The sequence below is a fragment of the Nicotiana tomentosiformis genome, chromosome 7 (assembly GCF_000390325.3).
Source record: "Nicotiana tomentosiformis chromosome 7, ASM39032v3, whole genome shotgun sequence".
NCBI lineage: Eukaryota > Viridiplantae > Streptophyta > Magnoliopsida > Solanales > Solanaceae > Nicotiana > Nicotiana tomentosiformis.
Window position 1 is genome coordinate 48,342,390 of NC_090818.1, and position 71,810 is coordinate 48,414,199.

General features: G+C 37.7%; 5 protein-coding genes and 1 long non-coding RNA gene across 13 annotated transcripts in view; 1 reads left to right on the forward strand and 5 right to left on the reverse strand.

The window, feature by feature from the left end:
- The first annotated feature begins 15,204 nt into the window (after positions 1-15,204).
- LOC104095961 (uncharacterized) lies at positions 15,205-22,032 on the forward strand. The gene is made up of 9 exons (XM_070181504.1): positions 15,205-15,343; positions 16,466-16,617; positions 16,835-16,947; positions 17,682-17,760; positions 18,303-18,331; positions 18,894-18,987; positions 19,672-19,761; positions 20,570-20,759; positions 21,415-22,032. The coding sequence occupies exons 2-9, from the start codon at positions 16,474-16,476 to the stop codon at positions 21,882-21,884; spliced, it is 1,209 nt and encodes a 402-aa protein (XP_070037605.1). The 5' UTR covers positions 15,205-15,343; positions 16,466-16,473; the 3' UTR covers positions 21,885-22,032.
- A 1,903-nt stretch (positions 22,033-23,935) lies between these two features.
- On the reverse strand, positions 23,936-26,727 carry LOC104095960 (probable protein phosphatase 2C 55). 2 transcript variants are annotated; one of them, XM_009602216.4, is made up of 2 exons: positions 26,469-26,727; positions 23,936-25,326 (listed from the first exon to the last, which is right to left on the reverse strand). In XM_009602216.4, exon 2 carries the CDS (start codon positions 25,315-25,317, stop codon positions 24,184-24,186), a length of 1,134 nt encoding a protein of 377 aa, XP_009600511.1. In that variant the 5' UTR covers positions 25,318-25,326; positions 26,469-26,727; the 3' UTR covers positions 23,936-24,183. The 2 variants fall into 2 exon arrangements, with proteins under 2 accessions (XP_009600511.1, XP_009600510.1); XM_009602215.4 differs by having other exon boundaries at positions 23,936-25,384; positions 26,469-26,661.
- A 2,178-nt stretch (positions 26,728-28,905) lies between these two features.
- LOC104095959 (uncharacterized) lies at positions 28,906-31,712 on the reverse strand. 4 transcript variants are annotated; one of them, XM_009602214.4, is made up of 2 exons: positions 31,585-31,712; positions 28,906-30,204 (listed from the first exon to the last, which is right to left on the reverse strand). In XM_009602214.4, the coding sequence occupies exon 2, from the start codon at positions 30,084-30,086 to the stop codon at positions 29,589-29,591; it is 498 nt and encodes a 165-aa protein (XP_009600509.1). In that variant the 5' UTR covers positions 30,087-30,204; positions 31,585-31,712; the 3' UTR covers positions 28,906-29,588. The 4 variants fall into 4 exon arrangements, with proteins under 4 accessions (XP_009600509.1, XP_009600507.1, XP_009600508.1 ...); XM_009602212.4 differs by having other exon boundaries at positions 28,906-30,210; positions 31,585-31,702; XM_009602213.4 differs by having other exon boundaries at positions 31,525-31,694.
- Positions 31,713-33,532: 1,820 nt separating this feature from the next.
- Positions 33,533-42,209, reverse strand: LOC104095958 (DNA polymerase I B, chloroplastic/mitochondrial-like). 4 transcript variants are annotated; one of them, XM_070181506.1, is made up of 12 exons: positions 41,736-42,208; positions 39,856-40,906; positions 39,527-39,718; positions 38,671-39,362; positions 37,395-37,851; positions 36,284-36,379; positions 35,815-35,907; positions 35,539-35,733; positions 35,233-35,325; positions 34,889-35,132; positions 34,708-34,797; positions 33,533-34,154 (listed from the first exon to the last, which is right to left on the reverse strand). In XM_070181506.1, the coding sequence occupies exons 1-10, from the start codon at positions 41,858-41,860 to the stop codon at positions 34,944-34,946; spliced, it is 3,183 nt and encodes a 1,060-aa protein (XP_070037607.1). In that variant the 5' UTR covers positions 41,861-42,208; the 3' UTR covers positions 33,533-34,154; positions 34,708-34,797; positions 34,889-34,943. The 4 variants fall into 4 exon arrangements, with proteins under 4 accessions (XP_070037607.1, XP_070037606.1, XP_009600505.3 ...); XM_070181505.1 differs by having other exon boundaries at positions 34,920-35,132; positions 39,527-39,714; positions 39,852-40,906; XM_009602210.4 differs by having other exon boundaries at positions 34,920-35,132; positions 41,736-42,207.
- A 13,047-nt stretch (positions 42,210-55,256) lies between these two features.
- LOC104095970 (uncharacterized) lies at positions 55,257-56,218 on the reverse strand. Its single transcript, XR_011409678.1, has 3 exons — positions 56,114-56,218; positions 55,826-56,025; positions 55,257-55,598 (listed from the first exon to the last, which is right to left on the reverse strand). It is a non-coding gene; the product is annotated as an uncharacterized lncRNA (long non-coding RNA).
- A 14,096-nt stretch (positions 56,219-70,314) lies between these two features.
- LOC104095969 (uncharacterized) overlaps positions 70,315-71,810 on the reverse strand; it is a 2,140-nt gene continuing 644 nt past the window's right edge. Inside the window, exon 1 of the mRNA XM_009602241.4 lies at positions 70,315-71,810. This exon is cut by the window's right edge and continues 644 nt beyond it. Coding sequence (XP_009600536.4) covers positions 70,315-71,810 — 1,496 coding nt within the window.

Sequence of the window (71,810 nt, forward strand, 5' to 3'; positions counted from 1 at the left end):
TTTGAAGGACTTGATTTAATTGGGTGTAATTGTATTTATTAATTGTTGAGTGATATTAATGTTATTCTTGTTGTCTATTGTGCATATCACTCGCGGTTTTATCCTACTCATATTATTATTTGTTTCCTATTACTTTGTATATTATATTGCACATGTTATTAGACTAGTGAGTGTCTTGATTGTACCTCGTCTCTAATCCATTGAGATTAGTCTTGATACTTACAGTGTATCGACCGTGGTGTACTCATACTACACTTCTAGACATTTTTGTGCAGAGCCAAGTATTGGAGATATCAGACTTGAGCAGAGTTAAAGCGCGATAGTCAGGATTCAAGGTAGAGCTGCTTGGCCGTCACAGTCCCTTGGAGTCTTTTTATTTCATTGTACTGTTAATTTGTAATCAAACAATATTGTATATTTGGTCCTCGTGATCATTTCATGTATTCAGTTAGAGTTCGTGACTCCGTACTACCAGTCTTGGGAATTTGTGTATTATAATTATTTCCGTTGTTAGTTTTTATATTAAAAAAATGGCTTCAAAAGGTATTCCAAATCGGCTTACCTAGTCTTAGAGACTAGGTGCCATCACGAAACCTCTGGTGAGATTTTGGATCGTGACATGTATATTAGCATCCAAAAAGAGAACACGCGAAGAAGGGGACATAAAATCTTACCTCTCCATCTACATCAAGTAAGTTAGGCATGCCTAACTTTATACATATTTTTAATGACAATATTATACATGTTATCTCCACATCATGTACTGTAACATTTTCAAGAACAAAGAGAAATCCTAATGAAAAGACAACTAGGTTAAAGAAGTTAAATTTCCAAAACAATTGGGAGACTTACAAGAAATTTCCCTTCCTTTGTCTCTTGATCCTAAAATTAGGCATCTTGATTTGATCCATCCTCGAGCAACCTGTAGCATCCCTTGGAAGGTCTTTCCGGTTATAGAGAAAAACAACATCTCCATTTTGCATGTTACTTGAAGCTTTAGCAAGAACATATGCTACACATTTTGCTTCTCTGTAGCAATGTTGGATTTTGTATTGGTGAATTTGTAAACTATCCTTAATCTCCTCCACCCATTGAGACAATTCCCAAGGAATTCCATTCTTGTTAGTTAGCATATTAGCCACCATCAATGAGTCTCACTCCAAAATGATGTTACAATAACCTTGTTGATTGTACCAGTTAACTGCAAATAAAGCATACTGAATCTCTGCTTGATTATTAATGCATAAATGGACCTTTTTAAAAAAGCCATAATTAAGTCTCCATTTCTATCCCTTACAATTCCTCCTATACTTGCTATTTGATTTTCTGAACTCCTGCTCCCATTTGTATTATCTTTAATCCAACTCATTGGAGGTTTCTCGCATGTGACTAGTTTAATAGTTAAAGAAGGTCTTCTATTGTCCAGTTCCTTGCAAAAGTATACCAGTTCCATTTCAAATCAATTTGTGCTCCAACTTTTTTAAAGTGTATATTTAGATTATAGAGAATTTCATTGCATATTCTCTCCATAGTTGGATATCCTCTGCCATATCTTGCTCCACATCTAGCTATCCAGATTTTCCAACAGATGTAAACTGGTGCTATGTGATACAAAGTCCTGATATAAAAATTTGAGGTTGTCTAATTCTTCCATATGAGTGTTCTTATATAGAGGCTTAAGGGATTTGAATGAAAACCTAAAACATTGGAGAAGAAAGTTCATACTGCTCTAGCTTTAGGACTAGTATTGAAAACATGTTTAATGGTCTCTTCTTGTGGCTGTTTGCAACAAGAACACTTAGAATCCAGACATTGCCCAAATCTGAAGATAATTTCATCAACTGGAATTTTTTTCTTCCAGATCCTTCACATTGAGAATGAGATTTTGAAAGGTATGTGTTTAATCCAAGTGTCCTTCCACATTTGATGATGTCTACCTCTTTGTCTTAGAAGATCAAAGGTAGTTGAGCAGGAGAAAAAACCATCAGTAGATAGTCTCCATATTGCTCTATCCTGTCCTCGAGTATTTTCAATTTTGATTTCTCTCATGTGCTGAATCATATTGGTAGGAACCAATAATTCAAGGAGTTTAATATGTAGCAATTGTGCCACTCCAATTCTCTCATGTTTTGAGTCCAACTGTTTAATACAACCTTCCACCAAACGATTGCCAGGGTTTTGAATATATAGCAATTGTGCTAATTGATCCATGCCACTCCAATTGTCCCACCAAAAGGAGATGTTTTCTTGTTGGACTTTCTACAAGATATGAGGCTCCACCTTATTTCTAATCTCCATCAGCTCCTTCCAACAACTAGAATCAACACATTATTTTTTCTTGGCTACCGTATGACTTCTCTAGCAATATTTAATGATCATGAATTTGGACCATAGATTGTCGTGAATCCTCAACCTCCACCTTTAGCAGTAAAGGTCTTGGCTATATCCTTCAATCTTCTGAAACCAACACCTCCCTCTGTAGTTGGAAAACACAGCTTATTCCCAGCACCCCAATGGTACTTTTTATTGGAGTCATTATACCCCCAAAAGAAATCTGAAAATTGATTTTCCAATCGTTTTAGAATAACGTTTGGAGGGGAAATTGCAGCCATTATATGCAAAGACTGGATTGTAATACATATTTAAACAGTGTAGCCCTTCCTCCCACGGATAATAGCCTACCCTGCCACCCCTGAATTTTGTGCAGAAGTCTAGTATCCATGTCTGCAAAGAAACTAATTTCCTTCCTTCCACAATATATAGGACAACCAAGATATTTGAAAGGAAAGTGGTGGTGCTTGTAACTCGCCACTCTCTGAATTCTATCCCTTATAGATTGAGAAGTGTGAGAAATAAACTTTTTTAATTGCTAATTTCCTGACCCGAGGCGTGTTCATATTGTTGTAACTTTTTCATAATCATTTTCATTGACCTCTTTTACAGAGAGGAAAAGATGACTATATCATCAGCATAGCAAAGATGGTTAACTTGAGGACCTTTCCTACTCATAGAAAAATCCACAACCTTCCTTTTCATGTAGGCAATTAAGAGAACTTGAAAGAGCTTCAGCGGCTATGATAAAGAGAGATGCTGGGAATGGATCACCATGTTTGAGGCCCCTAGTAGAGTGGAAGAAACCGTGTCTAGAGCCATTGATTAGAATGGAGTACCAAACATCTTCCACTAGCATGTATATAAGGTTAATGAAGTCTTATGAAAATCCCAACTTTCTCATGGTGGCTGTTAGGAAATTCCATGATATCTTATTGTGAGCACCTAATTTTTGCCAACATGGAAATTACTCCTAAAAATAGTTCAAAAATAATTTTAATATTTTTTATGAATTTTAGGATTTTTTTTAATTTGGTTTTGCATTTATTCGCATTGTTTATGCATGCTAGGAATATCTTAAATCATAAAAATCATAAAAAAATGTTCAAATCTTAATTTCATAACCTTTTAGATTTTAAATTGCATTTTAGGATTAAATTACATTGTTAAATGCATTTAAATAACAAAAAATAAAACAAATTTATTCTTAGATAAGTTAATTAATCAGCTCATTAGTCAATCATTAGGTAAAATAGATAATTAATTTGGCCATAACAATTGAATTAAACTAAAGTGGCCAACATTGCAAAATATAAAGAAAGAAGAAAAGAGGGCTGTCCAAATTGGCCCAATTCTAGCGGCCTAAAAGCCCACCTGCCCGACCTGCCTGGCCCAACATACCCCTCTTCATTAAAACACTCCACATTCCCTAAAACCTAGAGAGAGAACGGACCCCTCCCTCAAAAGGAAAAGCCCGAGCCGCCCCAATTAGAAAATGCTTCCTCACACGCTTTCTCTTCTCATCTCTCTCTGAATTCATAGACCCTCACACACACAAATTCACTATCCTTTCCTCATTCACATACGACTCACTTTCACAAATGCCGAAAACAATCCTCCGAATTCAAAGGGATTGAATCTCAGATTTAGAAACAAAAAAGCTTCAGAAATTGAAAACAAAAACATAAACAAAAGAGGATTTCACAGCTAGCTCAACTTCTACTGTTCTACTTCATTTTCCTGGGAATTCAAGTGATAATTGAAGCTGTAGGAGAGTTGTTTGGCTGCTGATTTTAATGTTCGTCACTGCTGAACTTCATACTTCTATTTCTGGCCTGTATTTGGTCCATGCTTGCTTTTTTTTTTTCCCCCTGCCAATTAGGTATGTTCTATTCCAAATTAGATGCTGTCTGAGTTTTATGAAATGAAAAAGTGAATTACATGTTGTTTTATGTCTGATTTCTCATGTTCCTTGTGATCGATTACAAGAGTTGTCTACACTTGTTTGCTTTGTTATAATTCTGTTCTAGCTGTTAGTTTGAAGCTGAAAACCTGAGTTAAAATTCTTCGTAGTGCTTTAACACTATGTCATAAGTCAGGTTTGTTTACATATATAATGTTAACTCGGATTCTCTTCATAGTTAGTGTTGTTTGATTCATCAGCACATGCTGAATATTCGGCTTGGCAATGCTTAAACATGAAGCTGCGTGTTTTGTCTGATCTGTTGTTTGTTTGGTGCCGTTCAGTCCATAATTTGGTCATCAGTTGATCAAAGTTATCGATTGAAAAAACACATATCAGAACCAAGTGATTGTGTGGAAACCCAATAGCTGTGCATTTTCTTTTCAAACCAAGATGGACGGAAACATAGATTGAGATTGCATATAATTTGAAAACTACTGAATTCTGTAATTATATTATTAGAGTAATTTAGTTTGATGTATTGGTTATAATTAGTGTTTTAAAAGGTGTGAACGTAAGGCGAGCGTGTTACATATGCCTCAGCGGGGAGTAAGCCCCGATGCACGAGGTATTGTCACGACCCGAAATTTTCACTGACAGGATCGTGATGGCGCCTAACATTTCACTTGGCGGGCAAGCCAACGTTAGAGAATCATTAAACCAATTACTTATTTTCATTCAGTAAATAACAATAATTAACTAAGATAAAATATAATAAGTGTAGAATATTATAAAATTGTATTAATTACTATCGCCATGTAGTCACAATTCACGAGCATTTTAGAATTTTCTACAAGTAATAGTCAGAAAGAAATACAATTGTATGAATGAAAGAAACAGTAGAATAGAAAAGATAGACGGGGACTTCAAGGTCTGTGAACGGCGACATATCTACATTGAGTCTTCGGACAACAGACCAATAGCAAAATCTCGATCAACCTGAGCTGGTATCAAAATCTACACAGAAAGTACATAGTGCAATATCAGTATAACCGACCCCATGTACTGGTAAGTGTCGAGCCTAACCTCGATGAAGTAATGACGAGGCTAAGGCAAGACACCTATAAATCAACCTGTACAATTTAACAATGTATATGCAAATAACAGGAATGAAGAACTAAACAGGAAATGTCGGGAGGGAAACATACTGAGGGAAATACAAGATGAAAAACTATAATAGAATGATCACCGAACTAGTCAATATACATTGAATCAACATGAATAGTGAATACAGTAAGGAAAAAAAATACACGACATCACCCTTCGTGCTTTTACCCACAATCTCACCATAAAATTAATAGAAACGGCACTACATCACCCTTCGTGCATTAACTCTCATATCATGACACGACATCACCCTTTGTGCATTAACACTCACAATATGGCACGACATCACCCTTCGTGCATTAACACTCACCATATGGCACGACATCACCCTTCGTGCATTAACACTCTCCCTTACCATAATGCAATGCATAAATAACAACAGAGAGATAGAATAACAAATAAATACCTTAGTTCAACATTTGGTTCCATGATATCAATCTCAACTTTGAAATAAAAACTCAATTATCACAAAAAAAAAAATCAGTAAACATGATAAGAACGATAAATTGAACAACACTAGTATAACACGTAGCAATTTGGCATAGGGATGAGACAATGTAAGAAAAACAGAGAAGCCTGGAAAAACAGGTAAATTGGCGGCGTATAAGTACTCGTCACCTCACATATACGTCGCTCACATGGATTTCACGTAGCAAATAATCTAAGGTTCCTAATTTACTCAAGTCAGGGTTAGACACAACATTTATCTCGCTCCGAAAATAACTTAATTCTCAATCACAACTTTTCCTTTGGAATTCACCTCCAAACCACTCGTATCTATTCAAAAATGACTAAATAATATCAAATATTGCTAAGGAAATCAATTATATTGCATAAATTAAATTTCCCAAATTTTCCTCCAATCAGCTTTTCCTTTGGCCTCTGATCCTTTTGAAACGAGAAGAAAAAGGGATGGAGTTCGAATTAAATGAACTCACTGCCCAGCGACCTTCGCACTTGCGATGCTTTGGTCGCACCTGCACATCCGCACGTGCGGACAGGACGTGCGCTTCTGAGGACTGGGCCAACTGGAGCTGCACCTGGGATAGGGTTCCGCTTCTGCGGTCCTGCTCCTGCGGAGAGAAGTCCGCATCTGCGAAAAAATGAAGTTCAGGCCTGGGTCGCACCTGCGAGGCTATCGCTCGCATCTGTGAGCTCGCACATGCGACCAAAGGCTCGCAGGTGCGGGCACACCAGATTTGGTGCACCAACAGCCTTGTTGAGGTTTGAACTCAACTCGCGCATCGTCCGAATGGCACTCGAGCCCTTGGGGCTCTAAACCAAACATGCATGCAAGTCTAAAAACATCATACGGACCTGTTCGCGTGATCAAATTGCCAAAATAACACCTAATACTACGAATTTAGCACCAAATCAAATAAAATTCTCAAGAACGCTTTAAAATTTTTTTTTTTTCTCAACTGGACGTTCGAATCACGTCAAATCAATTCCGTTTCTCACCAAATTTCACAGACAAGTCTTAAATATCACAATGAACATGTACTGGGTTTCGGAACCAATATACGGACCCGGTACTAACAATGCCAAACATCAATCAATTCTTAAAAACAATTAATTTTCATACTCTTAATTTTCATCAAAAATTCATAACTTGAGCTAGGGACCTCAGAATTCGATTTCGGGCATACGCCCAGGTCCCATAATTAGATACGGACCTACCGGAACCGTCAAAACACGGATCCGTGCCCGTTTACCAAAAATATTGACCGAAGTCAACTAAAATCAATTTTTAAGGCAAAAATTCTTATTTTTATTAGTTTTCAACATAAAAGCTTTCTGAAAACCTGTCCGGATTGCGCACGCAAATCGAGGAGGGTAAAATGAGATTTTAAAGGCTTAAGAGCGCATATTCGAGTTCTAAAACATAAGATGACCTTTTGGGTCATCACAATCTTCACCTCTAAAACAACCGTTCGTCCTCAAACGGACATAGAAAAGTACATGGGCTGGTGAAAAGGTGGGGATATCTACTCCGCATATCGGACTCGGACTCCCAAGTTGCTGCCTCAATAGGATGACCTCTTCATTGCACTCGAACTAAAGGGTAACTCTTTGATCTCAACTGGCGAACTTGCCGGGCTAGAATTGCCAGTGACACCTCCTCGTAAGTCAAATCCTTGTCCAACTGGACAAAGCTGAAATCTAACACATGGGACGGATCGCCGTGATACTTTCGAAGCATGGACACATGGAATACCGGATGAACATCTGCTAAACTAGGTGGTAACGCAAGCTTGTAAGCCACCTCTCCCACTCTCTCCAGAATCTCAAAATGTCCGATATACCTAGTGCTAAACTTGCCCTTCTTTACGAACCTCGTTACACCCTTTATGGGTGATACCCGAAGTAACACTCTCTCTCTGACCATGAATGCAACATCACGATCTCTATGGTCGGCATAACTCGGATGCCTAGACTGAGCTGTGCGAAGTCGATCTTGAATAATCTTGACCTTATCCAAGGCATCCTGTACTAAGTCTGTGCCCAACAACCGAGCCTTTCCCAGCTCGAAGCACCCAACTGTCGACCGACACCGCCTACCATATAATGCCTCACATGGAGCCATCTGAATGCTCGACTGGTAGCTGTTATTATAAGCAAACTTCGCAAGTGGCAAGAAATGATCCCAAGAACCTCCAAAGTCTATAACACAAGCGCGAAGCATATCCTCCAATATCTGAATAGTGCGCTCTGACTGCCCGTCCGTCTAAGGATGGAATGCGGTGCTCAACTCAACCCGAGTACCCAACTCACGTTGTACTGTCCTCCAGAAGTGCGAGGTAAACTGTGTACCTCGGTCAGATATAATGGACACGGGCACACCGTGAACACGGACGATCTCACAAATATAAATCTCTGCTAACTGCTCCGAGGAATAGGTAACTGCCATCGGAATGAGGTGCGCTGACTTAGTCAGCCTATCCACAATAACCCATACGGCATCGAACTTCCTCTGAGTCCGTGGGAGTCAAACAACAAAGTCCATAGTGATACGCTCCCACTTCCCCTCAGGAATCTCCATCTGCTGAAGCAAACCACCGTGTCTCTGATGCTCATATTTTACATGCTGACAATTTAGGCACCGAGCTACATAAGCAACTATATCTTTCTTCATCCTCCTCCACCAATAATGCTACCGTAGGAACTAGTACATCTTGGCAGCACCTGGGTGAATAGAATACCAAGAACTGTGAGCCTCCTCAAGGATCAACTCACGAAGCCCATCCACATTAGGCACACAAATACGACCATGCATCCTCAAAACTTCGTCACCTCCCGATCTTTGATGCGCTCAAACAAAGAAGACCGAGCAACTGTACAAGCTAGAATACGGCTGGGCTCAGAAACATCTAACCTCACGAACTGGTTGGCCAAGGCCTGAACATCCAATGCAAGCGGTCTCTCACCAACTGGAATATATGCAAGGCTACCCATACTGATCGACTTTCCATTCAAAGCATCGGCCACCACATTGGCTTCCCAAGATGATACAATATGGTGATATCATAGTCTTTTAATAGCTCCAGCCACCTCCTCTGCCTCAAATTGAGTTCCTTATGCTTGAACAAATACTTCAAGCTCCGATGATCAGTGAGTACCTCACATGGTACGCCGTAAAGGTAGTGTCTCCAAATCTTCAGCGCGTGAACAATGGCTGCCAGCTCTAGATCATGAACAAGGTTATTCTTCTCGTGAACCTTCAGCTGTCGTGAAACATATGCATTAACCTTGCCACCCTGCATTAATACCGCACCCAGACCAATACGAGATGCATCACAATATACTGTATAAGATCCTAAACTTGTGGGTAACACCAATACCAGTGCCGTGGTCAAAACGGTCTTGACCTTCTGAAAGCTCGCTTCACACTCGTCTGACCACCTGAACGGGGCACCCTTCTGGGTCAATCTGGTCAACGGGGTTGCTATGGATGAAAACCCCTCCACAAATCGACGGTAATAGCCCGCCAAACCCAGGAAACTACGGATCTCTGTAGCTGATGTGGGTCTGGGCCAGTTCTAAACTGCCTCAATCTTCTTAGGATCCTCCTGAATACCCCCTGCTGATACAACGTGACCCAAGAAAGCAACTGAACTCAACCAAAACTCGCATTTTGAGAACTTAGCATATAACTGGTTGTTTTTCAGAGTCTGAAGAACGATCCGAAGGTGCTGCTCATGCTAGATATCATCAATAAACACAACCATAAAGGAATCCAAGTAGGGTTTGAACACCCGGTTCATCAAATCCATGAATGCTGTTGGGGCATTTGTCAACCCAAATGACATCACCAGAAACTCATAATGCCCATACCGAGTCCAAAAAGTTGTCTTAGGAACATCGGATGCCCTAATCCTCAACTGATGGTAGTCAGATCACAAATCAATCTGTGAAAACACCTTGGCACCCTGAAGTTGATCAAATAAATTATCAATCCTCGGCAATGGATATTTGTTCTTGATGGTGACTTTGTTCAGTAGCCGATAATCTGTACACATCCTTATCGATCCATCTTTCTTATTCACAAACAACACGAGTGCACCCTAGGACGAGACACTAGGTCTAATGAAGCCCTTATCAAGCAAATCTTGCAACTGCTCCTTCAATTCTTTCAACTCTGGCGGGGCCATGCGATATGACGGAATGGAAATAGGCTGAGTGCCCGGAGCCAAATCAAGGCAGAAATCAATATCCCTGTCGGGTGGCATCCCCGGCAGGTATGCAGGAAACACCTCCGGAAACTCACGAACAACCAGCACCGAATCCATGGGAGGAACCTCCGCACTAGAATCGCGGCTATAAGCCAAATAAGCTAGACACCCCTTCTCGACCATATGCCGAGCCTTCACATAAGAGATAACCCTGCTGGTAGAATGACCAAAATTTCCTCTCCACTCTAATCGAGGCAACCCATGCAAGGCTAATGTCACCATCTTGGCGTGGCAATCTAATATAGCATGATAAGGTGACAACCAATCGATACCCAGTATGACATCAAAATCAACCATGTCAAGAAGTAGAAGATCTACACGAGTCTCAAGACTCCCAATGGTGACCACACACGAACGATAAACATGATCTACAACAATAGCATCTCCCACTGGTGTGGACACATACACATGAGCACTCAAAGAATCACGGGGAACAACCAAAAAGGAAGCAAAATATGATGACAAATATGAGTAAGTAGATCCCGGATCAAATAGAACCGAAGCATCTCTACTGCAAACTGAAACAGTACATGTGATAACAACGTCATGCCTATCTGGGAAAGCATAACACCGGTGCTGGGCCCCACCACCCTGAACTACGTCCCTGGGACGGCCTCTAACGACCTAACCTCCACTTCTAACAGTCTGGCCTCTATCTTTGGCTGCCTAACCCCTGCCTCTGGTTGGCTGAGCAAGTGATGCAGCAACTGGTGCCGGAACCATGGCACGAGAACTCTGCTGCTGTGAGCTGCCCGTTGCCCGAGGGAAGAATCTAGCAATGTGCCTTGGATCACCACAAGTATAACATAACCTCGTCTGCTGTGACTGCCGACCCTGAAACTGACACTGTCGACCTGAATAACCACCCTGATAACTCTAGAGTGGAGGTGCACTAATAGGAGATGGTGGTGCACAGTAGGCTAGCTGGTCGGAATAATGCATCTGAGGGCCACGACCACTTGAGGCACCGTGGGATGCCTGAAGCGCTGAATGAAACGGCCTGGGAGGATGGCCTCTACCAAAAGTACTCCTGCCTCTAGATGAGGCATCGCTGAACTTACCGGAATGACAAGGCCTCTTGTCAGACCCCTGACCTCCCTGAGTAAGAACCATTTCGACTCGTCTGGCGACATTAGCAGCCGCCTGAAAAGAAATCTCACTCCCAGTCTCCTTAGCCATCTGCAATCTGATAGGCTGAGTAAGTCCATCAATAAACCTCCTCACCCTCTCTCTCTCGGTGGGAAGTAGAAGAATGGCATGACGGGCCAAATCTACAAAACAGATCTCATACTGAGTAACAATTTTACTAGCCTGCTGGAGACGCTCAAACTGACGGCGACGCTCCTCTCTCAATGTGATCGGCAGAAACTTCTCTGTGAAGAGCTGAGAGAACTGGTCCCAAGTAAGCGCATGCGACCTAGCTGGTCTGGTCAATAAGTAATCTCTCTACCATTTCTTGGCGGAACCGCTCATCTGAAATGCAGTAAAATCGACCCCATTGGTCTCCACTATACCCACATTTCGCAGAACCTCGTGACAGCTGTCAAGATACTCCTGGGGGTCCTCTGAAGGAGCACCACTGAAGTGAACAGGAAAGAGCTTGGTAAACCTGTCCAATCTCCATAAAGCCTCAGAAGACATAGCTGACCTATCTCCGACCTGTGCCGCAATAACCGACTGAACTAATCCGACTGGCTAAGTTGCTGGAGCCTGATACTGGGGAGCTATCTACTCCAAAGCGGGAGTGGTGGGAGTCTGTGCTCCTCCTCTAGCCTAAGAGACTGCTGGTACCATTGGAAATGCGCCAGTCTGGGCCACACTCTCCATAAGGCCCACCAAACGGATCAAAGCGTCCTGAAGTACTAGGTAGCAATGAACCCTTCCGGAACCCGGGCAGGTCCGGCAGGAACAGTCTGGGCTGGAACCTCCTCGTCAAGCTCTATCTGAGGCTCCACTGCTGGGGCTGCTGCTCGGGCTCTAGGCTGCGCCCTTCCCTTGCCTCGACCTCTATCCCTGCGTAGGATCTGCCACTGGAGGCTCTGGCTGCTGCTCAGCTGAGGAAGCGGTACGTGTTCTCTCCATCTACGAGAGAATAAGAGTAGAAGAGTTCAATTAGTATTGAGAAAGCAAAATCGTACGACAGAGAAGAATATAAGTGAAACTTGTTTCTAAACTTCATAGCCTCTGGAAGATAAGCACAGCCGTCTCCGTACCGATCCTCCAGACTTTATTAATCTTGCTCGTGAATCGTGAGACCTAGGCAACCTAGTGCTATGATACCAACTGTCACACCCCGAAATTTCCCACCGACGGGACCGTGATGGCGCCTAACATTTCACTTGTCAGGCAAGCCAACGTTAGAGAATCATTATACTATATATACATTTTTATATACTATATATATATATATATATATATATATATATATATATATATATATATATATATATTATAACGTATTGTTTTGAATATCTCTTTACAATATTTTTGTGAATAAATTTGAATTAAAAAATTTAGGTGACAATTCTATAATATAATTTACAAGGAATTGCTTTAGATATTTTTATTACAATTTTTTTTCTCTAACTTCTATAAAAAAAAAATTAAAAAATAGAAAGTATCGTTAGTTCGTGGTCCCGGTCCCGGGCCGATTCCAACAAGTAGTCCGCGAAGCCCGGAACCGCTTAGGATTGGCCTACTTAGAACCAATCCCACAAAGCTCACTTAGGACCGGCCCGGCCCACATGTCACCCTTAGTTGGCATTGAACAAAACATGGTTTCCTGGTAAAGTATCATGCTGTGTGCAGTTTAATACACGAGACGGTAATTGGAAACGCTTTGACTTATTGATTAAAACAATCGGAGTAGATTTGAAGTATGTGCAGTCTATGCCATAAATATTGAGATAGACGCCTCTTTGAGGCCTCCAGAAGATCTGAAAAAAAAGTATTGCAATACATCATGCACAATGTAACAAGTAATTCATATAAGAAAAAGCATGGCTCCTGATCAGATATCTGTGGCTAGGAAGTTGGACCTTTGCCCACGATATTTTGTCCTTGATAAAGCAGATCCAAAGTTGTATATCATTTTTCTTATCTCAACAATGTACGTGCGAGTAGTATGACTCTCTTGACTTTTCTAACCATTTCTTGACCTTAACCGAACTAATTAAACCAATCAAAAAAGCAAGTTAAAACAAAAGGGAGTAAAAGAAGGAAGAGAATTTCTTGCATTGCACCAGAAAAACATAGAGACAAGTTGCAATTTTAACAACCTCAAATCCATCTTGAGTCAATTTTATGGCTTGTTCCCTCTGAGATAAAGAGGAGACATTGTTGAATACACAAACAACATCAAGAAGCATCTGCAATGAATAAACCAAATTTGATTAGAATTTCTTGTTCAATCATTGGACATCCTCAACAAATTTGCTCGACATAAGATTTTCACTTCCTTAAATATTGCATGTTCCTAAAAGAGCAAAAAAGCTCACGTTATTTACATAACTCCCATTCCCCTAGACTCTTGAATTAGATCAGTTACTCCAGTTAAATAAGTTCCAGAAATTACCATGACTCCACTGTATTCTACTGGAAACTAGAACTTCAACAAACTGAAAATTTGAAAGAACACAATCGATGTGCAGAAACTAGGCCTTCACAGACAAGTTGAGTCTGCAACCTTTACTATTATTAGTACGATGAATAAATGAGCATTTAAAATGATTAAAAGGGTTTTTTTGTTAATGAGTGCATTTACCACTTCACATTTCATAAAATGATAAAAATATCCTGAGAATACTTACTTACTGAACTAGAACTCTTATTCCGGCAAGCAAAGCCAATATTGTCAACGAAAATCCCATAAAAATGATCGTGCAAGAAGTGTGGATATCTCCGTCTACTGTTAAGGGTAAAAAACAATCGCATGTGGCAAACATTTCACATTGGAATTTGCAAAAAGGCACATTGACTAAGTGTTTACTTTAAATGAAGATCAATCAGCACAAGGTGAAAAACAAATTCAACATACAAATCAGATGAAAACAGGACATACGAAATTATGAAGATATGGACAAAAAGAAAGAATATCCAACTACACTGGCCATGGCCATCAATTGGCATAAGTAAATCTTGTCCCACAATCAACATATCAAATGAAGTATTAGTATGCAAAAAAGAAGCAAGAAGGAAACGTAGCGGCCCTTAACATTGGCTCAACCATCTGCAAGAAAAGAATAAGTAACTTAGGAACTTCTACCGAATAAAATGATAACTTAAAGCTTTCCTTGTTGTAATATGATTCTTATTAAACATGGACCCCTCAATGTTTAAGACATTTGATTAGACATAGAGAAATGAAGAGAGATAGGGGTCCGAAACATGGACTCGACCGCACACGCAAGTCATAACACATAATACAAGGCTGTTCGAGACCTTAAGTCCCGAACGAGACATCAATTATCAAAACGACATGTCGAATCGTTACAGTCTTTTAAATTTTTAAAATTTTTAATATTTACCCACAACTTTTTCTAATTTTAATCTGACTCCGACCCCTTTAATTACCCTTCTTTTGTTAACCAAACCATGCGACCTAAATTCTTACAAAAGTCTTTTTTTAACTCATTCTTCCTTGTTTCTACACCGTCAACCTACTTCCGCTTCACCATTGTTCAGTGAGTACTCTCGTTGTCATCAATACAATGAGATTTAGGTTCTGGGTGCTATGAGGTTCCACTTTTTGAACTTTGGGGTTTTCTATTATTTTATTATTAGAGAGATTGGCATTTTAAATATGTAAATTGGATTTGTTGTAGAGTTTAGTTTTACATTGTAGAGTTAACTACAATTTATGCATCTGGGTTAGTTCGTTCGTTTTTCCTTTAAATCATTTAGAGTTTTATAATTTAGGGGTATTTTTGTCCAAATATTAATTACTTATTAGAAATTGGGTATAAGTTACATAATTTTTTAAAAATTGGGTATAGGTTGCACATCCCATTTCCTTGGCGATCACAGATCAGCCCACACTCACAACCCAATCCCAATAACTTAGTCCAGTTAGACGACTTCAACCCAAAATACTAACGGTTTTTGGCTCCTCTCTCTTTAGTCGATTGAAAATTTGCAACTGCCCTGCGCTCAAAGCACACTAGTCCCCCTCGCCGTTGCTGTTGCCGCTGGTCACCGTCCTCGTCCAGAGGTACTTAACTTTCCTCTTACCTCTTCTATGTGACTATATTATTGAAATTATTGTACTAAAGTTATACGTATCAGCCAGCTTCGTAATTCTGTTACCAAGATCTGTTTACCTTGTTTTTGTATTCTGCTCTAACTTATTGAAGATATGGCCCAAAAAAAAAAATTTCTAGGGATTATTTTTATGTTGTATTTTTCTTGTCTGCAGCTTCATTGTGGACTAATGTTTTATGTCCAATATTGTGTTGCCTCTTTGATATTCATGCTTTCGCCTTTCCGCTTTTTGAGTTCATGTAAAAAGCTTCATTAATTTTCTTTACTAATTGAAGCAGATGAAATTGTGAATAGTGTTGCCATAATTGAAGTGCAATGTGTATGTATTGCAATTTGAAGTGCAGTTGATGTAGTGCTTCAATTTTTTAAATGCATGACTTGAGATTGGTCATTAGGCCCCTTCCACCCTTACAGAAACTAAGCCAACTTGTTTGTGCCAAAGGTAAAAATTACAACAACAACAACAACAACCCAGTAAAATCCCACTAATGGGGTCTGGGGAGGGTAGTGAGTACGCAAACCTTACCCCTACCCCGAAGGAGTAGAGAGGCTGTTTCCGAAAGACCCTCGGCTCAAAAAAACAAAAAGACAAAAGGAGACTATTAGCATCACAACAACAATCATAGGATAAATAGAAACACCATGAAATCCAGAAGAAGGATGCAAAGCAAAGGGAGACAATATTAGTATCACCACAATAATCATAAGAACAATAGTAACACCATGAAATCTAGAAGAAAGATGCAAAAAGCAAAAAGCAAAAAGGTAAAAATTGAAAAGCAAAAAGGTTTGGAGGCCCCCTTTTTGGCCAGATTAAGCCTAGATGAAAGAGTGCAAACTGAAAACTGACAAAAAGGTTTACGTTTGTGATTTTACAAAACCGAAAACTGCCAAACCTAACCAAAATTTTCAAAGATCAATTGAACTGACTGATGCCCACCCCTAAATGCTAATGGGTTTACGACAATATGAAATAGGGTCAATGTTGTATTTAGCAAAGAAGAGAATAAAAGCATGTAATTGCGACACAGTTTTCGGATTTGTAATGTCTTATACTTTTACCCCGTCACAGCTGAAATTATGGGCTCAGAGATGGAAATAGTTGAGCAGAGGCTAAAAGCTTTTGTGGGTCAGCTCCAGACAGAGTTTGCCATTCTTGATCGACTCGTTCACAAAAACAAGAACCAGCATAGAAGATGCTCATACTTCCAGTACCTCTTAAAGGTTGTATTTTAACCAATTTTTATTCATATATGCATGTGGGATTAATGGGATTTGCTTTGTTTTTAAAACAAAGAACTAGCATTGAAGATGCTCCTATTTCCAGTACCTCTTAAAGGTTGTTCCAAAGTTTATTCATATACACATAGGGTGGTTGCAGGGTTTTCTTTTTCTTCCAATGTGCACTTCTTACTTGATATGCTTGTTTTGATGTTATTAGGTGAGACGAGATTTGAGGCTCCTCCAAGCAGCTAATTTGGAGGAGGTTTTGAGTGCCTCTTTTCAAATTCTTTATGGGAAAAGACCCAAGCAAAAAGTGCAGCTTTTGGAAAGGTACTCATGACTCCTTTAAAGTACCTATTTTTGGCTTTTAGATTTTGATTGTTATAGTTCTTCTAGTGATCGTACGCCAGGTTTGGAATTTGATTAATTCATAAATGTATACCACTTTTCACATCTGACATGAGTAAACTTTGATTTCAGAGTGAGCATTTATCGTACCCTTGCATTTTTCTGCTCCTATATTGATGTTTAACCACTTTTTGAGTGAAAATTTTGAACTGACATACACGGACGCTTGAAACTGAAATTTTGTTCCCTACTTATATGATGGTTTATCAATAATCATCCATCTCTTTGTATTGCTTGCAAGTGCAAGTATTTGCTGATTAAAATGGTTGAGTGTTTCTTGATCTCCACCATTTGTTAAATTATATATGCTACCATCAATCTGCTGTTTGAAGTATCTCCACAGAAGGTGCACTGCACAAAATTAAGTCATTTTTATAGGATTTGTCATGGAAAAAGTGGCTGTTTATGTGATAACAATCATTTTGCAAGTTACGCCCATCTTTCTAGTTAACCGACAGATTGGAGGGAAATATTCTTACATGTAACAATTGCGACTATTTTCAGCGATAATATTCTTACAAGTAACAATAGAATTGTAATTATTTATGTCTTGCTCTTCCATTGAATTATACTTGCAAATTCTCTCCGCCCGTGCTCTAACCTATGATGATTCAGATAAATTGAACTTTTCATCCTCACTTTTTCATGGGTCTCAGCCTAAAGAGGAGAAGAACTGATGGTGGCAAACACAATTTTCTGGAGCGACTTTTAGGGGTTGCACACCTGTTGACGCAGGTATCATTGTTTTCTTTCTCACTTCTTGTTGTTCTCCTTTTAAAACCTTTCATCCAAGTCTGTAAGGCAACTCATGGCATTGGACTTCCATACTCAGCCTACCGTGAAGATTGGTTGCTAGAATTTACTGTCATTAACAACTGCTTCAGCCTCAGTTTTCGACATTTACCAGTAGGAAAGTGTAGAGAACTTCTATTTGGAGAACCTTAAGTATTGAATATTGGATATGGGTCTAAATGAAAGAACGTGAATAGTGAGGACTCATATAGCCAGCCCTAATTAGCTTAAGGTTGAGGCGTAAATATTGTTGTTCCATATACCTACAGGAATGATGATTTCTCTCTCTCTCTCTCTCTCTCTCTCTCTCTCTCTCTCTCTCTCTCTCTCTCTCTCTCTCTCTCTCTCTTCATTTCTCTATCTCTAATCAAATGTCTTAACATTGAGGGCTCCATGTTTAATAAGAATCATATTACAACAAGGAAAGCTTTAAGTTATCATTTTATTCAGTAGAAGTTCCTAATTTACTTATTCTTTTCTCGCAGATGGTTGAGCCAATGTTAAGGGCCGCTACGTATCCTTCTTGCTTCTTTTCTGCATACTAATACTTCATTTGATATGTTGATTGTGGGACAAGATTTACTTATGCCAATTGATGGTCATGGCCATCAAAGGCCATTGGTGGTTTCTTTTAGATTTGTTACATCTTTAATTAATAGAAAGAGCTTAAGTTGTTCATTTTTTTCCATAGCTCTCGGGGTGTGTGGAGGTGATTGGAGTAAGGAGGTTTTGTCTGAAATCATTGTGAGTGCTTACTTATTTATATACGTAGCAAACCATTTCTGTTCTTCAAACTACTAGACTTTTTGGCTTTTGTATAGCTGATTTGCTTTAAAATTACTGGTTTGCTAAATTAGTGTAGTTGGATATTCTTTGTACCTCCTTTCTTTCTTTTTGTCCATATCTTCATAATTTCATATGTTCTGTTTTCGTCTCATTTGTATGTTGAATTTGTTTTTCACCTTGTGCTGATTGATCTTCATTTAAAGTAAACACTTGGTCAATGTGCCTCTTTGCAAATTCCAATGTGAAATGTTTGCCGCATGCGATTGTTTTTTACCCTTAACAGTAGACAGGGAGATATCCACACTTCTTGCACGATCATTTTTTATGGGATTTTCGTTGACAATATTGGCTTTGCTTGCCCGAATAAGAGTTCTAGTTCAGCAAGTAAGTATTCTCAGGATGTTTTTATCATTTTATGAAATGTGAAGTGGTAAATGCACTCACTAACAAAAAAACATTTTAAATCATTTTAAATGCTCATTTCTTCATCGTACTGATAATAGTTAAGGTTGCAGACCCAACTTGTCTATGAAGGCCTAGTTGTTGTTGTACTTATAATAGTAAAGATTCTGCACATCGATTGTGTTCTTTCAAAATTTCAGTTTGTTGAAGTTCTAGTTTCCAGTAGAATACATTGGAGTCATGCCCCCAGGGCCTAGCTGAAGTGGCAAAGGGTGGTGGATTTGTGTCTTAGGTCACAGGTTCAAGCCCCCACACCATGCAAAGCAAAGCCTGGTATTTAAGTGGAGAAGGGTAGAGGGGCGGGCCCATTAGCCACCGAGTTTCGAAGGCTACGGTCGATCCAATGGATTGGCCCCGGACGGATTTCTCGGTCATAAAAAAAAAAAGAATACATTGGAGTCATGGTAATTTCTGGAACTTATTTAATTGGAGTAACTGATCTAATTCAAGAGTCTAGGGGATGGGAGTTATGTAAATAACGTGAGATTTTTTGCTCTTTTAGGAACATATATTTAAGGAAGTGAAAATCTTATGTCGAGCAAATTTGTTAAGGATGTCCAATGATTGAACAAGAAATTCTAATCAAATTTGGTTTATTCATTGCAGATGCTTCTTGATGTTGTTTGTGTATTCAACAATGTCTCCTCTTTATCTCAGAGGGAACAAGCCATAAAATTGACTCAAGATGGATTTGAGGTTGTTAAAATTGCAACTTGTCTCTATGTTTTTCTGGTGCAATGCAAGAAATTCTCTTCCTTCTTTTACTCCCTTTTGTTTTAACTTGCTTTTTTGATTGGTTTAATTAGTTCGGTTAAGGTCAAGAAATGGTTAGAAAAGTCAAGAGAGTCATACTACTCGCACGTACATTGTTGAGATAAGAAAAATGATATACAACTTTGGATCTGCTTTATCAAGGACAAAATATCGTGGGCAAAGGTCCAACTTCCTAGCCACAGATATCTGATCAGGAGCCATGCTTTTTCTTATATGAATTACTTGTTACATTGTGCATGATGTATTGCAATACTTTTTTTTCAGATCTTCTGGAGGCCTCAAAGAGGCGTCTATCTCAATATTTATGGCATAGACTGCACATACTTCAAAGCTACTCCGATTTTGTTAATCAATAAGTCAAAGTGTTTCCAATTACCGTCTCGTGTATTAAACTGCACACAGCATGATACTTTACCAGGAAACCATGTTTTGTTTAATGCCAATTGCTTAGAATCACTCCAGGTGTTACTAGCCCCCCTCCCCAAAAAAAAAAAAAGAAACAACAACCATGTACCCTCGACATGTCTGTGTGCTTCGTGTGTGTTGGCGAACAGTAAGATGTTTCTCAGAGTAAATAGTGGAACAAGATACTAGATGACTGTTTTTGTGCTGATTGTTGTGATAAAATATACACGTTGGTCCCATCACAAAGTGAACTTTGATAGTCATTAATAACAACCCTTAGATGAAAATCAAGAAAGCAAATGTTCAATATTTTGTGCCATTGCAGGTTTTTAGAGAATACTTTCCACCAAAGCAGCAGGTGGTTTTCCTCGAATGTCTTTGGAAATCTGATAAGTATGTGTTAGTTGAGAGACAAACTGAGAAACATGCTGGAAGCCAGGAAAAGGAGGTCGGAGAAGATGTTTCTGTAGAAGCATCTAAAATTCAGTACGAAAGCATTGAGATTTTCCTAGGAGGTAACCACAGACCAAGAGTTCTTATAAGTGTCTTGTTTTCTTTATCGAACATATTCAATCAGTTTGAGCTAGAAGTAAATTCAAGGTTGCACATGATGGTTGCATTTAAGAGAGTATTATCCAGTGTTTTGCTGTTTGTCTGTTTTATCATTCAGTTTGACAGTAATTCTGTCTTACTCTTATCAGGGATTGTTTATTATTTTCCTTTGTGTTCATGGAAGACTTGTCTGTTGCATGTCTTTCTAGTGCTTCTTACTCCTTGAAGCTATAGATAGATTCATCGGGGGAGTTTTTTTCCTTCACATGACTTTTCCTGGTTCTCTCTTTATACTATGCGAGAAAGGCCCACCTGATGTCTTCAGCAACATATTATTGTAGATAAGTTGATAAAGAGGGTGATTTATGCTCTTGCTTTGAATACTTATTGCTATCTTCAGTATATGATCTTTTTCTGCTAAGGAAGAAAAAGGAAAATAAAAGGAACGCTGTTAATAACAAAATGATAAGAAACACCCATTGATTCTGTTAATTAGTTCTGTGCATTTTGTTAATTAGAATGTTTTCGGTAACTGCGACGTGGCTCTTTGTTTGTTGCTGATTTTCAGTTTTTTTCCTCTATAATTTTGTGCATTACTTTTTCTGGGATCTTGTGTAGATGAGGAACCTGGAAAGATAACCTCTAATGATTTGGCTGAGGATGGTCAAGCTGTAATCGACAAAGACAAAGCAAATTCGTTGGAGAATCCTATAGATTTGGCTGAGGATGGTCAAGCTGTAATGGACAAAGATAAAGCAAATTCTTTGCAGGATCCTATCCAAGAGAGTAATGATGAATTTCGAGCTCAAGTTGATTCAGCTATTGCAGGACCTTCTGGCAATAATTTTAATGCTACTGAAGCTGGAGCGCTCCCAAGTTCATCACCCAACAAGAATCCGGCGAAAGCTAAACCTGGATCAAAGAATAATGTTGCATTTGTTTCAGTTAAAAGACCAGCTGTGTCAACAAAGAGTGAATTGGAGTTTGACATTTATGGAATTGAAAAGGGTGATAATCCTAGTGTAGATAAAGAAGATCCATTTTTCAGTTTACTTACTGCTGGAAATATGAAGAGCAGTCTATTCTAAACTTCACGTAAGTTTTGTTTTCCCTTTTTTTTCTTCCTCTAAACTTTGTCGCGGGTACCTTTGTGTACATATTTATGTTAAAGCTTTCCCTGCATTTGAACAAGTCATCCAAATTGGTTTTTGAATTTTAAGAGTTGGTTCTCAATCATGTCCTTTCTGGAACGAGTTAAATTTTTTGGTACAACTCTTAATAATTAGCTGTGTCATTAGTTACTAGTCCGTCAATACTTTTTCAGTACGAGAGCAGTAGGAAATTCTTATTTTTGCTGTGACGTTTTAAAACACTAGTGTCAAATTCAAAAGTCATATAATATGTATAATTCATAGCATCTTAGGGAGCTAAATATGAACTCCATTTCCAATCCAAACATTGTTTTTGTTCTTTCTTTTATAAAAATATCATAATCATGATTTCCTGGACAACTTACTATTAACAGTTTACAAGTGCATAAAATCTGAAAAATCGAATTCCGAACCGGATTGAATTAGTTCGGTATTTTAGTATCGGTTTATTCGGTATTTCGGTATATGAATTTCGGTTCTTCGGTATTTCGGTAAGGTCCTCGGTATGAAGGTTTCGATATTTCGGTATACTGAAATACCGAATTATATAAGTGCACCTTCCTTCACTACCCAGCCCAAATTATCAATTTCCAGCCCAAATTTTCAACTTATTAGTTCTTACCCCTAGCTAATAGCCCACTAAGACTAAGCCCAACACCCCAACCTAACAATAGTTTAGGCTTTCTTGGAATTTAGCTGATTGCTTTCAGTGTGCTTCAGCAGCACACTGGAAGGTCCCCTATGCCTAATTGTGATGCAAAATTTAATTACTAAGTGCTCGAGAAAATAGATAATGATGTGATTTTTATTATAAATTTATTAGAAGCAAAGGACACATTCTGTTGCTATGCTCATGCAGTGATTTCTATTAGAAATTATTAGAAGGAATTGCTCACATTATGTTGTTGCTATGCTCATTTATCATGTTACTAGTTTCTGCTCACATGCGTTGCACATGTATACCATATCAATCAGTATAAATATTTTAAACATAACATGAATAAGGAAATCAAAAATTACTTCTTTTAGTTAGGTTTGATAAACAACCATACATAAACTATAAAAGAATAAAAATTAAGAGACCGATAATTATTTTTCTTAATACAATTTTATTTTATTTTTAAATTAAAATACATGAAGAGATGTGGAGTTTATGAAAGATAAATCGCAGATGAAAAAGATCTGGCTCTATAAATATATAATGCAAGTAAATTAAATTGAGTAGTTTACTTTATATCCCTTTTTAAATTAAAAAATAAGTACACATATAATCAAGAATTAAATAGTAAATTAAAATAGAACCAAATAACAATAATAATATGTAGCACAACTGCTACAGTATTCCAAGTGACAGAATCACATGCATGGAGTGCAAATAACATTTTTACAATTATAATGCTTTTAATCTCATAGCAATACTGGTGAGTATGGTGATGAAACTGCATCAAATTTAGAAACGTAACTATGTTTCTATGATTAGTGTACTATATGAGTTCTTCGGGATGAACATTTTTATAGGGAGGAACATTTTTATAGAGGATATTTTGGTCCTTGAAAGATATTTTAATAAAATAATTTCACCTAAAAATTTTCACACTTATAATATAGTATGATGATTAGAAATTTTCTAATGAATTAAAGTTCAGCAGTTCATCACTATTTAGTTTACAAAGACTTTGTACGATAACCATACAAGAAGATACCGAATTACGGTATTTGGTACGCACAATTAATATACCAAATATCGAACCGTAATTTTCAAATACCGTACCGAACGCCCACCCCTAGTGCTTATTAGCTACTAATAATTTATCCGTTTGTATAACTCCATGCACTTGTTGTACTTAGTCTTTAGACTTGAGAGAATAGTATCTTAGTAGACGTGCGGATAACTCTTTCGATCTTTCAGAGAGCATAATTGTCTGCAAGTAGATAGTAATTTAATGTCAACACCAACCTTTTACCAAGTAAAGCCTCTGCTAAGTAAATTATACAGAAGAAAATCATTCAAATAAATTCTAATGATTCCAAGATGCTGTTTGAATTTCAAAAAGTAAAACACTTGGGTGAAACTGAGGTTAAACCTCAGCTATTCCCAAGATGCAGCTTTATAGCTCTCATTCTTTTCTTCCCCAAACAAATCAAAACGCAAATATTCTAACTGATGCCTCTGATTTCCGGTACTATAATGTCCGACTCTCCACCAGCTGTTGATCCTGCTTCAAATTCCAGCATGTTATGAATTTTCATTATTCATTATGTAAGAAACAACTACAGTTATGTCGTCCAGCTTCCCACCATGGTACTCAAATCCAGCCTCCTGGGCTCCATCAGAGAAAGGCGACGACTTATTAGTATCCATTGCTCTTTGTTGTGCCAGTTCTGCTATCCTCTGAGCAGTCATTTGAGGCCCTAAGCCAGCTTCCACAGACTGAAGTACAACTACTTTGATATCTTCGTCATACAAGTTATCAAAAAGCCCATCTGTACCAGCAATTAGGACATCTCCAGGTGCAACGGCAATTTTAAACACCATGGCAGAACTAGGTGAATCGCCAGCATTATTGCAATCTAGTTGATAAGGAAAATTAAAACCATGTTGTTGTGCAGGGGATTTAAACGTGGCATATCCATGTCTAACCAACATAAATCCGCTATCTCCTAAATTAACTGCATAAAGACCCTCATCGGTGAGTGCAACAATACAAGCAGTAGAAGAACCTTTTGCTTTTGTTCTCACATAAGCTTTATCCAGTGCCCTGATTAAGTCTATGGAGCCTTTTGGTTCCTCCTGAATTGCAGCTAAAGAGTTAGACATTAACTCGCGGGCATACAGCCCAGCATCAATACCAAGATCAGCCCATCCACCAACACCATCAGCTACACCGATAGCTTGTGTAAGGGTACACATAAAATGAGCATCCTCTCCACCAGTCTTTGCTTTAGCAGGATGAGGCAGGTAAAAAGATCCTGAATTTAGCTTCAAGGGGATCTTTGCTTCAGAAGAATCAGCAGCAGTATTAGCAACTTGCTCCTCGCCCTTAGCATTATCCGAAGACACACCAGGAGCAGAAGCAGTTCCAGAAGAGAAACACGTAGGGGATAAGTTGTGTAAACCTTCTGATCCAATTTCTATGTATGATTTGGGATTGGCCCACCTCTTTGTAACATGAGTCGTGAAGTACTGGAAAAGCATATTGTTGGGATGTCCTTTATTTCTCAAACTCATGTTGATTTTTCTAACTTTCTCAAAGCCTCGTTTGTTGTAAGAAACAGTGCAGTTCATTGACAAACCACATTGCAAGCGCCTAGCAGTGATATTACCAACAAAATGACCAATATGAGAAGTTCTTGAACCACAAACAGCCATTGTCCCGTTCTGAGTGTCAATGCCAAATGAAGGTCAGTAAGCAGCAGATACTTAAGGCAGATGAGTTCTGCAAATGTATCCACCAAAGAAGAATTATAAAACTACTTATGAAGTCATATCTCTAAATCATGCATTTGCTTATCTTCTTTTAATTGACAAACTAGATAAAGAAAACTGATAAAGCAAGACGATAGCGAGTCCATAAGAAGCAAGACATGCACAACACAAGATTCCGCGTCTCACTTTCAATTAGTTCTCATCAACAAAGAGTTCATAATACATAGATTCTGTAATCAATTTCAGGCTAGAAAACACAAGCTGTAAAGCTTGCCAAATAAAACCTATTAAGTGATGAAACTACCATTTTACATGAAAGACAGATATCTAGAAATTTGACTTCATCAAATAAAGAAAGTGAAAACATCGATATCTAACGGATACACAATTTTAGGGAGGAGCTTATTAGCAACAAAATTTACAAACACATCCTTTAAAGTCAACCTTCATAATCCGATTAAGACAGTAAGCTCAAAAGACTAAATTTGCATCCCACTTTTCATAAACACATTATAAAAGCAAAACCTTGAGCTTTGTTTCTGGGCAAGTGAAATGAATTTTGCTATTGTAGACATTGGTATACCATAGGCGTATTGCTGCAGAGAAGTTGACAAATATAATCAACCAATCATTCAACTACCCTCAGCCCTAAACTACTCGGGTCGGCTATATAAATCATATGTATCAATAACGTTCTATTGAGATCCAAAGTTTCACATAGAATAAGAATAAAAATGTCACCTTTATTCTTATCAAGTCAAAAAGCAATTAGCATTTAGCTAGGATGTCTACGTCATACCCGTGAATGCAGGATGCCTTGTGGACCGGACTGGTTTAAGTCAAAAAGCAATTAGCAGATAGAGTCTACCTTAACAGCATAAAAACAGAACACAAACTGCTAGAAAGAAACAAAACACCAAAAGACCTAGTTCTGAGTAATTACTAACTATAACAAAATGAGAGTGATAATGAAGATTTTGAGCTATTTCCTCTTCCCTTATCAACAAGGCTTCCTCATTCAATACCAGAAAACATTTAAGAATAATTAAACAAGAAATACTAAGAAAGAGGAAAAGGGAATCAGCAGACTTCACCTCAAAGCTGTTTAAATCTTATCCCTTTATATGGAATTCTTTCACCGCCTGCAACTTTGCTGCCAAAGGAACTATCTTTATCCTCTTCTCTTCAAACCCCTATTCAAGAATTGCTTCTTTTTCCAGTGTTTTGAATGCAAGACCTGCAATCTTTCTTACTCTTTCTCTCCAAGGGTTCACTGTAGATTTTCACAAGACAATTAGTATAAATATCTCCCTTATTTTACTTATTTTGTATTCGTTTTCATTTTTCTTTTTCTGAAGCAATGGAATGATAGATGGATAAATAAGAGCTTAGAGCCCTATTAAATTAGGGTGAACCCTGCATTTTTTTTACAGGATATATAAGGTAATGTTTTTACACAAATGGTCCTTCTTTTGATTTTCATTTTGTCTAATCTTTAGGATTTTTCATTTGTCCCCTTTTGGCAAATTGATTTGAAGTTTTTAACCTGCTAGTAATAATGTTATGGAAAGTTTATGAGCTAGACTAAATTATTATCACCATAGTAATTCAACGTTACGACTATTAATTAATTTTACTAGTCATGTTCCGAAATTTCATACATATTGAAAGATGATTATAATAAAAGATTTGAGACAATAAATATTTCCTGTCCAATCTGAAAGTTATTTAGGAGGAAGCGTTCACAGTTCTGCAACTAGTTACTGCAAAATACTAATGCTTAAGAATTAAGTAGGCGTTTGAACATAAAAATTATAATTTTTGAAAAAAAGTAGTATTTGGAGTTAAGTTAAAAAATAGTATTTAAAATTATGTTTTGACATGCATTTCACTTGAAAAAATATTGTAGTTTTATGAGAGGGGAATACAAAATTCTAACCTTATTTTTGTTTGTGAAGCACTATTTTCGAAATTTCAAATAAAATTTGAAGGACAAATATATTTTTTAAAAAGAAAAAAAAAGTTAATGGACAAACGGGGCCTAAGTGTACCACATAGAAAAAGTGTTTTCCTTTTGATATTCTCCGGGTGGGAGACTTTTTGTTATTTAAACTTTGGAGTTGTCTGATTTTTACAGTTAGGGACATGTAATTGATAGATGAAAAGAAAATGCCAAAGGCAAAATAAAGCATATTATTTACTATCTATAATAATAAATATATTAGATTATTGGGGCACCATCATTAGCTATTATTATGGAAATGAAGCAATTTAGGTATCAATAATCAGAGTGGCGCAGCGGAAGCGTGGTGGGCCCATAACCCACAGGTCCCAGGATCGAAACCTGGCTCTGATATTTAGCAAACTTTGTGAGCTTGCTATAATCCTAACCAACATCTTTTGTCCCTTTTTCATTTTTCATTTCTTCTTTTGTTTAGTCCATTAATATAAAACAATAAATTCTTGAGAGAAATTTTTTTCCTCGGGTGATAAATTTATTTTGTTCATTTATTTTTCCTCTATGTGCACTTCTTTTTATTCTTTTGGGAGGGAATGGTGGGATGTAATGGAAGAGTACTCACACATTTGGAGCGAGAGATTTGTATTATTGTCAAATGAGTTGAATGCTTGTTGGAGGACAGAGGATTCGTATAGTTCAATCGAACTACAGGGAAGGTCACGTAGTTGACTTTATATTTTGTTTGAAATTTTCCTCTTGCATTCTAGTTCGTCAATATAGAACCTTACTCGACTATCGCAGTATATGATTGGTTACTTGTTAAATCTCAAGATAATTTGAACTTAATAAAGCCAGATTCCTTTTATCTTTCTGTTCAATAACAAAAGATGGAAAGCAAGAAGCCTAGAGCCTTAACTTCTTGTTATTTTTATATTCAACATGAAAATACATTGAGGAACAAGAGTCGGATGTTGGTTATTGAAGAGGTTCAGCTCATAGTACAAAGGTGACAAGACCTGGAGATATCAAAAGTGAGAATACTAACATGAGTAACGGAATACGTGAAAAACACAATCACCTGCCAATGAAAGATTTTCCGTGTTCAGGAATCTACCCGAATCAGATTTTTAAGGAACATATTGAGAGAGAATTGGATTTTGGTTAGATAATGTATGGTTGGTAAACAAAGATCAATTTTTTTAGCATGGTACAAAATGTACCATCAAATATTCAATATGATTCCACTGGATGTAGTTTCGTTCTAGTAACGGCTTAAAGGAGATTCTAGTGAAGACTTCATTAATAGTTCAAATGATCACCTTAATAGAAACAAGAAACCACCAAGTATCAATCCAAAATCAAATTTCTTTGAAGATTGTACAATTAGAGTGGACCAATTTCACCAATATCAAAGAAGTAACAGCCGACGTTAACTAAGAAACATTTGGCAGCTTTGATTCCTGGGCCAAAGCTGAAATATGTTCAGCTCAACAGCAAAATACAGTTTTTTATCCAAAGGGGTGGGGTTGCGTGGGGGGTGGGGGAGATTAAGGGAATAAAACCAAAATATTATCACCAATTCTTGGTTGAAATGAGCTTAACTGAATGCACAAGTAGTTAGAAGCTGGCACGAGAGTTAAGCATCTTTATTGTTTTTGTACTACAAACACATGAATAGAGTGATTGCCAGTGCCACCCAATCTCCCATCACCCTAGTTTACACTTCATTAGATGGAGAACATACAGTAAAGAAGTTACATGAAAGAACTATGAATATGGCACAACCAAAATTGCAATACAAGAATCAGAACATGATCCGAGCCCCTACTGACCTCTCTTCAACCTCAGGCTCAGGGCCATCACCTTGCCTCCTACCAAGCTAAGATCTAGAATAAATGTAATGGCTTAGGCTTCCCTGTTGCTCAAAAGATAGCAACAAAAAATTGCCCAGCTGAAATGTGGAGCAAAGGCACAATCGGATCCCTCATCTTGCAAGAAATCGAGTACTTCAGTATGCTGGAAATAGGCTGTCATGATATCAGATATCTCTAGTAAGCCTTGGCAACCTGCAGACGTGCTTCCAGCTAGCCGTTACGCCAGACAAAAGCTTGGTTCATTGGCCACAAAACCCAAAAAGAAAAAGAAAGGGAGCAATAAGCTCATAACCAGCATGTTTTCTGCGGTAGAAGTTGCGGAATGTAATTGCCCAATAGCAATTTCTGGATTCACTTATAGGGATCTAAAGGCTGCATACCTAAGCTGGGTTCTCAGAAAGCTTTGAGAAACCAAGCTTCTTCAGGCGACTCTTCATAGGGGTTGCCCATGTTTTTTCCGCACTACCACATTTTATGTCCACAATTTCCACCAAGGTCGGTCTCTTTCTGTCCGTTTTCTGCCTAATAGGAGTTCCATCTGCTGAAGAATTGTCTGCTTCTAGTATTGGCCTTTGAGGAGTTTTACAATTATAGTGCTTTGCCTTCTTGACTATCTCAGGGCTATTTTTATTATCTTCAGACACCCAACTGCTGCTAGCCTCATCAATTGATGTTCTTGGCTTCATTCTTTTAGGACTGGTAGCATCACCAGCAGAGAATGAACAAACAGAAGGAGACCTATAACTATGTGATATAGATGTTGGAGAAGCAGATGTTTTTGAATCTAATTCTCTTGACATGAGGGCACTGATCGTACCAGTTGTTCCCACTTTAATAGAACCTCCACCACCCCTCATGGACTCTAATGTCTGAACCATAACTCTTTCCGGATATTCTGAGATTGCTCTAGACGATACTTGGATATACCCAACTGCGACAGGATAAGCTCATAAAAAGCCTGTCAATCTCTTTATAACATCCTGGTTGAGATGATTTCTGTATCTAAATTCAAGAGTAAAGACGATTAAGGAAAAGCATAGCAAAAGAGCTACGAGCAGAATGAGAGAATATATTTTCTCTAGACAAATTCCAATATCCTAAATTTATCAGGAACAAACATGTAAAAACAGAAAGATCATTATCATAAACAAGGAAGCTAGAATTAATAACTAAAAGTCATCCCAAGAAAAGCAAGATAACTTAAGAAACTGCAAAATAACAAAACATAAAGCTCACTGCCTGCATTTTCCGGTAAATAAATACGCTGTCAGGTTATAACAAGATCAAAAGTCAAAGGGAGTCATAACAGATTGTTTGTTAAGGGGTATACAGCTACGAGAAAACTGTACACGATTAACTAGTTATACTGATGCTTAGATTGGAAATGGAATTGTCTCATAAGTAGAGCCTAGATATGTCTAAGAGATGAAACATCCAACATGTTACCTAATCAAATTCAAACCCAATATCACAGAGAGAAAACAGATAACTATAGTACAATAGAAGCAGTAGTTGAGTTGCGCACAAGCTAGCCTCAACACAGCATTATCATTAAAATAAAAATAGAAGCCAAAAAACATAAGCCTAATTATCTAAGCTACATATTTTCTCCTGACAAACCATTTTTTAGTGGGAATGACTCTAGATGGACTTTTTTTTTTAACCACGCTTTATATTTTGACCTTGTTAGGGAAAGTTAAGGGAAAATAATCCCGTGTTAGAATTTTGAAGTACTAGAATTTTCAGCCACAACGCGAAAAATTCTGGTGATCGGTCATAATTTTGTGGCTAATTGCACAAAAATATGGCAAACGTAAGAATTTTGTGACAATCATCGTAACTTGCAAATTATGGCAATATTCTGACGAATCACCATAAGACTTTCCTAAGAATTTCTCACCAGCGTGCTTCAAAATTATGACTGGAGATTATTTTCCCAAGACTTTTCTTACCGGAATCAAAATTCTAACGGTGGCACCAAATGATCCTATTTGTGTCATTCTCCCTATTTTTTAGGGCTGTGATATCTAGGCCAGCTTCACAAATAACAAATTCTAAAGAAGGTAAAGAGACATTAAAATTGAAGTATTCAATCTATGAATCAACTAGACACGGTTAATAAGACCCAAAAGTTCTACAAGGGGAAAGATTGAAACTTTGGGAAGTCAATAGAACAAATAGATCTAAATTCTAAGCTGAGTGAGTACAGTATTCTGGATTGAAGCTCAATGAGATAACATGAAATCTATAAAGCAGAATACAACGATAAGGATTTCGATTAGAAGTTTAAAAATAAGCTAATGATTCGAAATTTACCTAAAAAAAGAGCGGCAATTGGAATTCTGAAAAAAAGTGTAAAGAGACAGGTTATTGTACCAAATTAAGATGAGCAAATCCCCTTTGTCAAGGGCGAGATTTGACTGCAGAAATTCGATGCATTTGTGTCATTCTCGAGAAAGGTATCTTGTGCCAAAAATGATGCATCAATCTCTATATTAACTTACACCTTGTTTGGATGGTGCTTAACCATGTTTTATAATGTATTATATTATATTATATTATATTATATTATATTATTTTATGAATATAATTTTTGGATAGATTGTATTATTTGATCGTACTATTTAAATATTAAGTTTACTAAAATACTTTCAACTGTTTAAATATTAAATTTATCAAAAATTACGCATAAAAATAATTTAAGAAAACTACTTTCTACTAATTTATCACAAAATATGCCTTTAATTTATCACCAAATATATCTTTAACTATCATTAGAAAAAAATAAAGAACTATGATAAGGAAAGGAACGAGAATTGGCAGACAAAGGAACAAAGAAATGGAGTTAAAATCACATTATGAGAAAAAACGAAACAAAAAAGAAGTCAAAACCTATACCTTTTACCGTTGGAGTTGGAAAAAAAAGGGACTAAGACAAAGTAGGTTATATGCGGGAGATTTGGTGTTTAAAGAAAAAAAGGCAAAGGATAAAATAGAATTATAGAGTAATAAGGTAGAGCATAATTAAAAAGAAAAATAGGAAACAATCCCACCACACCAAATCGGTTGTTTCAAAAAACAGGACTTTTCATTGTTCCGAAACAATGGATTTAACAATACAACAAAATCAATTTTAATGAAACAATCAAAACAAACATTATTTTGGGATAACAATACAATACTGATACAGGTAACAACCATCCAAACAAGCTGCTAATATAAAAAAAATTAAAAATATATGTTGAAAGAGAGCATCCTATTAAAGGTTAACCCATGAATCGTTTAATAAATTAAAATAGAATGACGTCAAATATTTTGGAACGACATAAAAATGAAAAGATATTATATAAATTGGAACATAGGAAATATTTCACTAATAAAACCTTTTATTTAGTTCAAATTTATTATTTTTGTCCAACTCATACGACACAAAATTTTTAGAAAAATCATCTAATAAATACAAATATTTACCAAGTCGGATTGTTTTGTCTTAAGTAAGGAGCTAATAAAGAAAGAAAGGAGACGGAATCGCATTAGCTGTGCATATTTTGTCTGTTTTCCAGGTTCTTTAATGAATAATCTTCTTCAATATCTTTGACCTAATAATAGACATGTTGATTTGTTTGGCTTGCAAAAAGAAGGATAAAAGGGTACTAATCATGCCAAATTAGTATATATATAAACAATTATGTTCTTCTAATCGTAAACCGTATTATAAATGTTGTCACATATTTGGTATGCGAGTAATGATATATTGTGATTGAAATGAGCGAAAACCATAAGGAATTAATGTAAGCTTGTTATATCTACTAAAACTACTTAATTTCGGGAAGGAAATGGAGGAATTTAACGTGTTTCAAGCCTCAAACAATATTATCTCAAGATCCTCCACCAAATACAATATTATGAACTAAATGTCCACTTGCAAAAATTTTAAACTAATACTAATTTTCTTTCTATTCAAGTGTTTGGTCCACCATTAACTCCTTCCATTCATCTCAATATTGTATTTGTAGCCCCAAATCTCCTACCACGACGTCATGGTTGTGGGCTTGTGGCTCATTTTCAATTATTAAAGAAATTAAAATCTTCTGATTTTTAATTTAAAAAGAGGTGTTAGAAGAAAAGAACATGGACTTGAAGCTTACCGCACTAATATTCTTGATATCATTAGGATACATAAGTTAATTTATGTGATTAAGTTTGATTACAGGTAATTACACATTTAGTTTCTTCAACGGCCAAAATCTGTAGGTAAAACTTTCAAGCACAAGAGAGAAAGAGGATACATAGCCTTTCTAGGTTCATATGAAAACAAGGGTAATGGTACAAAAGAGAATAAGATGTTGAAAAAACTCTAGTCTAGGCCAGGCCAATAAATATACACCTATGTAGAGAAAAAGGCTGGCAAGACATCATCACAAGGGTAAGATGTACTTTTACAAACATTTTGATCTCAAAATCAAGGGCTACATACAACTTACTCAAAAAGAAAAAGAAAAGTTAGTATTTACATATGTATTAAGGTTACAACAGGCTATCTAAGACCTGTTGAAAAAATGGACTAACAGCACTAGGTTCTGGACTTGCATGTAATGAAGGCAGCTACGAATTGATGGTCGCAAGCAAAGACATCCGTTCGCTGACACACTGGACTTACCTCATGATTGGGACGATGAGATCGAGTTAGATTAATCTGTATACATTTCAGAGGGTCAAAACAAATGCAGGGAATGGAGCCGAGTTGGATAAAAGTCCATGTATATGTCGATGAAATCCATCATCTACTTGGCAGAATACCAGTTTTTGGCACATTTAGAATCAACAGATAGGTCAACTCTGAGAATATTCTTTCCACCAAAAGGCTTGGACATGCAGTCAACCACTATTGCCATGGCTTCGTTTTCAGATTCTTCCGGCCCTTCCAAAATAACTTCATCATGAACCTATTCGAAAAACAAACAATAACGTACAATTGTTAGCTAATGACAAACGACGCAAACAATTAACTGGGACTGCAAAAAAAAATTAAGACACATACATAAATTATTCTAAGCTATGCCAAACATAAAAATATAAATGTGCCATATGCCCTTTCTGTTACAGGAAAAATGAATCTCCCTCCTAGTAAAATGAATCTCCCTCCTAGTAAATGTGCCATATGCCCTTTCTGTTACAGGAAAAATGAATCTCCCTCCTAGTAACCATTCATCTTCCAACATTCCTGAAAATTTTGGTTATAATCTTATCATCTGTAGTTACGCACAACAAATGGCAAACCCTATACCCCAGTTAACAGACATGCGTATCAAACTCAGCTTGAGATCAAAACTTAACAGGTGAGCTCCAAAGTTGTAGGTGAACACAGCTCGAGATATTGAGAGAAGCACCCACAGCAAATATGATAGCAGAATACAGTTTTTTCTTTTTTTATTTATTTCTCACTTTTTCTGTTTCTTAAAATGAGATGAGTCCACTAAAGGGCAATGGAAGATAAACCTGTAAAAGCAATTTCCATCCAAGCTCCTCTAGTCGTGCATTCTTTGATATCTCTAACATGGCGCACATAGCAACATCTGCAGCACTTCCCTGTCAAAAACTTCAGAAGTCAGCATGGCATACGTGGCATGCAGACAACTTATTAAAGAAAAAAGAAGGGAGAGACGATGGCAATACACACAAAGAATAGGGCGAAGTGTGTTAAGATGGACCTGCACTGGAGTATTTATAGCAGCTCATTCTATGTGACCTTTTACAGATCCAGTTGCATTTTTTACTGATGGGAACCAGCGTGCCCGTCCTAGAAGTGTGTGAACACGTCTGAACTCGCGTGCTTCAAATTTGCGTTGTTCCTGCCAATCTGACACTTCTTTTCTATCTCTATACCACCGATCAACTGTTTCCTTAGCTTCCTTTACGGATACCTAAGTATGAAATAGTATTCATTTAGCTCATGCAGACCCAACAAATTCTATAGAAATCAAGGTAATTAAATAGATATTTTGTCTCAAAATGCTGAAGTACCTTCCAATCGCGGGCAAGTCCAATTGTAGTTTTCCCGTACGCAATTGAAAAATTGAGCATCTTTGCCTTCCTTCTTTCAGAGCCAAAAGCATCCTGAAAAGGAATTTGCATTATATTGTATCAAAATCCCAATAAATCAAACTTCTTGCACTAAAATTCTTGTTCTTTTGAAGAAGCGGAATTTTCCCCCTTGGAAGTAGCTCACAAGGTGTAAAATACAACGGTCATTAAATCCAACAACTATCCTGTCGTCTACATATTAAATCTGAAAATTTTCACCATCCACAATAAGTGTTTTGCAGTTACCTTTAGAAGAGGAACCGGAGGTTTTTCTTCACCTGGTTGAGGATGCCACTCAAGAAGTACCTGACCATTTTCAACGGCTTCACGGATGTGAGTATACATGTTCATAGCAGTCCTTGAATGAAAGTCTCCACCAGCTTTGAAAGCATCCAACATGCTCTTACAGTTGGCAAGATGTGCAAGAATCCTAAGTTCCAACTAATTATAAGAAAAAATGTCAATATTTTTGCAACCAATTCAAAAAATATAAACTATTATAACTGGTAAGTGGCTTGATACCTGCCCATAGTCGGCCACAATCAAGGAATTCCCTTGTGCAGCTACAAAAGCTTGACGAATTTTGTACCTATCTTTCTCCAGAGCAGGCTGGTTCTGTATTGCCAAGAAATAACATTTGAAACAACATTCCAGTCAAGCAATGACCGATGAGTAGTTTGGCGCAAAAATAATAATAATAATAATAATAATAGTGGTGTAAGGTCTAACATAAGTGACGACTGATGACCATTGAAGTTCTTACATGGTATCACTTTACTTGAGCCATGAAATACAGCATGAGCCCAATTAGCGATAAAGGAGAAGCACATTTGCGACATTTTTGCAAATTTATAGGTTAATATCAAATCTTGAGTTCAAGAAAGAAAATTGTGAGAAGCGACATCGAAAACAAGACAAAAAGTGACTGATGGCATATCTGTGAAACAAAATACGTGAACTGTTAAGAAGTCAGAGTGAAATATAAATAAACCTGTAAATTTGGTCTCCTCGCAGACAGGCGCCCGGTTTCAGTGTTAATATTCAGGGAACAATGAATTCGTCCATTCTCACCCGATACATCTTGGCCCTGAGATTGAAAGAGCAATGTCATTAAAAAGAAAGCTTTGACTTCAAAATAAAGAAACCTAACCCACACTGCAAATTAACTCAAGAAAAGGTACATCAGACGGTATCTCTTACCCAAAAGTAGAGAGGTGCAATTTGTGACTATTGTGCTGCTACATCTCTAGAGCAAATTATTCAAGACATAAATTTTTGGGAAAAAGCATGATACTTGGGTCAGTTTGCCTCAAAACCATCTTCCATGACGTTTAGGTACTTCCGTCTCCACTACATTGCTAACCTATCACAATCAGAGTCCAAAGAAAGCTCTTGAGTGTCCTATCCTACAGAAAACCCTGATTCATTGATTGTGAACACCTAGACACCTTACAACAAAGGTGAGGTAACAAGAGTAATCCCTACTAAGGCCTGATTAAACAGTGAGCCGTGAATAACTCGGTCAGTTTTTGTCGCTCAAAAAGACAGCACCTGAGGCAAAAATGTTTCTCAGAGATTCATATATGAAAGAGGAAAGCCGATCACTATTTTTAACGTCTCATCATGAAACTTCAGGAAATGTCATTCTCATGCGCTATTACAAAAGCAGAAAAATTATTTAAACAATCAGAAAAAGATTAGTATTTTCTTTTCTCCTTTAAGTATTCGTTGAGCGGTTATCCACAGCGAAGACTTAATATTGTAGGAACTTCCCCACATAGACCCATGACATCAGTGCCAACATAAAACCAAGTCAAATTTTTTATAGATCAATTCCTCATCGCAAACTTTCAGTTTGTCAACAAGCATGTGGTGTATGGTAACATCAACAAAAATGACTCTTGGCTATCTTCCACTGCATCTCTCTATTTAGTGATAACTGATTAGTGATTACTATCACAGAGGTAAAGGATTCCTTGAATTTTCTACTCGATATCAATGATTGCTAATCCTTCTGAGTTCTGACCCTTTAATTCACTGTTTTACCAGCAAGTTTTGACTAGGATATACCACATCATGGAAAAGAACACAAAGCAACTTACTTGCAATGGGAGTATAAAGTTGGATATTAAAGAGCCTATGGAGCACATTTCACATAATGCTGCAATGGCATGGCAGGCCTCAATTCCTTTCTGCCCACCTCCAAAGGCGTTGTACGCTGATCCATAAATAGAAACTTCTGGTTCTTGACTGGGAACTTCATTATTTGTAGCTAAAGCTTCATCAATGCTTGTTTCAGGATCTTCCTCAGCATTGTCATCCGCTTCATCAAGAATATCAAAGTCCACAGAAACTTTGCCAGAGAGAGCCTTCAAAGCATCCCCACTAACAGAAGGCCAGCCACTGGCAGTGTACATCTCAGTGTCGATAAGATCACAAATTCTATGTAGTCGGATTTTACGAAATTTGGTGGGAGCCTTCTTTCCTTCTTCAGTTACTTTATCGATATTTGGAACTTTGAATTCTTTCTCATATGGTAGACTCTCATCAGAATTCTTTCTGTTCAGAAATTATTTTTGGAAAGAAAAAGAAAATCAAATGCGAGGTATTTTCGGACTGAATAAGCATAAGACAACCTGAAGAAAAAACGAAACCAAAGACATTATTTGCTGCCATAGCTTAATGTGAAATTGTGGTAACATACTCCAACGCAAAACTTCCAGGAGGTTAACTGGATTTATTGCAGTTGTATAAATGGCATCTGGAAATTAACAAGAACATGGATCCTCGAAAGTTGAATCTCATGCACGAGGATGCCATCACCTCTCGCAGAGGTGAAATTTGAATAGGGGCAGCGCAGAGATTGAAATATAGATGCTTGTACTTGGTCTTTTGGTTTAGTTATTTAGGTACTATACTCCGACTCCTCAATTACCTCCCTTTTGTGGGAGCTTGAGTTTTTGCAATGTATATATTTTGCACCTCCCGTGTACCTTAGATAAGCAATAAAATCTAACTTTACTCAATAACAAAATAAGATGGGATTTGCAGAGAAGCTTCTGATTGATAACACAGCAAAAGCATGATTGCATTATGGCTCATGTTCTTCATGTGTTGATTACACTTTCTGTACATATTTTATTGCCCTGTGTGTCATTGCAGGATTTGCCAAGGATAGCTGCTCAACCATAATTGATTGCACACAGCAAAAATCAATAATATCTACACTGGTGAAAGAGTACAGAGAGGGATGCTATTTGACTACCGGACACACAGATGAACGAGAAATGTGTGATATGCAAAATGCAAGTTATTCGACACACTAAACATTTAGATTAAGTTTCTTTGCAAGAAAGTAATTTTTGGAAAGCTTTATACCTATTCTGGATGCCACCAAAAAACAGCTGACGCAACTGTGTATCACTTCCAACATTCATGTACTTTGCATCATGACAGTACTTAGCTGCCCAGTTACGAAATCTATTAGCAGCAACCTGCTGCTCAGCTTTAGCCACTTTCTCAATCTCAGCAAGATAGGCACGGTCAACCAGCACACCCTCAGTTTCCATTTGAACCAGAAGCTCACCAAATGGACGCCAGTATTTCTCATAAAACTCATACATCGATCCTTTACGAACTCCATCGAATGTCCAGATCCGTTTAGCCAGTTTATTCTTCAAACTCTCGTAAAGCATCAATGTGCTTATGGAGTCTAATGCAGAATAACAAATCCATAATTCTCTTTCAGTTTTTTGCAACTCTTCAACAGAAGGAATGACAGTAACTTTACCCTCAGTTCCGTCTTTCTTCAGCTTTTTCCGACCAAAGATCGTTTTCATAGATATTTTACCAAACAGACCTTCACCATGGAACAGCCTTTCAGCATGGACCGGTCTAGCATCACGCATGACAGTGGAATCACCTGTTAGTGCCTCTAGTGAATAACCACCTGAAGTTCGCCTAGAGGAATCCCAAAGTCGTGCCATGTGCATTGTGTCAGCGTGAAAGCCAGATACTTTAAACCCATAGTTCTCGATGACATGGTTGTCAAAGCTATAATTGTGCCAGACCTACAGAAAAACCACTGCACATTATAATTTGTATGTTGATGGTATATGATATGGTGCAGTAAATGACACAAGCCATGAACAAAGATCTTCAATAGACAGCCACAAAAGAAGGCATTTGGAGGAACAAACGTAACCAAATAAAGTTACCATCATAAAAGAGCTACCTTTCTAATGGATGGGTCTTGGAAAAATGGAGCAAATTCAACTAAGAGGTTCTTGCCATCTCCATCAAGAACATCTACCCAGATACAAGATTTCCCATCACCAAAATCAGCCTCTGGTCCAGAATAAATACTGAAGCATATAATTTCTCCATGATCAACAGGTGTTTGCTGCTTAACATCAATCTTTGCTACCTATGTATGATTGATCAAAAAGGGTAAATAATCTCTAAAGTGGCTGAGCGACAAATTAAATTGCAAATGAAGAATTCTCCATGTGCATGGAAATCTCAAGAAATCAGAAAAACCAAACAAAACTAAGATAGACGTGCCTCTGTATCACACGCATGGACGAGATGCCTGTACTGACTTGTAAGCTTTCTGACAACTTCCTTAGCTGCTGATAAATTGTCAACTATATGAACTTTGTCATACATTGCACCCAGCCTCTCACGGAGGGAAACCTGACTTACACCTGTTCCTTCATCATTGACAATCCTAGTCTTGGTTCCATTCACGACATCAGTTGCCATGGATTGAATTGCATTCTTTTCCATTTTATTAGTTGCACGCTCCAGGATAACCCCTTTTGCATTGGCCTCAGCTCCATTCATGACATCAGCTGTCACGGCTTGAATTACATTCTTCTCCATTTTATTCATAGCACGCTCCTGGATAACACCTTTTGCTTTGACAGTAACTACCTTGGTCTCGGTCCCATTCACACTGTGTCTTAGTTGATCAGATGCATGACCCTCCCTTAGTTTATTTACCTTCTCCAACTTTGGTTCCATAATTTTGCTTGATAATTGCCCATTAAGATGGGAACCTTTTGATAAGGGTTTGTAATGAGATACATTAGAACCATCAACCTTATTTACTGACCTAGCTCCATTGACTCTTGAATGGGTAAGACCTACAGATACTTGTGGCAAATGGTTTTCATACTCTCTCCAGTTTCCAACTACCTTCTTTTCTCCTCCAGCAGGGTTATAAGGTGGTTTGCTTTTTGAAGATAAGTTGCCTCCTGAAATACAGGTTGTGGCAGAATAGCTAGAGGTGATGCGTTCACGCATCATTCTCGTATTGACTTCAGTTGGAACATCAAAAAATTCATCTTTCACCCTCCGATTTGTAGAGGCACTAACATTGCAATTTGCTGCTGAAATCTTTTTGTAACTATTATAAGAGCTTTTAGCTTTAGAAGCTTTAAGAGCATTAGTTTCAGCGATCCATCCGTAAGTACTGTCTTCCTCAATTTTATGTTGTAGTCCACTAGAAAATAACTTCCTTTCGTGACTTGATATTTGTTTAATGGAATCGCCAAGCACTGCTAAGCTGGACGATGCATTTTCTACACTCTGAGTTTTGCAATCTTCCCTCCTGCAAATGATATTCAGTTTTGAATAGAAAAAGAACTGGGACTTGGTAATCTAACATTCAATCGCTGGCATTGTGCTTTCTATTCTTCTCTCCCTATTCATCAGATCATACAATGTCGAAAACATATTCACATATATCTTAACTGGCATAAGTATCTGCATTACAGTGGTGAGTGGTGGACAAAGAAGCAAAAAATCCTCTTCGTAGAAGAAAATAAGTGTCATTTTTTACAAAATAATATGATGGGACAATGTCTCATGATCAGCAATATATTCCAAATTTCCATAATCAGCACAAAGTCGGCACCCTCCACCCACCATACTTAAGAAACAGCACTAGAATAATTCTCCACGGTGGCCTTACATTTCCTTAGAAAACTGATAATTGGTCCACCGTCTTCGTCCTAACTGTAATGCCAACTATCTACTAATACTTTTTACTAAGTAATTTTATTAACAACTTCAGAAGCAAGGAAGCATATTACGGGTGTACAAAAGCATCACTCGACTTGTTTCTAAGTGTCTAGGGAGCGTATAAAGTCTAGTATATTCTCAAAATCGTTTACAGAAACACTTTTGCAAGCATTTAAACTTTACAAAAGACAAGGTTAATAAGTAAATTAAGAAACAAAAAACTCCTATGGTACTCACCCTGCATTCCAAACAAGAGGCAGGCAGTAACCAAATAAAACAAAAGTCCCACAAACAATAAAAAGTACTTTTTCTTTCTTAAACTCTGTAATCAGCCAAACTATGACAAGTATTAATAAGGTTAAAAGGGAAGAAACTTTATAATAAAAGAAAAGGTAGAAAAGGTAGAAAAGGCAAACCTGTGGAGGGCTTTACCAGAAGAAGCCCAAAAGGAGCGAGAAGAGGAGAAGGAATGAGGGGAAAACCAAAGATAAGAGGTGGGTTTGAAAGGGGAAGACTGAACTGAGAACCCCAAGAATGCCATGGCAGCTCTGCTTACTAGCAGCTTATTGCTCAAAAGAGCGGCCGTCTTGATAAAGTCTTTATAATAAGTACTATATTATTTTAATTTTTAACCACAAAAGAATAAAAAGAACAACTGGAGGGGGTGAGCCTGTAAAAGTAAGAAAATTTTAGGGTTTTACAAGGGTTTACTTGTTGTTTGTCTGAAAGTGGTGGTGGAGAAGCAGAGAACAGAGACCATATATGTATACAGTACAGACTCTTCTGTCTATACATACACTGTATGTAAACAGGGAGAGAGAGAGGAGGAAAGGAGTATTGTATCATTAGTAGCTGAGGAGTCTTATAAAACCCTTTTTCCTCTCTCTTCTGAACGAAAAAGAAAAGCCCTTTTGCTCGCGGGCACGGACATTTGACTATGTTGTCGTCTCGTGTTTTTTCTTTTTTCTTACTTCCTCCGTTTCAATAACAATGATTTTTTTAAAAACAATTAAAAATAATTTTATTTTATTTTTTTTATTCTTAATAAATAATTTATAGCTATTTAATATAAATATTTATAAATTATTTTAAATAATAAATTTTAAAAGTCATTTTTATTTTTCTTAAACTTTGTGCTTATTCAAATAGATTCGAATAAATTAAAATGGGGGAAGTATGTTTTTTTCCAGTTGTGCCTCGTGTATTACCCTTGCTTTTATTGTTACGCCTAAATCCAAAAAGTATCACAATATTGTCACTGATATATGACATTTTTTAATCGAGAAAAGAAAATGGCATTTTACATAAGAAAAATTGAACTAATAAGAATAACTGTTGTGGTTAAGAAAATTTTGGTTTTCCGAACTCAAAACAAAGAAAAATTGAACTAATAAGTATAACTGTTTTGGTTAAGAAAATTTTGGTTTTCGGAAATCAAAACAAAATATTTTACTTTATTTCGATTTAGTTGTCCTTTGTTTTACGAGAGAAGTCTTGTTGGATAAGTCGTACGTTTGGATTAGGATTTTTTTTTTTGGGGGGGGGAGGGAGGAGGTGGGAATCAATCCTTTTTTTGTTTAAGAATTTGTTGAACTTTGAAGGGGAATAAGGAGTAAATTTTAATTCAGGTATAAGTTCTTACAAAACTTAAACACAATTTTTTCAAAATTAAAATTTATCAAGATTTTAATTCAAAACCATAATTAACTTCGTTATGTTTATTACTATTAGATCAAATGATTTTCCAGAGTATTTTCGATCTATAGTCTACGGTCACCAATTGGTAATAACTAATGACTACAACCATTTTACTTTTCTTTTTCTTTTATCTAGAATGTATTACTTTTCTATTAATAGAATCCACCTTCAATATCTTTAGATGTCCAATATTTTTCAGATGAGGAAAAAGGAAAAGTTAGAAATGTTAAAAAATAGAAACAAGATGAAATAACCTAATTGACTCAATAACTAACTGGTTGTATTACCACGATTGAACGGAGTTACAACACCCAATTTGCAGTGGAACAATAGAGGAAAAATAGCAGAGAATAGAGTTGGGGATGAAAAGAGAATTGCAAAACAATAGAGATGAGAAACTCACAAGCAACAAAATGTCTACTCTACTACATTCACCATTAGCTATTTATAACATTTGGTATCCTTCACACCATGCGCACCTATATTGTCGCTTCACGTTTTCATCGCCCAGTCCCTATAACGAAATCAATTAGTCTTTTGGAAGGGACTCTCACGCGCTTACTTCTTCTCACAACTTCAATCTCTTGTTGATTAGGCAGGTCCAAGGTAGCATCTGAGGTGTCCACCATGTCATTATGATGAGTTACAACAATACTCCCGCCCTGCAAGGGAACCTTGTCCTCAAGGTTCAGAGAAGAATGAGGGCCAAGGCCAGTCATATATGTAAGATGTAGAGGAGTGATTTGTTCAGCAGGTTCTCCAACACAACGATTGAGCATTGAAATGTGAAAGACATGATGAATACGAGCAGCTTCAGGTAACTTTAAATTGTAAGCAACCTCTCCAATGCGTTTAAGAATTTTAAATGGGCCAAAGTAGCGCCTACTCAGTTTTGGATATTGTTGAAGGCGTACAGTATTCTGACGATAAGGTTTGAGTTTGACATAAACCCGATCACCCACCTTGTATTATGGTCAAATTTTCATGACATTTGCCATGACATAATATCCATTATAACAAGGATTTCTTGCTAAAAATAGAGGAGCTTCTCCTCATTTGCAAATATACCAATTTAAGAGCTTTTCACTCTTGTCTTTCTTTCTCCTCCTTTATTTCATTATAGAGTATTTTGTAAGAGGGTGAGTGTTGGGAAACACTTGTGTGAACCCTTTTTTTGGAGTGATCTTGTGAGATTATTCTCTTGAGGTATTTGGAACTAATTAAAGTATTTACTCTAATTTTGTACTCTCTTTTGTACTCTTGTTGGTATAGTAAAATTGCTCCCCTCCGCTTGTGGACGTAGGTTATCTTGACCGAACCGCATTAAATTTGTATCTTCTTTAATTGCCGTTATTATCAACTTGCATTGTTTTTGTTATTGTCATTATAACGTTGTTTGGCTAAATTTCGCACTACCCGGTAACCCGATCCTAACAAATTGGTATCAGAGCCAGATCTAACCGGGTTAGTTTAAATAGCCAAAATAATTCTAACAAAGTCTTATATTAAGAATTTTGACCGAAGTACAAACTTCGAAATGTGACAATTAAAGATGGAAGCTATCCTAATTCAGGATGGCTTAGATTTGGCACTGTAAGGAAATGAAAAGATATCGGATAAAATAACGGACAAGGAGTTTGCGGTCATAGATAAAAAGGCAAAAACGTGTATTATTTTAAATCTTTCAAATGAGGTTTTGCGTGAAGTTGCAGCAGAAAGCTCAGCCAAAGGCATATGGGAAAAGCTTAAAACCCTATATATGGAAAAGAAAAAAAAAATAGTAGAAAACATGTTTTACCTAAAGCAAAAACTCTACACTTTTCGTATGGCTGAAGGTACCTCTATACTTACACATCTTGATACTTTTGATTCTCTTCTTATGGATTTAAGTAACATAGATGCTGAAATCAAAGATGATGATCAAGCTGTGTTATTGCTTGTTTCCTTACCCAATCGTTTAAACATATAAGAGATACTATGCTTTATGGAAAGGATAATATCTCTTATAAAGATATCAAATTTATTTTGAAATCAAAATAACAAATAGATAGAGATATTACTGGGGAAACTAGTGGGAACCAAGGGGAAGGCTTATTCATAAGAGGTAGATCCTAGGGCTGCTTATCGGGCGGATCAGGCGGTTATTTACTCTTAATGGTTTGGCTTATCAGTTATCGGTTTTTAAATGTATTAATCCGCTAGCCACCCGATAAGATATCGAGCGGATTGGTATCGGTTTAGCTATTATCTGGCGGTTATCGGTTTAGTTTCAGTTGATTGAAACTTAACATACTTCAGCACAATCAACATTTCTCATACATTCAATATTTCTCATATATATATATCAACTACATTCAAATGGATGATTATCGTCTCATACATGAGAATGTGGACTGCTTGGGGTATTAGAAGATGGGGATTGCTTGAGCATAAGAATGCATAGTGTTGTTAGCACAATAGCCATAAGAATTTTACCAACAAAATTGCTCTTCTTCTTTGGATCTGCATAATCCAGGCCTACAATTAACAAAGAAAGTTGATGTTTTAGACCCAAAAAATAAGTATTGCTCACAAATCACAATACTGAAAGAAAATAAAAGACAACTGACCACATTCACCCATCACCTTATGACTTTGCATATTTTCAGCCATGATACAAATTAAGGAATTATCTGCATAAAAACACAAGATCAAATTAAGACAGAACAATAGTTAGTTTGAGAAAATTCAATTAAATATTCTGCTAATAAGTAATGAAAAAGTTATCCCTATTTATCAACTCATATAGAAAAACTTCATTCTTTAACTGAATATCAACCAAATATTTATCAACCCAAATATTATCCAGGCTTGTGTTATAATATTCTTTAACTGAATATCAACCTGATTTTCAATTGAAGTGAAGAAAAGAATGATTAGAATTGATTATAAATCTTTTAACTTGCAAAGCATGGCCATACATTTTTTGACTTCCTCTTTCCTTCTTCCTTACTCTGCTGGCTATGCGTGTGTGCGACTGTGCGTGGTTGTTGTTTGAGAATTTCTTGTTAGAGGGAGAGACGAGAGGGGCCAGAGGGCTGGCTGCTGGTTTAGATGCTAGGGTTTCTAAAGGGGACTATTGTAAATGTTAATCAAGTGGGGAAGGGATTAGGATTTAGGAGAACGGGAAATCAGAAAATAAAGCTAAAGGGAAAGCTAGTTGTCCCACTGACCCACTTAAACTAAAAAGATAAAAAATAAATATAGTAGTAATATGGATAAAAATAAATTATATATATAAGCCGTTAATAGAAAAATTTCAATCTGTTCCCCGTCCGTTAAACCGTTAACCCAATACAAATAAGCCATTAAGCTACTTTGCGGTTCGGTTTTCGGTTTCGGTTCGGCTTTGAACACCCTTAGTAGATCTAATAAGAAAGATTCAAGTAGTGAGAAACCTAAATCAAGGTCAAAATCCAGATACAGAAATGTCATGTGCAAATATTGTCATAAGAAAGACCACATTATTTCTGAATGCTTTAAATTGAAAAACAAAGAAAAGCATACAGAAAAAAAAATGAACACAAAAATACTGACACTGCCGAAGCAAGTGTAGCTGCTGATGAGACTGAGAGAACTATTTTTTAGCAACTAATAATAGTTTTAAATCTAACAATTAGTGAATTTTAGATTCGGGTTGTTCTTATATGTGTCTCAGTCGGGATTTATTTACCACATATGAATCTATTGGAGGTGGAGTTGTCTTAATGAGGAACAATGTTGCCTGCAAAGTTATTGAAAAAGGTACAGTCAGAATCAAAATGCACGATGGTGTGGTAAGAACTCTCACCGATGTTAGACATGTTCCTGACTTGAAGAAAAATCTCATCTCTTTGGGCACTCTAGAATCTCTTGGGTGCAAGTACACAGGTAAAGGTGGAATTCTGAAATTTTTTCATGATGCTCTTGTAATCATGAAAGCACGCAGATCTGGTACGCTGTATACTCTTTTGAGATCTACTGTTACAAGTGTTGCTGCAGTTTCAATATCAGATAAATCAGATTCTGACATCACCAAATTGTGGCATATGCGATTGGGGCATATGAGTGAAAAAGGTCTTTCCATCCTCAGCAAAAGAGGTCTCTTATGTGGCCAAAGTACCAAAAATATGGAATTCTGTGAACATTGTGTGTTCAGGAAGCAGAAAAGAGTCATCTTCAAATCTCCAGCGATTCATAGAACAAAAGGTACTTTGAATTACATTCATTCAGATCTTTGGGGTCCTTCACGTACCCCATCAAAAGGTGGTGCCAGGTATATGTTAACTTTCATTGATGGTTATTCAAGGAAAGTTTGGGTTTGTTTCCTGAAAAATAAAAGTGATGTTTTCTTAAATTTTAAACAATGGAAAGTTTTGATTGAGAAGCAAACAGGAAAACAGGTTAAGCGGCTTAGAATATATAATGGCTTAGAATTTTGTAATGATGAATTCAATGAATTTTGCAAGAATGAAGGAATTGCTCGACATCGTACAGTGAAAATATCACCTCAGCAAAATGGTGTGGCAGAAAGGATGAATAGAACTCTTTTGGAAAGGGCTCGTTGCATGATTTCAAATGCGGGGTTGACAAACGCCTTTTGGGCAGAAGCTATCTCTACAGCTTGTTATATTGTCAAACGAGCTCTTTCTGCACCTTTGAACTTTAAGACTCCAGAGGAAATGTGGTCAGGTACTCCTGCTAATTATTCTGATTTAAAGATATTTGGTTGCCCTGCATACATGCATGTAAATAATGAAAAATTAGAGCCAAGGGCTAAAAAGTGCATTTTCCTTGGGTATGCATCTGGGGTGAAAGGATACCGACTATGGTATCCTGATCCTACGGCTCCAAAATTTATAATTAGTAGAGATGTAACCTTTGATGAATCCTCTATATTACATTCTAGAAAAGAGTCTTCATAAAGGAAAGAGTACACAAAACCAGGTGGAGATTGAGATTGACATTCCTTCTGAGCCAAGCTCATCAACTTTGGAGCAAAATACAATTGAAACTCCTGAAGTTGAGACAGAAGCTGAAATTCCTGAAGTTGAGACACCTGAAGTTGAACCAGAAGAAGAGGAGTATTATATAGCCAAACATAGACCAAGAAGAGAAGGTAAACAACCATTAAGGTTTGGAGATTATGTTGCATTTGCTTTTTCAGTTGCACAGGAAACTGAAGAAATTGAAGAACCATCAAAATATTTAGAAGCAGTTTCTGGTGCTGACTCAGCCAAGTGGCTGATTGCAATGAATGAAGAAATTGAGTCTCTCCACAAGAATGGTACTTGGTCTCTTGTGAAGCCGCTATCAGGAAAAATAATTGTTGGTTGCAAATGGGTCTTCAAAAAAAAGGATGGCATTCCAGGGGTTGAAGATGCGAGGTATAAGGCACGATTAGTTGCAAAGTGCTATAATGAGGTACACAGAGTTGATTTTAATAATATTTTCTCACCCGTTGTTAAACATAGCTCTATTCGTGTCTTGCTTGCCTTCGTTGCCATGTATGATTTGGAATTAGAACAGCTTGATGTTAAGACAACTTTCTTACATGGCGAACTTGAGGAAAAATATACATGCATCAACCCGAAGGATTTGAAATTGAAGGAAAAGAAGATCATGTTTGCTTGTTGAAGAAATCCTTGTACGAATTAAAGTAGTCTCCAAGAAAATGATATAAAATGTTTGATTCCTTTATGTTAGGTCATGGTTATTCGATGAGCATGTATGATAGTTGTGTTTACTTCCGGAAGTTAAATGATGGTTCATTTGTGTACCTATTATTATATGTTGATGACATACTCATTGCTCCTAAGGATTTAACAGAAATTCACAATTTGAAAAGTCAGCTGAAAAGTGAATTTGAGATGAAAGATTTGGGAGCAGCTAAGAAAATCCTTGGGATGGAGATCGAAAAGCCAACAAGCTATTTCTGACCCAGAAGAAGTACTTGGAGAAAGTCTTGGAGAGGTTTGGCATGAAAGATCCTAAAGCCGTTAGTACCCCTCTTGCTGCTCATTTTAAGTTATTAGCTGCTCAGTCCCCGCAGTTAGAGGAAGAAGAGAGGTACATGGCACATGTTCCTTATTCCAGTGCAGTCGGCAATATTATGTATACAATGGTTTGTACACATCCAGACATTTCACAAGCAGTGAGCGTAGTAAGCCGGTATATGGCTTGCCTGGTAAAGCACATTGGCATACCGTGAAATGGATTCTCAGATACTTGCAAGGTACTTCAAATGTTTGGAGTTTGGGAGAAATACTAACACTTTGGTTGGTTTTGTAGACTCAGATTATGCAGGTGATCTTGACAAAAGAAGATCACTAACATGCTATATATTTTGCATCAGTGGTTGCGCTATTAGTTGGAAAGCTACATTACAACATGTAGTAGCTTTATCTACTACCGAAGCAGAATATATGGCAGTGACCGAGGCGATCAAAGAAGCTTTATGGTTGAAGGGTCTATTTGCGGAACTCAGTTTATACCAATATGATATTACCATTTTCTATGATAGTCAAAGTGCCATTCACTTGACTAAAGATCAAATGTATCATGAGAGTACGAAGCACATTGATATAAAGTATCATTTCATCTGAGAAACCATTGCTGAAGGAAAAGTCTTTGTTCAAAAAATCAATACTTAGAGACAATCCTACTGACATGTTCACAAAATCTCTTCCAGTGTCCAAGTTCAAGCTTTGCCTGAACTTGATTGGAATTTATAAAGAATGATTTTGCCCATTGAGGTTTTTGCGGAGAAAGTGTAGCAAATTTACTATATATAAGCCAAAATTAGGCTAAGGTGGAGATGTGTAATATGACCAAATTTTCATGACATTTGCAATGACATAATATCCATTATAATAAGGATTTCTGGCTATAAATAGAGGAGCTTCTCCTCATTTGCAAACACACCAATTCAAGAGCTTTTCACTCTTGTCTTTCTTTCTCCTCCTTTATTTTATTATAGAGTATTTTGTAAGAGAGTGATTGTTGGAAAACACTTGTGCGAACCCTTTATTTGAAGTGATCTTGTGAGGTTATTCTCTTGGGATATTTGGGACTAATTAGAGTATTTACTCTAATTTTGTACGCTCTTTTGTACTCTTGTTGATATAGTAAAATTGCTCCTCCCCGCTTGTGGACGTAGGTCACCTTGACCGAATCACGTTAAATTTGTGTTTTCTTTATCTTCTTTAATTGCCGTTATTATCAACTTGCATTGTCTTTGTTATTTTCATTATAATGTTGTTTGGCTAAATTCTGCACTACCCGGTAACCCGATCCTAACACACCTGAAAAATTAACTCCCTTCGACTCTTGTCAGCTAGACTCTTCATGTGATTCTGCGCACGGACGAGATTAGCCTTAAGAAGAGCCAAAACCTCATCTCTGTCCACCAAATAAGCTTCAACCACTTCACTAGGACTGCTGCCCAAGATATATCGTACCACAGTAGGCGGATCTCGCCCATATAAAGCTCAAAATGGGGCCATCCCTCCCGAGGTATGATAGGAGGTGTTGTACCAATACTCTGCCCATGGTAACATCACAACCCATCTACTAGGAGAATCATCCACAAAACAACGAAGATATTGCTCCACACATTTGTTCAAGGCCTCTGATTGGCCATCCGTCTGGGGATGGTACGCGGTGCTCATAGCTAAGGTGGTGCCTTGCAAACGATTAAGTTCCTGCCAAAAACTATGCAAGAAGCAAGGGTAGCGATCAGTCACAATCGACCTTGGTGGGACGTGGAGTCGAATGTTCCCCACTACAAAAGCCTCTGCAACTGATTGTGCAGTGAAGGAAGATGGCAAGGAGGTGAAGTGTCCATACTTTGACAGTCGATCCACAACAATCATGATAGTCGACTTACCTCTCGAACTAGGCAAGCATATGATAAAATCCATTGCTATATCCCCAAATACCATAGAGGGAATGTGCTGAGGCTGAAGTAGTCCAGCGGGAAGATGGTGAGAATCTTTCATTTGTTAGCAGATTTGGCAAGCAACCACAAAACTCTGGACATCCCTCTTCATGCCCCTCCAATAAAAATTAGAAGTTATTCTATGATAGGTACGTGCCATGCCTACATGACCACCAATTACCGTGTCGTGGAACTCATGGGGCAGTGTTTGCCTCAACTGATAATCAGCAGGAATGACCAAGCGACCCAAAAAAATAAGAGACCGTTTCGGAAGGTAAAGCCCGAGTAAGCAATGGTGTTGTCTTGTATGGTCTGCTGCAGTGCTATCAACTCAGGTTGTGTCTTGTTTAGTGTCTTGAGCTCACACTCAAGATCATAACCCCGTACAATTATAGTAAGGAAAACAACCTCAGAATTTCGAGAGAGGCATCAACAACTTGGTTTAACTTGCCTGGGCGGTATATGATATGGAAATCAAATCCTACCAATTTACTAAGCCACTTCTGTTATTCAGGGGTCTGGATTGTTTGATTTGTCAAATTCTTGAGGGATTGTTGGTCTGTGTATATGGTGAATCTCCTCCCAAGCAAGTATTTGCGCCACTTGCTAACTGCCTGGGTAATTGCAAATATCTCCCTATGATAGGTCGATGCCCCTTGCATCCTATTACTCAGCTTTTGGCTAAAATATGCGACTGGATGGCCCCTTTGCGAGAGCACTGCCCCAATGCCCTGTCCAGAAGCATCTATCTCTAGTTGAAATTCTTGAGAGAAGTCGGGCAAGGCTAGGACAAGTGTGGTACTGAGTTTGCCTTTGAGAGTGTCGAAAGCGGCTTGAGTAGTTGCTGTCCAAGAAAATAAACCTTTCGCAGTAGGTCTGTGAGGGGTCCAGCAATTGTGGCATAGTGGTGGATGAATTTTCTATAGTACCCCGCAAGTCCAAGGAAGCTACGCACTTCTTTTACGCTCTTAGGCTCAGGCCATTGCTGAATTGCTGCAATCTTTGCAGGATCTACACTGAGTCCTTGGTTAGAAATCACATGACCTAAGTAGTCGACTGAGGTTTGGCCAAATTGACATTTGCTCCTTTTTGATACCAAGTTGTGTTGCCGAAGTAGACCCAACACTGCCTGCAAGTGTGCCAAATGCTAGTCCCATGTGGGGCTATACACAAGAATATCGTCAAAAAAAACTAAGACGAAGCGACGCAAATATGGTTTAAACACTTCATTCATCGTGGCTTGAAAAGTAGACGGGGCATTTGATAACCCAAGTGGCATTACTAGGAACTCGTAATGCCCTTCGTGCGTCCGAAAGACTGTCTTCGCGACATCCTCAGGCCTCACCCGAATCTGGTGGTAACTAACTAGCAAATCAAGTTTGGAGAAATACACAGCTCCATGTAGTTCATCAAATAACTCATCAATTGTTGGAATATGAAATCTATCCCGGACAGTAACTGCATTGAGAGCCCTGTAGTCCATTCAAAACCTCCACGTCCCATCATTTTTGCTGACTAAAAGTACTGAGGAAGATAATGGGCTTGTGATAGTCCTAATCACTCTTTCCTGGAGCATTTCTACAACTAACTGCTCCATCACCTGCTTATGGAAGTAAGGATATCGATATGGTTTGACATTAACTGGTTCTGTGCTGGATATCAAATGTATTGTGTGATCTTGGGGTTGGGATGGTGGCAACCCTTGTGGCTTCTGAAAAATATTTGTAAAGGATTATAAAAGGGCCTAAAGAGCAGGGTTAACTTGTTCACTCTGAGCTGGTGTTGTGGGTACTATCTGCAAACAATAATAAGAGGAAATTGCATTTGTGGTTGTATATCGTCGAAGGCTATGCAATTGTATTGGTTGAGCCGTTGGCAGAGCCAATCGCTTCCAGATATTAGTAGTTCCTTAGTGGTTAAATTCAAAAGTACGCTCTGCATAATCAGGGATTACCCGTCCTAAAGTAGAAAGCCAAGAAGCTCCGAGAACTACATCTGCTCCATGTAAGGCCAATACATATAGATCAAGGACGCGTTTACACCCTTGTATTGTGCGCGGCACTTGTCGTACCACCCCTTCACACCTAAGACGTTGGCCGCTGCCCACCACTACGACAAAACTGGGAATCGACTCGATCGTGAGCTGCAAGAAATTCGCCATACGAGCCTGAACAAAATTATGGTCATTGTCTCCATCTACCAAGATCTGGACCGCTGACCCGTTAACATGGCCAAGGAACCTAAGTATGGAAGATGAGTTCCCGCCGGCCAATGCATGATACGATATGGCCGAGTGTTCCTGCATCTCGAGACACTGCATCTCTTTGGCCAATATATCATCGGAGACGAACAACTCTGGAAAGGTTGGCTCAACATCAGACCCGTCAGTGAGGAACAACAAATGTGGTGGTGTCTTGCATTTGTGGCCGGCTGTATACTTTTCTTCACAATAGTAGCAAAGGCCGCGCTCCTGGCGGCTCTGAAGCTCGGCATGAGTGAGTCATTTTAATGGTGGTCGGTTAGTTTGGGCAGCTGAATTTGGATATAATAGAGAGGAATTAGGATTGGGTAACAGAGGGGTACCCTTATTAGCCACTGCGGGCCGAGTCGGTCCTTTTTCAGCTAGGATCCGCCGCTCGTGGATATGGGCTTGGTTCAGTGCCTCCTCAAAAATTTTGGGCTCATAACTCAACACCGAGTTTTTAATGTCTTTCCTAAGCCCAGAGATAAAGAGCCTCAACATGAGCCTGTCTGATATGTCATCGGTCTCATTAGCAATAGCCTCAAATCTACCTTGTAGCTCTGAGATAGCGGTGACTTGCCGGAGCTTTGCTAGCCGTCCCTCTGCCGACTCAAGTCCTTTTGGTTTGAAACATATTCTCACTTTAGCATCAAAGTGTGGCCAGTCAACCAATTGTTTGTTTCGAAATAACCATTGGTACCACTCTAGCACCTCACCGTCGAGGTAGAACGATGCCACAGTCAGTCGCTCATTTTCCTCAATTTTGTAAAAATTGAAATAGCGCTCTGCCTGGAATATCCAAGCCTCTGGATTCTCACCACGAAACCGACCAAACTCCACCGGTGCACGCTTGTGCCTGAGAGTTTCCGGTACTGACACCTGGCAAACAATATCCAGTGTTGGATCACGTCGATTAGTCCCTGTCGGCGCTTTGGTTGCAACCATATCCATCATTATGTCACGCATCTCAGTGAGTTGTTTGGTGAATGAGTCTTTTACCTCTTGAATCAAACCACAAATTGAATCGCCAATGAACGCCTTGAGTACTTGTTGGTCCTCCATTAGAGACTTCTGGATGAAAGCACCAATGAAACAACCTAATTGACTCAATAACTGACTGGTTGTATTACCACAACTTAACGAAGTTATAACACCCAGTTTGCAGTGGAACAATAGAGGGAAAATAGCAGAGAATAGAGTAGGGGATGAGAAGAGAATTGCAGAACAATAGAGACGAGAAACAAATCACAAGCAACAGAATAGTCTACTCTACTACATTCACTATTTGCTATTTATAACATCTGGTATCCTTCACACCCTGCGCACCTATGCTATTGCTTTACGTTTTCATCGCCCAGTCCCTATAACGAAATCAGTTAGTCTTTTGGAATTGACTCTCACACACTTACTTCTTCTCACAACTTCAATCTCTTGTTGATTAGGCAGGTCCAAGATGGTATCTTAGCTGTCCAACATGTCATTCTGATGAGTCACAACACAAGATTATGTTGAAATTTGTAGAGAGAAATTTTTGAAGTGTTTATCTCGCTCTTCCGCACCAATTACCTTTTTAATATCCTATGATTCCCTGTGTTGTTCTTTTATTCTCGGTGACTACTCACATGGGCAGAGCTATCCTTTCACCGAAAAAATATACAAGATTAAAATTATTTTTATATACTTATAATAAATATTGAATTCCTTTAATTTCTTTGACTACTATAATAGATGTACCAATAAATATAACCAAGTTAAAAAAATAAATGGAATAAAGAAAGATTAGTTGTATCACCGTATACAAGAGATATCAAATTCTAATGTCTAGGCAATTCATTTTTAATTAGAGAAAATGAAAATCATGACATATTGTGATGTTCATCAATATGAATAAGTGGGAGATGACCTGATTGCTGAAGAACACCTCAATTGTATTGAAATGAGGCTTCCTATTTTGTTTCCAAATGGGAATGTTGCATCTATATGAAGGATTTAAATTATACACTGATATTGATGACCTTTATATAAGAAAATCTATGGACATTCATGTCGACAACACTACTTAAAATCAGAGAAACACTCAGACTAGAAGTGTTTGGTGACCGGGAAAACGGTTTTAGTATCTTTCTCTAACACAATGGGCTTTATTTCTTTGAATACGTTCAACATGACTTGTAATTGTTTGCTATGCAGGTGGGGATTTGAAAGTGTCTTCTGCTACAACGTCCTCCTTCACATACTTCTTGATACTAGATATATATTCTAAAACAGTCACTACATCTCTGATTAGAGGCTGTGTACTCGCGTCCTCTTGCAGGCACATTGCTGCAACCGTTAGAGCTTGATATAGTGCTTTCGTCGGGTAGTTCTTTCCCAGCAACAGATCTTCCATTAAGTGAAACTTCTTCTTATCATTGATCAACGGTCGTGCTTGTCCATCAATTTGTCATATAAAGATACACCCTTAATTGCTAAATTAGTACTCCCTCATTTCAAGTTATATGACTGTGTTTGACTAGGTATGAAAAAATAGACTACAAGGAAGAGGTGTCATATAAAATGAAATAGATGGAGTATTTGCCGTTCAGTGGCATTGTATTCTTGAAACTGACCCACTTGACGAGGTTCTGTTCTTCGCTTGGTCTGGAGGTATCAATGACTCTTCTTCTTGTGATTATTTCTAAAAAGACTACCCCAAACCTATAAACATACGAATTAATGGTCAATTTACCTATGCGAGCATAATCAGGTACACAGTAACCATAGGTTCCCATGACCCTGGTGGAGACATGAGTCTTGCCACTAGTTGGACCTAGCTTGGCAAGTCCAAAATAAAAAAGTTTTGGATTAAAGTTCTCATCTAAAAGTATGTTAGAGGCTTTAAAGTCTCGATAAATCACCGGAGGATTAGCTGTTTCATGCAAGTATGCAAGTCCTTTTGCTGCTCCTACTGCAATTTTCATCCTCATATCCCAATCAAGAGGCTTATTATCTGGACCAAGTTCTGCCAAACAACCGGCAATTTCAATAAAGGCACGTACCAAACTCAAGATCATGTTATTGGCGCTATAATATTGTCAATCACATTAACAAAGTGTTGCAATTAATGAAGATTGGATATAAATGCATTCCAAGAAGGTGACTTTCCAACGAACCATTTGGCATAAATTCGCAAACTAATATTCTCTGATCACCATCTGAACAATATCCTATTAAATTGACAAGGTTGGGATGACGGAGAAGACTCAACACCAGGACCTCCACAAGGAACTCTTTGGTTCCTTGGAAACCATTCCTGTCAAGTTGATTCACAGCAACATCCTAAGCAAACATGAAAAGAACGATAGTTAAATCATTTTCCCTTATTTTTCTTCTAGAGTTAAAAAATCTAAATCAAATTTTGAACAAAAGAAATGTGGGGGAGAGTACCATATTGTTGCTTTTAATATGGCCCTTGTACACTTTACCAAAACCACCACAACCAAGCAAACATTCACAGTTGAAGTTTTGAGTTGCAAGATACAACTCGCGAAATGTGAAGGCCTGAGCTGCCGTGTTCCCCTTTCCATTTTTTTCTATTTCTCAAGCTATGTATCTCCTTCTGATGCTATCTGAATATTTAACACAATCAAACAACAAGCAATCACTCAATAAATTGATTGAAAGTAACTTTAATATTCGGTGTTCGTTAGTCATTCCCAAAGTTTCAGCCAAAAAACTAATGAACATCAAATTGTGGGGAAACAAAAGTAGAAGAGGGGTCATCACACCGATAATATAAGAAGGTTTAAAAGTACTCCTCTACTATACGAAATATCCAAATTTTATCCTCCATTATACTTCGCGCATACTCTTTTTGTTAACAAAGTGTCATATTTTCAATAAATTGACCTTTTGCTTGAAGTATTTTGAGCTGTGAAATGTACCCCATTACATACTAGAGATCCAATAAAGTCAAAATCAAATAATTTTGCAAACATGAATGACTTATAACATAAGAGTAATATTAAGAAATTTTCTATACTAGAAGGTAAATTTGGACATTTTCCCATAATATTATAATGATGTCAATGGTCATTAAACCATCATTGACGTGTCCAAATAAAGGAACAATTTTTTTTGACATGTCAAAACCTATTTTCATGTCAATTTTTTTTCTTTTTTTGTAGAATCTAAATACAGAAAATGAAAAAAAATCCTACGACAAAAAAATAGCATGCAAAATTTTAGAGACACCAAGGTTATCGATTTTTTTTATTTTTGAATCGAGAGATTAAAGAGATGAGAGAAAAAGGCAAAATTACCATTTTTATGTTACATCTCGCGTTTTCGTACGTTAAAGTTTCGTCTTCAGTTAATCGACGTAGACTAGAGGATGAGATTATCTTGAGGTTAACGTATTTATTCTATTTATAGCAAGCGATAAGTAAGTACCATGAAGGATAAAGGGTACACGAATTAAAGAAAATGAGTTTCGATTGAAGATTGTCGATTTGGGATAAAATACGGTGCGAGCTATAATATCCGGTATTTATGTACTCGTACCATACAAGGCACCATATGACCGTGATAGTATGGTGTATAAAGTATATTAAAAATGAGTAATATTTTAAGTAATTTGAGATAATTCTTAATTATATGAGTGATTGGTTAATTATCGGGTAACGAGATATTACCAAATTAATTAATAAATTAGTGGATAAATATTAAAATATCCACCCCACCCCACCCCCACGTGGCAGCAAGCCACTTCCTAAAGTTATGACTCTTAGTCATTGTTGATTAGGTGGCAAACAATTGTGTTAGTTACAAAGACACTTCATCTCTAACATCTTCAATACAAAATACCTTACAATTAAATGCTAATTTCATTTCTAATATTTTGAATACAAAGACTACAATCAGACGTTATCAATTCCTACAAGTTTTCAACAAAACTTCCTTCAACCAAATAATTCCAACGGGAATTATTAGCACCTTAACAACATAAAATTTTGTGGTTCTAAAGGAGTACGGTGCAACATTTTCCAAGAATATCATACGAATTTTTTCCTACTCCAGGTATGTTAAGGCCATCCCTTCTTTCTTTTTGGCATGATTCGTACAAAAAGAAACGAGCAAACGCACAGTTTTCATTAACGACTCTATTCATAGAAATACTAGGGGTCTCTATGTTCTTGATTCCCCATGTGACATATTATTGTATCTTCTGTTCATGGGTCTCAGAATGATACACAGTTGATAAAGTTTATCCGAAAGGAATATTGAGATTATTAACATGTTTTCATATATTTCATTCATTTATACATGTACATTGACACATGACCAGATGGAGTTATATATGCATATTTATATGTATACATATGTATATGGGATATGAGAAAAGGTTACGACGTTATATACGCACCACCATCTGATCAATTGGCATATGTTGATGAATTTGCCCGTAGTGGCCGAGATGATATAATGGGATGCCCTCGGAGGCTTGATGATGTTATGTATACCTATACCCATGCATGACACGACATTTGTACGCACGTGCATGCCATTATAAATGTTTCAGGATTTACAAGTTATTTAGACATACATGCGGAATTCTTTATTCTGTGTTTCATCTATGTCTTCTATGTACTGATTTTCATGCCTTACATACTCAGTACATTATTCGTACTGACGCCCTATTTCCCGGGGCCTGCGTTTCATGCCCACAAGGTGCAGGTAGGCAAGCAGACGGTCCCCCTTCTTAGGATCCTTGATCAGCGAGAGTTGGCGTGCTCCACTTGATCCGAAGCTGCTTTTGATTTTGGTACGATATGCTTATATACATGTATGGGTATGACGTGGCCCAATCCCGTCCTTGTATAGTTGTATATTGTATTAGAGGTTTGTAGACACTATGTATAGTTGGATAGTATGTGGCCTTGCCGGCTTCCGATTTTGGATATGTAGTTGTCTATAGCAGCCTTGTCGGCTCACCCCACGTGTTCCGCACGTATATGTACATATGCCTTTTGGGCAGGTTTCCTTCATGTATGTTATTCTCGTAATTCAGCAGATGTTATTCAGGTTTATATCTTAGACGAATGCTTAGGGGTGTTCGACAGGTAGGACTCGGGCACCCGTCGCGGCCCATCAGTTTGGGTCGTGACAAAAGTGGTATTAGAGTAGTTCTGTCCTAGGGTTGTCTACAAACCGTGTCTAGTAGAGTCTTGTTTATGGGTGTGTTGTGTACCACACTTATAAACAAGAGGCTACAGGACATATATGATGTTATCCTCTATTCTTATCATAGATCGTGCGATATAAGAATTCATGTTCCTAACGATATGTTACGTTTTCAGTGATGCCCGAAACCTATAACCGCCCAGAAGGGAAAGTCCGTGGTTGGTGAGACTACTAGTTGAGCGCCACGAGTTACCAGGGCTTGGGGAGAGTCTCATAGTGAGATTCCATCTCAGACTTCACATACCCCGCCCTCTCCAGAAGGGATCCGAGGAGCACCAGCTCCAGCGCCCGCCCCCGTACGTTTAGTTCCTCAGCCAGATGCACCGGATCAGGAGATTAAAGATGTTATTTAGTTATTAACTCGATTAGTAGCCGCATAGGCTCGGCGCCAGGAAGTAGGTATTGGTCATGCAGATAGGTCCGACAGTGCGAGGGTTCGTGATTTCATTAATTTAGACCCTCAAGTATTCACGGGGGCATATCCAAATGAGGACCCTCGAGTATTTATCGATAGAATGCAGAGGACTTTGAGGGTAATGAAGGCCAATGCGACTGAGTCAGTTGAGCTAGCTTCCTATAGACTCCAAGACGTTGGAGTTAATTGGTACGAGTCTTGGGAATTGTCCAGAGGTGAGGATGCACCTCCAGCGGTATGGCAGGAGTTTACAAAAGCTTTTCTTCGTCATTATCTGCCACCAGAGCTTAGACGGGCCAGAGTTGATAGGTTCTTGGCCCTTCGGTAGGGTAACATGAGTGTTCGGGAGTACAATCTTCAGTTTGATTCGTTGGCTAGGTATGCTCCCACTATTGTATCTAAGATGGGGGATCGGGTTCACTAGTTCGTGATGGGGTTAGAGCCGCACTTGCTTAACGATTGTATATCGGTCTCACTTCAGGCAGACATGGATATTTCTCGTATTTAGGCATACGCTCAGGGTGTAGAGGAGCGTACGCTGAAGCAGAGGGCCGATCGTGAGCATGATAGGGTCTAGAATAAGAGAGTGAGGTCTTCGGGTCCTTCTGGTGAGTTTCGAGGTGGTCAGAGACAACAATACCCGAGGTATCCAGCCCAGCCATCAGCTAGCGCACCCCTCAGTTTGGCGATAAGAGATTTGATCGTTCCACATATTCAGGGCCTGGTCAGAATTCCAGGGCCTCAGGCTCTCAACATAGGTGTGAGTCAAGTCAGATGAGGCCGCCCTTGCCACGCTGTGCTCAGTGTGGTAAGCAATATGCTGGGCAGTGTCCTATGGGGTCGGGTGTTTTTTTATACTTGTAGTTATCCGGGCCACGTTATGAGGGATTGTCCGACGAGAGGTGATGCAATCATAGCTCAGCTAGCAGGATCTGTAGCTGGTTCATCATCATCCGTACGCCCCGTGGGCAAGGTTCACAAGCACCAATAAGTCGTGGCAGAGGCAGAGGCAGAGCATTTAGCTCGAGCAGTCCTCATAATCGCATTTATGTGTTGACAGGACGATACGATCAGGAGTCATCGCCTGATGTTGTTACAGGTATATTATCAGTCTTCTCATATGATGTATATGCACTGATTGACCCAGGTTCCACCTTATTTTATGTTACTCCGTTGGTTGTTAGTAAGCTTGGAATAAAACCTGAATTGGTTAAACCTTTTGAGGTATCTACACCTGTTGGAGACTCAATAATAGCTAAGCGAGTATATAAAGGTTGTATAATAGTAGCTCATAATTGATATACCGTAGCGGACCTAATCAAGTTAGATATGGTCGAATTTGATGTTATAATGGGTATGGATTGGTTGGCTTCCTGTCATGCCAACGTTGATTGTAGATCGAAGATAGTCTGATTTCAATTTCCAGGGGAGCATATTTTGGAATGGAAAGGTAACACGACATCGCCGAGAGGTAAATTTATTTCCTATCTCAAGGCAAGGAAGATGATCAGAAAGGGCTATATTTATCACTTAGTTCGGGTTCGTGATGTGGAAGTAAAGTCACCAACCATTCAGTCCATCCTTGTGGTTAATGAGTATCCCGATGTTTTTCCCAATGAGCTTTTGGGTCTTCCGCCAGAGCGAGAAATTGAGTTCGCTATTGACTTACTACCAGATACTCATCCAATATCTATTCCTCCCTATAAAATGGCCCCCGCAGAGCTGAAAGAGTTGAAGGAACAACTAAAGGACTTACTTAAGAAAGGCTTCATCAGACCTAGTACATCACTGTGGGGAGCACCTGTGTTATATGTGAGGAAGAAAGATGGTTCCTTACGGATGTGTATTGATTATAGACAGTTGAATAAGGTGACAATCAAGAATAAGTACTCGCTCCCGAGGATAAATAATTTATTTGGTCAGTTGCAAGGTGCCAAGTGTTTCTCAAAGATAGACTTGAGGTCCGGGTACCATCAGGTAAGGGTTAAGGAGAAAGATATTCCGAAGACAACATTCAGGACCAGATACGTGCATTTTGAGTTTCGTGTTATGTCGTTATCACCTTTACCTTACTTACCTTAAAATCTCGCATCACATCTTCTATCTCTTTCATGACCCCCTTCCACATAAGTATAATTCAAATCCATAACTTGAAGCTCTCATATAATACTTGCACCTCTGGTGCATACACAATCTGGTGGGAGCTTCATATTGACTTCTTATGAGGCTAGTACTCTTCTAACTGACTTTATCGTAGACCATTATAGAATATGACTAATGTACTATCTCTCTTGTACCTCTGATATTAAGAGCGATCCTGCAATGTTCTCAATCACGATTTCTATAATTTTCTGGGTCCAATAATCAGACTCCTAATTTACTTCGTTGTTGTAACTCTTTAGTTTCCTCTTCCTTCTGATCAATATTTATATAGGCTTAAGCTATCTTCTGGTCTGTGGATCATGGTATTAGTTATTACTTTATCCTTTCATGGGCGCTATGGAATATCCATGATACAATCTTCTGATAATTCAATCCTTTGTCTATGCCCTAGGCTCAATTCTTTCTTTTAACTTATACCGGAGTCTTCTACGGCTGTATGAATGTCAACATATATTGTGCATGGATATCACTCTTAAGTCTTAAGTGCATAATCCCTTTTGTTCCCTCCGAGCTTCCTTTAAACATAAGCTATTACTTTTCCTGGTCTTTCTGTCCCTCTGTTGCGTGTATACTTAGCTTATCTTAGTTCCCACGCATGCCAGAATTTTTGTGCAACTCACATGGTCTCGAATATTACTTTTTATTTTTCTTCCCTTTCCTTAGCCATGGTAGGTGCCACTTTCTCATGGAGTACATATAATGTTGTAGTGAGACTGTTTTTACATGACCATTTCCTCTTTAGGTCACTATGCTTAGGTTGAAGCCTTCTTCCTTATTTCCTCAACTAGTCTTTCGTTGTTGTACTTAGGCAAGACCTTCTGACTCTTGTGGAGCTGCGAGCTTATTACATCGTATACTTGACGAATTTTTTGATATTCTTCCGTGCCTATAATTATCCGTAGTTACTTATTTCCACGTCCTTGTGCTTGTAGGGTTGCTCCTGAACTGAAGTTTTGACTGTCTTCCTAGTGAGACTATTTTTTATTTCCATAATATTCATACGGTACCTTTAACTACCCCGAAGGCTCTTCCTGAATCAACTACTAACTACTCATCGGCTCATTCTCATATCAATATTCTGCGTAATCTTTCATGGGTCATTTCCTTTATCTTAACTTACGTCCTACACTGGCCTTATCTATCAATAACATCTCAGGCAGGAACCCTTACCTCTTCTCCTTGTCGTCGTATTTGCATAATGTTCTGGAATCGTAGCATATCTGTAGGATTTGAATAAGTGCAATCTTATCCCTTTCTCATTCTTATCACATTCTTCATTTATTAATCCATAGTTACTAGAACCACTTAATTCTAACTTAATGCCATATCACTCCATATTCCCCCCTTTAGGGGAGTACTAGGAGTTCGAGCCACGAGGATCTACCTATAGATATTTTACCTCTTCATCTTTGGCGTCTTTTCAAATCATCGATGACCCTTACTCACCTTGCGGCAATCTTTCTGTATCAAGGATAATAAAATTCCTTATTCGCGAGGGTGACACTTAGTATAACTGGCACATACAGTCCCTTAAGCTTAACTTTGCTCACATTGCTTGCTTTAGGGAAGCGTCTTCCTGAATGACCATTCTCTGAATTTCTCATGAATCTTCTTCTGTTGTCCACTCTATTATCGCCAGAACGAAATCTAAAATTCTCATGATGCTGACTATTATCCAATCACTCAGTCCCTAATTCATGTTTAGTTTATCTTGTTCACTAGCCCATACTGATTTCTATTGTTCCGGGGTCTAACTTTTTCTTCTGGTAGTCGCGTTGGAGTCACGAACTTATTTCTTGAAATTAGGATATGACTTTATGGCCTATACTCTTTTGTTGTCTCAAGACCTGTCACCTCTCGTCTTTTTCTTCAATTGACTATAGACTCTGTAATACTGTCATATTTTTGATCTGCCATTGTCATCCATGTATCATATCTTACTCATAATGCTTCATTAACTCTTTTCTTATTTTTCGCTAACATTTATGTCTATCACTTTATTCTGAAAACTCGAACAAGACATTCTTTTGCTTTTAGCTCCCCTTTGCTCCATCCAGTGGCTCTTCGGGTTGCTTAACATTATCTCTCTACTAGGGACGCGAGCCGCACTAAGGTAATATTTATCCCTTCCAGGCTTTCCGTGCCTATCTTCTGATTTTTTTTTCATGCTAATATTCACATCTAATTGTAATATTCTAGAGTGCACCATCTGGATGCCTCACAAGGAGATCTATTAGCACCTTTGCACTATCCTTTGGAAATGTCAACTAATGCAAACAATTCATCCACTATTTTGGGTCACTCTAATCCCAACCGGATCCTCATATCCATCCTTCTCTTATACTACTTTTGTTAGCTCCCATAGGGCATAAATGAGATGGGTGTGGCCAATTGTACATACCCCTGTTATTGTTGAAGTTAACTCAAAAGGATTATATTCCTCAGCCTGAATTATAAATACTGATAATCTTCGTTAACTGGGCGTCTCGTACCCTTCTTCATCTTGCTTCTTTTACTTGTTGAAACTAGTATTTTATCTTCTGAATCTCTCATTGTCTTTTACCATAGAGGTGGATAGATATTCTTGGCTTAAGGCTCCTTATCAAGAGGCTTACACGTCTTAGTACACACATGATCTACTGAAGACCTTACATTTACTCATCATAAGTATGATGCAAAATCGAGTTCCTCTGACTCAACTCTTCCACAGTTATATCTCTTATCAACCGTCTTTCTGGATGTAGGTATCGTTGTATTACGAATAAGATAGAATTTAACAAATTGAGTTCTTACTACTAAGCTCTATCACACGATCTAGAGTAAGAACAAAGAGTGACAATCCTAAATGCCATGTAGGTTCCTGCTTATAAGTGTGGTGCACAACACACCCATAAACAAGACTATACTAGACACGACTTGTAGACTCCCTAGGATAGAACTGCTCTGATACCACTTTTGTCACGACCCAAACCGATGGGCCGCGACGGGCACCCGGTATCTTACTCAACCGAGTACCAACATCACGTATCTTTTCATATCATACTATCATAGATAACTGAGCCAGAGAGGCTGCCGTGAGATAGGTAGAATACAACATGTAATACCAACTTATACATAAGACATATGTGCCTCTAAGGCTAAAATAACCACTCATACACTGAACATAGACCGACAAGGCCTTTACGTACATGACATATGTCTACAAGCCTCTAAGAATACATAATTGTCATAAAGGTCGGGACAGAGCCCAGCCATACCAAACAATACACATCTAAATCATACTGACCAAATAAGCAATTCCGGAGCAAATGAAGTGCACCAACATCTTTTGCTGAGCTGATCGCCTACATGGAGGACTCTCGACCTGTCTATCGAGACCTGCGGACATGAAATGCAACGTCCCCAGGCAAAAGGGATGTCAGTACAAATAATGTACCGAGTATGTAAGGAATAAAAATCATTAAATAATAGGCATGAGAGAAACATAGAGTAAAAAACTCGACATGTACGTCTGCATAGCTCTGTGAATCATTTCATTTTTATAATGTCATGCATATACGTATAAATATCATACCATGCATAGGTATATATGTTCATAACATCATCAAGCCTCTGAGGACATCCCATCATATCATTTCGGCCACTGTGGGCAAATCATCAACGTATACCAGCTGATCAGGTGGTGGTGCGTATATAACGCCATAACCTTTTTCCATTTTCCATATATATATATATATATAATATACATATATATGCGTATATAACGCCATATGGTCATTGGTCAATGTAAATGAATGCAATGCATGAGAAGTGCGTCAATAAAATTTTTCGGAATGCCATAAGACCATTATGCCTCTGATCAATGTCATGAAATAAACTTTATCAACTTACGTATTTTCTGAGATCCATAAACAAATGATAGAATAATAAGACACATGGGGAATCAAGAATATAGACACCCCTAGTATTTCTATGAATAGAGTCATTTATGAAAGTTGCGTATTTTGCTCGTTTTGTTTGTATCGTATGAATCATGCCAAAAGAAATAAGGGATAACCTTAACATACCTGAGCCGATTTTCTTGACAATCCCTCTAACACACATCAATTGCGATAACACGTAACGACGGATCGAGGTAGGGAAAAATCCGTTTGATGTTCTTGAGAATGATTGCACCGTACTTTCTTAAAATTACAAAATCCCACGTTGCTAAGATGCTAAAAAATCTTTGCTTGAATTTTGTTGAAGCAATTCACTTTGCCAAAGTAAATATGTATGACATCTTTCTTAAATGAATTTGATTAAAATCTTTCATGACTTTTCTTGAAGTGAATTACGTTGCCATAAGCCTTTGTAAAAGATTCATTATGAAATCTTGAATTCCATTCGTAGTAACATGTAGTCATAAGCCTCAATTTTGTGGTTTTGAGATGCTTTTTATACAAGTGGGTGTGGGCTCCACACTTTGTATGCCTAAGACACATAATCTCACAAAATTTTCCACCTTGAAGAATGATTTAAGAGTCATATTTTGTGACTTGTTGGCTGCCACGTTAATGCTCATCCATTCCCAACCAATTAACCACCAACGTGTTAAATTTTGACGAAAATTTATTTTCTTTGATTTGCTTACCTTCTCACCTTCACGAATTTACTCATCACTTGTTTGAAATAACATAATGCTTATAATCTCAAAATAATCTCATTCTCGAACTTACGTCATTAGCTTACGATGAAATTTAACATACGAAAATGCGGAATGTACCATCTCATTTCCGAGCTTCTATCAATTTACTTATAGCGTACTTTCACGTACGAAAACATGAGGTGTAATAGTTTTGCTTCCTGATCTCTTTTTAAACCCAAGAATTTCGGGCACAAAATAAAATACATTTAATAATCCAATTAAGGGGTGACCAAGTTCGAAAGGCTAATAATAGGTCAAAGAATAGAGCCCGTTTGGATTAGCTGATTTGAAGTAGATGATAAGCATTAGGTGCTGAAAAGCACTTTTAAGTGCTGAAACTAATTTAATAAATAAGCAGTTACGTGTTTGGATACAATTGCTGAAATTGATAATAAGCTGCTGCAGTATTTGATAAAAAAGTGATGATAAGCTCTTTTTCTGTTAAAATGAGTTAAATAACTTTAGAATTGTTTACACTTGGGCGTAATTTCTTCAAAAGTTTAGATTAAAGATCGATTCAAATACAAAATATTCTATTTGTCATTTTATTTTAAATACAATTGTGCTTAGATAAGATAATTTTTATGATAAATATAATTTATTTTATGATAAACATATAATCATAAGTTATAATAATTAATAAAGTGACAAAAGTTTCTCAGTAAAAACTAAACCTAAATAGGACAATATATTTGAAGAGAAACAAACATTGTCTTCATCACCGCAACACTTAGAAAATAATCCACTAAAAAATTGATGTCCTCATTTATTACATGCAGTTTAAAAATTAATACACAATTATATTGATACAAATATGCAAAGGAATAGAGGATTTGCTTATCCTAAATAGTCAATGAGAATTACAGACTTGAAGAGGCGGGTTTAGGTTAAAAAAATACTTGAGGCAGTGATTATCGATGTAGGAGTTTTGTTCTAAAAAGGAATATTTTAAGGATAAAATAGTAAAAATTTTGGTCAAACTTAAAGTGCTTATAAGCTAAAATTTCATAAACTAGGGGTGACCAGCTTATGGCTTTTGACTTATAAGCACTTGGCTTATAAGCACTTTTAACTTTACCAAACGCGTAGATAAACCGAAAAATGCTTATAAGCTAGTTTGACCAGCTTATAAGCTTAGCCAAACACCCTCTAAGCTGGTTGTAATTTTACAAATAGTATTGCATAAGCTATACGAGAATTTACATATTATTAACCCACAAGGGTGACCAAGTTAATTGAGCAGGTATCCCCAAATGGGAGGCCGCTGGATCAAAATCCCCTGCATACTTTTCTACTGGTTCAAATCCTCTTAAATGTGATTTGCGAGCTATTGCACTGGAATCGGATAAAACCCAAAGCACACGTGAAGAGTAACGACTGCATATTCCCTAGCTTACGAAAAAAGTACATTTTATTACGGGTTAAAATATGGAATAAGATTACGTGCGTTAGGAATATGGGGATTAGACTATTTAAAGAGAAAAATGCTCCTTAAAGTAAGTAGTAGTTCTTGTATGGCAATAATGCTTCATTATTAATCATTGCATAATAATTTTTTGATAACAATACCTTCATTACTAATCACCGCATAAACTATACATTACTAATCAATATATTACTAATCTATAGGGTCTTTAATTAGTAGTATCTGTTTAAGATTGAAGTGGATGGAAGATAGTCATATTATGGGTCAAACATTTTGGTATATACTATGGTTCTTTGGGTAACCCTGCCATCATTTTCGAAGTCTAATTAGCTTATAATTCCAGTTGTGTCAAATGCTTCCATTACACTTACTGGAACTGAAGATGTCAAAAATGATTCATGGATGTGTCATAACAAATGAAATGGTCTTGGAAAAGTATCTTGATAGAGACTTTTCTCTTGTTCGAAAATCTCATTACTTGTATTGCTGTGTTATGTACTAGTTTTGTCCAGAATTAATGGTGATGATCCTCTAGACAAACTCGATGCTTGTGACTAATATGATGAAAAAGGATATGCAGAACTTTATTTTATCAAAATCCAGCAGTGCACACTTCTTTGCTTCATTGTTCGACACATATTTGGAGAGCTAGGCATGGCCAATGGTACACTTGTTAATATGTCCACCAAGTGCACTGATCTAATTTTTAGTGAAAATTTTTTGGCATTGGTGTTCAAGCGCTTGCATACCATATTAGGAGGGGATTACGATCAGAAGTATCTAATTAAAGGGTGTTCATATATTACTTATGTTGATATTAGTGCATTCTTGAAATAATGTCTGTTCAGAAAGGATCTGGATTTATTTTTATAAGTTCTGGTCTTTCTTGAAGTGGTTAAGTTGATTTGTTTGGCTTTATTGTATCGCGAAGCTTGTATGTTGATTTCTTTTAGAACAGTAATTGATTCTGTCTTTCTTTCTTACAGATCAGGAATGGATTTAAGAAGGGATTAGAGCTATAAGATGTCGCAGTCATCACCTGTCCATTGCTGGTCATCGCTCAAAACCAGCTAAGTCACCACAGAAATTAACAAAGCAAATAGACCAACATATATCCAGCATCGACTGTTTTTTTTTTTTCACCACCCACCCTCCTTCTCCACCCCCTCCCCTCACAAAGAGAATTCTTTTTTTTTTTTTTTTTTTTGTAATTTTAAATTTCTGTTTTTTTTTTTTCTGCAACCCCACCCCCCCCCCGCACAAAAAACATTTTTTTTTTTTGTAATTTTCAAATTTCTGTTTTTTTTTCTGCACCCCACCCCCACGCCACCTCCCCTCCCCGCACAACAAATAAGTTTTTTTTTTTACTTTTTTTTTTTGTAATTTCAAATTTCTATTTTTTCGTTTTTCTGCCCCCGGGAAAAAAATAGTTTTTTATATATTTTCAGTTTTAATTTTTTCATCTTTCGGTTTACAGGTTCGAAAATTTACAAGTTCCAAAGTTATGAGTTCGGAGGTTTATGTGTTTGGAAGTTTACGGGTTTAGAAATTGTAAAGTTTATGAGTTCGAAATTTCGCGGTTTCGAAAGTTTAGCGATTCGGAAGTTTATGAAATTTGTGGGTTCGAAAGGTTGTTGGTTCGAAAGTTTGTGACTTCATGTTTATTGTATCTAAATTATTTATGAATACTCTTGAGAAGTTATTTTCCTTAATTTGCGTAATAAACACCGGAAAATGAATATGATTACTACTTGTTTTCCAAGAAAATATTTTCTTGGAAAACATTTTCCGTTATACCAAACACACCCGTAGTCAAGAATATCATTTCGTGATTGAGGACTTCACAGAGTATAAGTAGCAGGGATTTCAAAGCAAGCATTTACTGCGAATCAAAATAAATGCATGAAGCTCTAACAGACTTACTGTCAACTGTAACCATCATAAATTGAGTAAGTTTGTACATTCTCTCTAATAAGCTTGTAAGTATATTTTCACGTCTTGACTGAGCTTCTCTACAAAGAGGGATAATTAGATATAGACTATTCTAGTAGTTCATACCTAAACTAATCAAACGAGGAGGTAGACTGAAAACGTAAAAGAGGAAAACGAAGAATACACCCTGAAGCAAGTAAACCACACAAAAGGAAAAGAAATATGCATCTGAATTGTATTAAGTAAATTGAATCTAGCTACTCTTGTGTGAAGCAACTAGTCGCTCAAACCGGCTAAGACGAGCTTCTAAATCCATTAAACTAGGCAAGTTAATGTCAACACAGCTAGTTCTTTCCCCTCTTTTCTGCTTGTTGGTAATCAGATTTTGAGCTACACTATTAGTCTTGTTCCTGTCATGTGCATAGTCAGGGAATGTGTAACTTTTTTCTTCTGCAGTATTCTTCTCCATTGAATCAGGAGGCACAATGTTGAAAGCCATTGTTTGTGAAATCCCCATAGAAATATTCTTCTTCTCATTTACTTCACTGCATTTGGGTGGAAAACCAGGGGGAACATCAGGGAAATTCTCCACTTTTACTTTCTTTTCCATCATCGATATATGCTTCTTGTCATTTACCTCACCACGTTTGAGTGGAAAACCAGGGGGAACATCAGGGTAATTCTCCATTTTTACTTTCTTTTCCTTCATGGATATATGCTTCTTGTCATTTACCTCACCACATTTGGGTAGAAAACCAGGGGGAACATCAGGGTAATTCTCCACTTTTACTTTTTTTAAGTTACAGTCAGTTGCTACTTTCACATGTTTTAACTTGGGAGCAAAAGTAGGAGGAGCATAAAGGCTAGAAAGCCGTCTTGATCTTCTTTTACTCCTTAGTCCACGCAACACTCCTTTGAATGCAACAGCTAGAAATAATACTTCTATTCTCCACCATTTCAAATACTGGGCAGTGACATCCGATTCAGACAACCTAGATGGATAATATAGCCTCAAATCAGAATCAATGGGTCTACTATAGTTGTACCAGGCAACTTGTGGACATGAACACGAGCGAGGAATCCATTTAGGGAAATCTTGGTCATATCCAAACTGCATAGCTACACGATGTGGTCGATAAGGCTCTTGACAATCTAACCCGACTAGCTCAGATACCCTCAAGCATCGAACGAAAGACTCCAATTCTTGTTCCACATTTTGCCCTTCAAATATTGTCCACTCTTCTGATCTTTCCTTGTAAAACTTGGGAACTGACCAACCTTTCACAGAAGCCAAGGCATATGGCCTCCACAGAAATGTTTCACCAGCAGCATCAATAATATTCCTCACATTAATCACATCCAATTGTTTCACATTATGCCATCGTCCTATTCTCACCCCACTAGCCATACTGCATTTGCGAGCCTGCTTTGGCTGCAAAGGTAGTAACCTCTCCCAAGCCCAAACTTGAACAAACAACAACGGCGCCCAAAGAGTAAGCGCTAGAATGTCAACACTATCTCCAGCATTTCCTTTATTTTCCTCATTTGATGAAGAAGCAATCATCATAGTCTGTTTCAACAAACTCAAGTCCCTATATATGCTTGCAAGAACAGCAGGAGCAAGTGCTAGTCGCGTACCTTTGGCAAGGTTGACAGCTATTGGAAAAACATGTATACCTATTTTATCATATTCATTTCCTCGAAACACAAATCTAGATAACCAAAGAGAAAGAAAAGCTTCATGTTCAA

Excerpts from the sequence above, each read along its gene's own strand:
- LOC104095961 (XM_070181504.1), top strand. The coding sequence starts at position 16,474 with ATGGGCTCAGAGATGGAAATAGTTGAGCAGAGGCTAAAAGCTTTTGTG. Across the intron at positions 16,618-16,834 it reads ACTTCCAGTACCTCTTAAAG|GTGAGACGAGATTTGAGGCT; the intron begins GTTGTATTTTAA and ends TGATGTTATTAG. Across the intron at positions 19,762-20,569 it reads TGACTCAAGATGGATTTGAG|GTTTTTAGAGAATACTTTCC; the intron begins GTTGTTAAAATT and ends GTGCCATTGCAG.
- LOC104095960 (XM_009602216.4), bottom strand. The coding sequence starts at position 25,317 with ATGGCTGTTTGTGGTTCAAGAACTTCTCATATTGGTCATTTTGTTGGT.
- LOC104095959 (XM_009602214.4), bottom strand. The coding sequence starts at position 30,086 with ATGGTTCAGACATTAGAGTCCATGAGGGGTGGTGGAGGTTCTATTAAA.
- LOC104095958 (XM_070181506.1), bottom strand. The coding sequence starts at position 41,860 with ATGGCATTCTTGGGGTTCTCAGTTCAGTCTTCCCCTTTCAAACCCACC. Across the intron at positions 39,719-39,855 it reads TCCATGCGTGTGATACAGAG|GTAGCAAAGATTGATGTTAA; the intron begins GCACGTCTATCT and ends AATCATACATAG. Across the intron at positions 37,852-38,670 it reads TTTGGTGGCATCCAGAATAG|AAAGAATTCTGATGAGAGTC; the intron begins GTATAAAGCTTT and ends ATTTCTGAACAG.